The sequence below is a fragment of the Microtus oregoni genome, unplaced genomic scaffold (assembly GCF_018167655.1).
Source record: "Microtus oregoni isolate MIOR12 unplaced genomic scaffold, Mior012 000061F_ref0000440, whole genome shotgun sequence".
NCBI classification, from domain to species: Eukaryota; Metazoa; Chordata; class Mammalia; order Rodentia; family Cricetidae; genus Microtus; species Microtus oregoni.
In genome coordinates, this window is record NW_024543871.1 from 7,089,589 (window position 1) to 7,161,677 (window position 72,089).

Below are 72,089 nucleotides of genomic sequence, written 5' to 3' on the forward strand. Positions count from 1 at the left end.
AGAGAGCGCAAAATAAAGTACAGGTGCACCTATCTCTCATATACTGCCACAGAAAACAAAATTTTAGTCAATCCAGATGCACCTGTAGAGCCCTTTGTGTGAGACTTAATTACCATGTCTGTCACATGACTTAGTCAAGGTTTGAAGTAACTTTGCTAATTTTCCCCATGAAGTAACTTTGCTAGTTTTCCCTAGTAGCACCTTGCCACGTGTTAGAGTAGACAGCATCTTTTATGTCCTTTTCTACATCTTACCTTGCCCAACTAATAGTCTGGTAATCTAGTCATATTTGGACAAAAACATTTAAATAATAAACCTAATGCAATCCAAGGCTAAGAATTGGTCTCAGTATTATAGCCAATGATCCACCTTTGCCTGCCTGGTCTCTCTCCAATGCATAAAAATCATATCCAAACCTGGTATGGTAGCACATGCCTATAATCCTCTCACTCAGGAGGTGGAGGCAGAAGGAGCAGGGCTTTAAGGCCAGCCTCTGTTACATCAGCAAGTTCAAACTAGCCTGGGCTATGTGGACCCCTGGCTCAAAAAATAAAATATAACCGAATAAAATAAAATGTAAGCTCCCATGAATATTTCAGTGGCCACCAAACCATTCAGCGCTGTTTCTTTAACTGTGAAGTGTTTGTAGCTACCAGATTTAACACTACAGATTACTTTTAAGTCTCTGAATTGCTTTAGGATTTCAGCAAGGGCTCAAAAAACTGGCTCAACCTTGATGTGGTGCCAAATGCAATCACTTGAGGCTTCCAGCAAGTCTCAGCATTGTTGACCACCACCAGGGCCTTCTCAACAAGGTTACTCATGAACTATCTACATTTCTAGAGAAGGGCATCTTTCCTTCCTTGCTTGCTTCCTTCCTTCTGCCCTCCCTTCCTTTCTGTTTAGGCAGTATCTTACACTACTGCTCAGGTTGGCCTACAGCTTGCTATGTAGCCTATCTAGACTGTCGTAAAACTCCACAGAATCCTCCTGCCTCAGGCTCCCAAGTGCTGTAATTACAGAAGTGGGCCACTATACTCGGGTAATATTTCCCCTTAAAGCTTATTATTACTTAAGAAAAAATGGTTTCAGATTGGATTTTTCTTCAGTCTTTTGCACAATGATACCCAAGCGAAGAACAACCCAGGGTTTCCAATCTTACTAAATTTCTTCCTGGCAGTGGGAAAGCATTGAGCTGGTGGAATAAATAGCTCAAATCTCAGAAACCTATTAGACTGACACGCACTCCTGTATGCTCCACAGCCCTAATCATCAACTCATTTATATTCTCAAGGATTGAAAGAAGCACATTAAGGAAGGACATTCTTGCCCTGAACAAAACTGTTCCATTCCAATATCAAGAAAGATTGAAGACCCAAGAAATATCTTGGAAGCAGCTGCTTGATTTCCTGAAGCACGTTAATGATGCCCAGAATTTATCAAGGTCACGGTTCCACATCTCAGACTAGGAAATCAACTAAGCAGTGTGCATGGTTTCGAACATTGTTTCTGTCTTATATTAGGAATAACCAATTGTCATCAACAACATATAGCTCAACTCAAGTCAGGCTGAGAAAATAGCTAGTATGTTTATTAAAAGTGAGATAACAATCAACAAAAAACCTTCAGAAGTCTTTTTTTTAATTTTATAAACTTTATTATTAAAAACAGCTTACAAATAAATAAAAGTATCACTCACTAAAATTACCCAGACCCAAAGTCTACACAACTCAAGGAACGTCTATGTAGGCAGAATTGACATTCAGATCAGAAGCTGCAAAGCTTCCCGGAAGGCTTGCTAAGATCAGAAAAGTAGTACAATCTACCTTCAGTAAAGTCTAGCCTTAGCTCTTCCCAAAACACCCATGTGATGGCTCAGCTGCCATTCCTGCGAAGGCAAGATGCAGTGCAGGAGCAAAATGGCTAATAGATTTGAACAGCTGGAGAGGGAGGGAGAAGGAGAGAGAGAGAGAGAGAGAGAGAGAGAGAGAGAGAGATTGATGAGAGGGAGAGAAAAAAGCATGAACTTAAGGTATCAGGGGCCGAAGACACCACACAGCCCTTGCTGAAAGCTCAATTTCTTTCTTTCATATCAGAACACCAATGCAGAGACAGAAAACAGGACATTTTTCAACTAGATAAACCTTACTGGACAAAATAATGCTGAGCTAAATTCACTCTCAATGACCTTTGACAGTGATTGGAGGAATGCAAGAGAAAAATTACTCTATCAAATGACACCAGTTCCTCCCTTGGCTAGCATTAATCATGAGCTACTATCCATAAAGGATTTTTAGTTAACAGCAAAAGAAAGCAAAGCCACTTTCCCTTAGTGCCGTGCCAGACAGAGGTTTCAAGATTCATTTGCATGGACTACATGCTGAGTCAGGCCCCCTGAACTTGATTTTGATGTTGAAAGGATTGTAAAGAGTTGTCACGACAAATCAGAGGAGGGAGAGACTTTGAAATCGAGGCTGAAGCAAGATTGAAGGTGATTTGGTTCCCCTGACTCCCCCTTTTCATTAGTGACTATAAATTATTAGTCCCAGATACATAAACTCTCTTAGTGACCAGAGAAGACTTATTTCATCCTAGTCTCTGTGACTTTGATGGGTTCCAAAAAAAGATCTAGCTGAGGAGTCAGTGTTGAGGGGCTGATAAGGTGGCTCAGCAGGTAGAAGTACTTGCTGTCAAGCTGGGTGCCTTGAGTCTTATTCCCAGAGCTCACATGGTGGAAAGAAAGGAGCCACTCCTGAGCCTTGCCTTCTGACTGACACACAGCTGCCACGGTATGCATGCAAATATACAAACCCCACACAAAAATAGATAGGCAGACAGACAGACAGACAGAAGGAGTGCAAAAATATTTTCTAAAAAAGAGAAGAAAAGAAAAACAGTCAGTGTAGGCCTGGTAGAGATGGCACTCACTCATGATTCTGTGCTTTTCACATCATTCCAGGAGAAAGATTTGTCCATGAACTTGTGTAACCATATCTCACAGCCCTGGTATTCTCTAGGTCCGTGTAACACAGACTCACAGCCTCAGTAGTAGGAGGGTGGGCCTATCATGATCTGGCTTCAATTGCTGGCAGAGACCAATTCATGTTAAAAGAGTAAGGAGAAGCCAGACATGGTAGCTCATGCCTGGTGCTGATTAGTTCCTGTCAACTTGACACCAACTACAGTCACTAAAAAGAGGGAACTTCTGAGGAGTTGCCTGCATTAGATTGACCTGGAAGTATGTCTGTGTGACTTTTTCTTTTTAATTAATGATTGGCATGGAAGGACCTAGCTTCTGTGTTGTATAAGAAAGCAGGCTGAATGAGTCATGAAATCCAACTAGTAAGCAGTCTTATTCCATAATTTCTGGTTCAGTTCTTACCTCCAGCTTCTTCCCTATAGGTTCCATCCACTCTTGCCTTCCCTTGACGGTGGGCTGTAACCTGTTAGGTGAAAGAAGCTCTTTTATCCCCAAGTTGATCTGGGTAAGTGTTTTATCACAGCAACAGAAGCCAAACTCTGACACACATAGAGTCCCAAAGCTTGAACTCAAGAAAGATCAAGAATTCAAGGACAACCTCAGCTATATAGTGAATTGGAGGCCTCAAAACAAACAAATAAATAAAAAGAACCAAGGATATAGCCTAAAGAGTAGAGTACTTGCCTAGCCTTCACAAGGCTGTGGGTTCAACCTGCAGAACCACATAAAGCTGTGCAAAATGGCACCCACATATAACCCCAGAATTTTGGAAGTGGAGACAGGAAAACCAGATGCTCAATGTGATCCTTGACAATATAGCAAGTTCAAGGCCCACGTGTGGTACATGAGGCCATGTCTCAAAACAGGAAAGAAGAAAAGTAAAAAGTAAAGATTCCTGAACCAAGCCATAAAGGCAGCATCTAGAAGGAGTAAAAACTCATTGGGGATCCTGACCTCCAGACTTGCAAGGCAGTAAAGTTGTAATAAGATATGCATGAGGAAGTATGTCACTGTGGGGGCAGGCTTTGGGGTCTCTTTTGCTCAAGTTTCCCTGGGGGGCGGCTATCAGTTGACTTCCTGTTGCCTCTGAGTGAAGGTGTAGCACTCTGAGCTCCAGCACCACGTCGACATGCTCCCTGCCATGACGATAATAAACTGAACCTCCAAGTGAGCCACCCCAGTTAAATGTTTTCTTTATAAGAGTTTCTGTAGTCATGGTCTCTCTTCGCAGCAATGAAAACCCTAAGATAACAAGTGAAAGGAAAGCCCACGTTTTTCTAAAACTTTCCTTATTCGTCTACTGCCAATTCACTCGTCTCAGAGTTCCAGAGCTCCGTCTCTCCACACAGGGGACCACAGCTGACCTTGCTGCTGGTCACACTTGCTCTCAGGACCTGATTTCTGTGCCTTCCTGCTTTGCTCGTTTCTATTACTTTGCCCAGAGTGTGGCTATGATTACCATCCTTCATTTCCATAATGTATCCTGGAATAAGATAATAATAAAGAAAACAGTAAGTCAAAAGAGTAATCAGTGATGACAAAAGTGTACACTGAAGAAGGTAAAACATCTTGAAGATTCTCACACATGATTTATGGAAGGTCAACCCTGAGGAGAGTAATGTGTGTTCTTTGAGTGAGATAGAGTCTTTTCTCTGTGTCTAATATCCTCTGATGAGTGAGTACATACCGTGCTCATCTTTCTGGGTCTGGGTTACCTCATTCAGGACGGTTTTTTTCTAGTTCCATCCATTTGCCTGCAAATTCATGATGTCACTGATTTTACCACAGAGTAATACTCCATTGTGTAAATGTACCATCTTTTTCTTATCCATTCTTCAGTTGAGGGGCATCTAGGTTGTTTCCAGGTTCTGACTATTACAAATAATTCTGCTATGAACATAACTGAACAAATGTCCTTGTGGTATGAGTGTGCATCCTTTGGGTGTATGCCCAGGAGGGTCTTGAGGTAGCTTGTGAAACAACACTCTTAAGAGTAGGAGGAGTTTCAAAGCCGTCACCTTGACCCACTAAGTGTCTTTTATGGGGTTTATAGTGGGAATTGGATGGATAAGTAACTCTCTGTTTAGGATGAAGGAACATGCATGGAACATGTACATGTCTTACTGGCTTATCATGATGAGTCAGAAATGAATAACCTCAAAAAAACGAGTGGGACCTCAACCTCAACCTGACTCCACTGGAAAATACAAAGTACAAATTTCCCTAGAAACCAGACTTTCGTAGAAAGCAGAGGGCCACTGTTATCTGTTCTTCATTGGCCCCAGTCATTAGCAAATAGAGTAACATTAACTCATAGAAAAAAAAAGACTTTTGGTGAGAGCACCTTTCCAGAGATAGCTATGAGCTGGAAACAGACAATATTCGCGAAAACTGATGAGTACACAGACTTTTCAAGGGGCTCTGACTCCGCACCAATAATATCTCTTACTATGGCATATAATTGAGCTCAAAAGTGGTCCTTGAAGAAGTGCTATGAGCACTGCCAGAAAGAGACAACATCTTACTCCACTTCTCCTTCTTGCCCCATATACTAACAAAGATGTTTTTGAATCGCCTCTTTTTCCTGGGGTCAAAGAGCTCACAGACATTACTTCCTCCATTAAAAATCTCACCTTTGGCTAAACAGATGGTTTGGCAGTTAACAGCACATGCTCCTCTTGCAAAAGACCCAAGTTAGGTTCCCAATAGCCACATCTGGTGGCTCATAACCACTTGTAACACCAGTTTCATGGAATCCAATGCCCTCTCATAACTTGTGCAGGTACCTTCACACTTGTGCGTGTACCACACACCCTCTATACACACATGTGTGTATACATAATTCAAACATCAAAAAATAAATAAATGCATCTCCAAATCTGTGCTTTAGTGCCAAGATTTTCCAAGATGATTTAGAGTTCTCACTTTCCTATTACTCCAAGAAGCACATTGGAATACAACAACCCAAACATTGCTATGTTATTTCTAAGTCCGACTCACTTAAAAATGAATTATATGAATGGACAATGCCAAAGGCCCAATTCATATTGAACGAAGTTCATGGGCTAGGTTCGATCCAGGAAATGATTCTTCCTGAACACCTTCAGAGGTGACATAGCTCTATGAATACCTTGATTTGGGACTTTTATAAGTAGAAGAAATAAACTTCTGTTGTGTTAAAAGTAACATGGTTTGTGGAAATTTATTTTAGCCCCTGAAGACAATTAATGCATAGGTTTTCTTGTTTTATCTCCAGACACCGAATTTTCAAAGTCTTAGGAAATATTTATATGTATCTGAACACCCCTGAAAACATAATCAAGAAACTGACAACACTCATTGCCTTTCAGGAAGGGAACATGGTATATGCAGGATGAGGAACTTTTCCTCAAAAAAAAATTTTTTCAACCCTGTGATGTTATCTGCTTTAAAAATAAATGAAATACACATTTTGAAAGTCTTGCATTCAAAATCAACCTACCTAGCAACCTCTCTCTTCTTTCCACAGACTGCATTATTTCATTTGGTCTCATTATGATGAACTTGAAGCAGAGTACATTTGGAGAAAAGTTTATTCTGGCCTGTGGTTCTGATTGGAAAGTTAAGAAGCTACCGGCCATGACTTTCTTCTGAGAGAGTCTCAGAATGGCACAGAGCTTCATCTGGCAAAAGACGGGGAGCACAGTTGTGTCTTTCTGATGTCCTCTTCTTGCATTGAAGCCACCAAGATTCAATCGTAGTGTGTGGGGGTGGTAGGGGCTGAATTACAACTTTAACCCTAACTGCTTTCCAAAGGCCAGACACCATAGTCATTGTTTCTAACTTCTTACCACCTCACAAAGGGGGTGGCATTTCACCATATGACACCTTGAAGAGAGCTCTAAAGCATATCCAAACCATAGCAGTATATTCCATTTTGGTTTGGTTTCAAACAGGGTCTAAACCCTGTAGCTCATGCTGGTTTGGAAATTCACCATATATAACCTATGCTCGACAACTTACCAGTGGCTACACCACTAAAAAATTAAAAAAAATGCCTCCCCATCCCAGCTCCTCTAATTTCATCCCCATCACCATGAATGGTGGCATTTAGAAATAAAAGCCAACGCAGCCTTTTATTTTTATTTATTTATTTATTGACAGCATTTCTCTGTGTGCAGCCCTATCTATCCTAGAACTAGCTCTGTAGACCAGACTGGCTTCGAACTCACAGAACTCTGCCCGGATCTACCTCTCAATTGTTGGGACTAAAGATGTGTGCCACCACCACCCAGACCATTCCATTTTGGTAACAAGAAGTACAGTTCTAAGAAGCAGCTCCTTTTTTTTTTCACAGAGATCCCATGGTTCATCTAGCCATTTTGCTTTTTTTCCTCTAAAAACATGGGAAGACAACTGTCTAGTCTTATAAGAAAATATCTTTACTTGTCTTCTTTCAAGTTATTACTTGAGGATAAAAAGCTCATGAGGAAAAAAAAAGCATACTGAAAGCTGAGATAATGTTGCTACCCACAATGTCATTTAATTACTGACTTAATAAAAATCCATTGTCACATATCCACACCAAAAGATATATTTTATGGGTAGAGAATTTATAAGGATGATTTAAAAACAAACGAATCAAACAGTTTGAAGCTCAATCTAAAAAGAAATGCATTTGCTAGTTACATCTCCAGCAGTGTTAGACAAAATGGGCCAAAAGGTTTTTCAAAGTCAAAGCCTCCAGTGGAGGACATGATGCAACCTGCGTACATAAGTAAAACGCTCCATAAGGCAGCTGTATATACTATCAATAATCAATACATGTTTCATGGGTTAAATTAAATTAAAAGTATATAATATAGAGCTAGAAGTTACTGGAGCTATCAGGCAAGCTGTCCCTGTAAATCTCTGAAAATGGGAACCAAGCCAGGACTGGTGGCACATCCCTGTAACCTCAGCATTCAGAAGGTTCTGGCAAAAGAACCAAGAGTTCTAAGACAGCCTTTACTATTATTATGGAACACTGTCTTTGGGGCATGACATGACCATTAGCCATCTTAATCCATCCAGTGGTGATACAGCTGTTCAGGGATCGTCCACACTCTCATAAGTAACCTGGTGATGCGATGCGATGCTGTGCCCTACTTCGAGTTACTCCATATCCTGTGAAACAGTGGCTGTCTTAAGCTTCGCCTTACCCTGAGTGTCTTCACATTGCAAAGTCGCACTGGGCTCCTTCTAAATGCAAACATAGAGGCAGGATGGCTCGGTGAGGAAGGCGGTTACTGTGGTAACACGAGGACCTGAGTTTGGATTTCTAACATCCATGTAAAGGTTGGGTGTGGCAGTGTATATCTGAACCCCAGCCCAAAGAGTGTTAATAGAAACAGGAGGATCCTGGACACTTGCCAGCCAAACACTCTAGCTCAGAGGTTCTCCAGCCTGTGGTTCGTGACGCCTTTGGTGGTTGAATGACCCTTTCACAGTGCTTGAACATCAGATATGCTGCGTATCAGATATTTACAGTCTGATTCATAACTGTAGAAAAATTACAGTTATGAGGTAACAATTAAAAAAATTTTATGGTTGGAGATCCCCACAACGTAAGGAACTATAGTAAAGGATTGCAGCATAAGGGTGTTGAGAACCACTGAAACAGCAAGCTCCAGGTTCAATGAGAGACTCTAAAAACTGAGGGGGAGGGTGTTGATGGACCCAGTCTTGTGCAGGTTAACTATGGCTGCTTTGTACTCATTCATGTTTTCAACGACCATGTCATGTCCAGAAGGTAGCATGTCATAGCAATCCTCTTCCCCACCCTCCAGCCCTCACAGTCCTCCCATCCCCTCTTCTGCAATGTTTCTGAGGCCTTGAACTATGTGATACAGATGTCCTATTTAGGGCTGACCATTCAACAGTCACTTAGTCTCGGCACTTTGATCAGTTAGATGTCTGCACTAACTGTTGCAGAGTGCAAAAAGAAGCTTCTCAGATGAAAGCTGAAAGTAGCTTTAATCTATGGCTAGAAACGTAATTATTTAGAAGGCAGTTTGGTGGGCACAGCATGTCCACTTAGCAAAATAACAGTAAAAGCTTCCCCAGCGGGGCTTATGACCTCCCAAACCACAGGTTTGGAGCCAGGTTTATAGTACCAGGAACAAATTCCTTCTCTTTCAGGAGCTGAAGCCCCGAGACTGTTGCTGGGCTCCAGTGCAGAGGAAACAGGAGGTCTCCCTGTAACACATAGTGCTAGGGCTTGTCTCTTTCATAAGGGCCATAAACCATGCCTCCCCATTCTTCCATCCACAAGGTCGGGGCTCAGTTACGCCCTCATCACTCTGCTCCACTTCTCTAGTGCTAGGACGTGATTTCTTGACAGAGCTGCTTTCCTCAGCCCCACTATCTACCACTGCGTGCCTCAGGCCTGGCCAGCCTTTAGCCCTGCTTCCTCTAGGTGTAAGTTCCATGGCCCTTTAGCACAAACCAGCCTCAGGGGACCCAACCTTCTTCCTGCCTTCTGTTGCCTTGCTTCTGTCCTAAAAAGATATCAGAAGTCTCTTGAGCCATGCCACTTTTTGGCAGCCTTGGCTGTCAAGAGGGGACCCAAGACTATAAAAGATGAAATCCTGGTGCCCTTTATTCTCGAGTCTTTAGAATGGGTCCTCTGCTTTTTTACCCAGGAATCGCCCTCCCCCCCCCCTTCTATTACAAAACTCCAGCCTGGCCTCTGGCAAAACTATAGGCCTTCTTCAGGAGACATAGCTTAACAGCTCCCTCTTCCTTATAAGGTCACTGGGTCTCTTAGTCTTTGTCCCTGTTGTCCAGACGTTTTTTTAAGATACCATACTGGTGACAGGCCTCTGAGCAGAGAGAGGAACTGCATTGCTCTGTGGTGACTCTCTCTTGTCGCCAGAGGGTATCTATTAGCAGATGACTAGCAGAGGCCTAAGTCGCAAGGATCTCAGCATTCTCCCACACCAGGACTAGATCACCTAGGAAAAGGGACCCCAGATTTCAGCGAGAAATTCTCTAGGGTTAAAACTTATTGGTAATTGGACTACCAGATGATCTGGAGGAACACACAGGCAAATGGAGGAGGGGATCATGGATCTGGCGGGGGTGATCCAAGGAGACAGACCAAATAATGCCCTTAAGGAGGCCCAACCATGTACAAGAGGGGTATGCCCAACCATGTTCTAATGGAAGCCCGAGTAGAGAGATACACATCTATCAGGCAATGCCTACCCTGGTGATCCCTTCCCTGTCCTCCCACCCCACCCCCGTCCCATGCTCCCCCTTCCCACCCACCTGTCCACCCACTTTCAGATAGAAAATTAGGCCTCCATTTACCAAGACATCCCTTTGGGCATTTCTGAAGAACTGAGTTAAACTTGACCTAGACTTTCTCAAAATACTGGTGTGTTATTTTCTTCTGCAACACAGCCTGACCACAGTATAAGCTGAGAGAGAGAGAAACATGGCCACTAAGTGGCAGTTTAAACTCTAACACCATGGAACAGCAGGCGTTGTTTTGCAGGCAGGAGGGGAAGCGGAATAAGGTCCCACAGGTTCAAGCTTTTTATGCCTTGAGCAACCAATCTGTTCTGTCTCTCAGATACTAGATTGACCCCTTACTTATGATCAAAAGGGAGACCCCTATACCATCACCCTTACTCTCTGTGTGCCTGGGAAAAAAAGACCTAACCCACTGAGGAACCCTTGGAACCTTCTCAACCGTCATTTCCACCACCCTGCTCTCCCTCTCCGGGGGCTCCACAAAACTTCTGTCTCAATCCAAGGATATATCACCATCTCCTTAAAAGATCTAAAATACACAAAGCAGGACCCAAGCTGACTTCCAGACAACCCTAACAAGTACATAGAGGTCTTCCCCCATTTAACTCAGGACTTTGAGTTGATTTGGAAGAATACTACTATTATTGTAGGACAGATCCCAACCAGATCTGCAAGACAATGGATCTTGGAAGCTGCCCAAAGGTTTAGGGATAACTTACATACTTATTATGGACTCCAGTACCTGCCCAGATGGGGACACAGAAACTCTTTCCAAGGACCCTGATTAGGACTATAAACAGTAAAGAGACTTCAGAGAGCTTGTCTAGCAGAAAGACTAATAAACAGCCAGGCCAAGCCCCTTAGTTATAGTAAATTGTCTACCATAGATCATGGGACATAAAAGAATCTCACTGCTTTCCTGGGAAGGTTCAAATGGGGCTCATATAAGGCATATACCACTACGTCCTGAGAGTGTAGAAGAACAGACAATTCTTAAATATAAATTTTCATCCAGTCGGCTCTGGACATTCACCAAGAGCTTCAAAAGTCAGCCTTGGAACTGGAGGCTCCTCTTGATGACCACTCTGTTTATTCTAACTGGGATCATGAAGAGAAGGAAATAAAAGCCCAAAGTGAGAGTATGAGGAAAAAAAGACAAGCCTAACTCCTGGTCATCCTGCAGACAGGCAAGGTATCACCCACACCCCCCAGGCAGCTGCCACATACACCACAGGTCAGGCCATTAGAAACAACAATGCCCGAATATGGCCAAATGGTACATTGCCATTGGGGCTGTCCTGAGAAGTGAATGATGCCCAGGATGGACGTGATGGCTTTGTTCCTTGTGTCCATCCAATAAGGCCTATGGCCCCTGCTGGCACCAAGTACTCTCCTATTTCTATCAACAGGAAAGAGCCAAAGTTGACCATGAATGTTATAGGTAGGTCCATCATATTCTCAGATATGAGTGCCTCCTCCTCTGCTTTTACTTTCCTCCTAAAAAACTGACCAAAGCTTCTCATCAGGTAAGTGGAGCTGAAGGAAAGCCCCAGACCCAAAGCTTTATAGTCCCTAGCTTTTATCTCAGAGAAGCTTAGAGTTTTACTCTGCTTTGGTGATGTCACAATGTTGTCCCCACTCATTGGCTAGGGTATCCTAACAAAGTCAGGGGGAATCTGTTTTCACAGATGTTATAGAGGCATCTTTCATTTTTTCAGATTTTGGCTCACCTGCCATCTCCCCTTGTCTCCACAGTGGAGAAGAATTAATCGGAGGCAGATGCAGCTGTCTAGGACACAGGGGTCTCTGGTAGGGCAAAAACTGTGCCTTATTCTAATAAAAAAATCAGCTGAAGAACCCTTCCGTGTTTCCCCTCAAGAAATAGTGCCTTTTAAGTCAGAGACCATAGCTGGCATCCAACCCAAGCAGCCTCTTGCCAGTCAGCTTCTTCAACATGCACTTTTGGTACCCTGTACTTCTCATGCAGCTCCCTCATCTTAGCAAGAAAGAACACCGGTATTAATTGGTACAGGATCTCAAGATTGTCAGTGAGATGGTTATTCTCCTCTCGCTAGTGGTATCAACCCTTAATAGGAAACCATTGGCCTTCAATATTTATCACACCTGAAGGATGCCTTTTTCTGAATACCATTATGCCCAGATTCTTAATAAATATTTTCCTTGAGTCATTTTTTGCTGGAGAATACCAACATGTGACTTGGACTGTCCTGTTGCATAGGCCCCTACATAGCCTTCACCTGTTTGTACAGGCTTTCTCTCAAGATCTGAGGCACATGTCCTGACTGGATGAGACTTATTTTTTACGATATGTAGTTCACCTTCTGATTTATTCACCCTCATGAGATCTTGTCAAATGGCATGCAGGATCGCCGTCAGTTTCCTGGTTGATTGAGAGTGCTGAAGCTTGAGGAAAATGACCAATTACTGTCTCAAAAAGTAGCATACGTGGGTCTTGTCCTCACTCCAAGAAAACTAACAATATCCCCCCCATTTACATCCAGGCAATTCTCCAACTGTCATTCCCCAACTTAGGACCTTCCAAAACCTGCTTGACTACTGTCACTTGTGGAGCCTGGAATCCATAGAACTGACAAAGCCACTACTACAAGAAGAAGAAAAGGACTCTCTAATCTGAACCTCAGAACAAAGTTCTTCTTTCAACTAACTGAAAAATGACTTTTGCCTGGCCTGGCCCTTTTATGTCCCTGAATAAAGAGGAGTGGCCCTAAGTGTTCTCACTCAGAAAGTGGAGCCCACTTCATTGCCTGTAGGACACCTATCAAAGAAGACTCTGTGGCCATGGTTAGCAAGACTTTGTCTCAAGACTTTGGCAACAGCATCTCTCCTAGTAGAGGAAAGAATCCAAATCTCTTTGCGGGGAGTCCTCAACTATGAACACACACCATCATGTCTCTGGCCCATTAAAAGCTAAGGGAATAATCTGACTTGCTGAGGGCCACAATATAAAAGTAGAAAAGGCAAGATTAACAGTTCACAGATATAATGTCACCAGTCCATTCATTCAGCCTGTTTCTATTCCCAGAGGATATAGAGCCGCTTCTCTATGGTTGCCTGAGGTCTTCAGTATTGCCTACATCAACAGTCTGGACCTTACGGAAATACCTCTTCAAAGTATACTATGTCTGGCTTTATAGCCAGAAGCCATCTTCTTCAATATCGTGTCTACAGAGTTGGCTATGCAGTAGTCTCATTGGCTGAGGTCATTGAAGCCAAGTTTCTGCTGGGAAAACCTCTGCACAGCTGGCTCAATGGATTGATTGCTCTGACCAGGGCATTTTTTTTTCAGTAAAAACAAAAGAGTCGCTATTAAAACTGATTCTAAGTATGCCTTCCTGGTCTTCCATGCCCATGTTGCTATTTGGATGGAAAGGGGGCTACTAAGAACCCTGTAAACCCAGTTAAAAGAACCTCTGTAAAATCTGGGCCTCACAGGCACGGGACTTATTACCAATGTATAACTAAATTAATAAAGCAACAAACTGTCTTCTAAATAGCTATGCTTCTATATAGACAAAAGAAGCTCCTAGCCTTAATAAGACAAGCTTCTCATTAAACAAAACTTCATTGAATGTAGAGAGTCATGGAGTCTTAAGACCTAAAAAACATGTCATGATTGTAGATACAACCTTAAATCAGACATTTATACTGCTCTCTCCAAGGTCCAAAGAATATTGTATAGCAGAGTCCAGGAAGTAAGTAGGAGTGGAAAACCGAGCTGGGCAGTGATGGTGCATGCCTTTAATCCCAGCACTCGGGATTCAGAGGCAGGTGGATCTCTGTGAGTTCTACAAAGCTATTTCCAGGACCAAGGCTACACACGAAATTATGACTTGAAAAACCAAAAAAAAAATGGAAGCCAAAATGAGGGGCTGCCACATGCTATTCTGTAGGCTCCATATAACCATCACAATAACCGTTATTGTGGTCACCTACAGTGGGCCCATACATGACTAGTCCTATCCATCATCAGTCTTGAAAGGGAGAGGGGCTCATAGGGCCCTATTCTTTACCTCTGTATGACTATTGTCTCCTGACAGATGCTCGATGAAGGGGAGTCATTGTGTGCCCACTACTACCTCCACCAGTCTCAAACAGATACTTTCAAAGCCATGGTTTCATGAAGGTGATTCTGGTTATATTCAGTGGATCACAAAACAAAACAAATAATGAACATAAAAGAGATTTATGGAAAAAGAAGATGGACATTGGGTGGTAAAGAAGTCAGTATGTACTTTCTACTTGTGCAAAGAACAAATGTATTTAAGACAGATTTAATGGATAAGCTATTTTAAATGGGTCTCGATTGTGGAGATTCTCTGGACAGTAGCCATTCTTATCGAAGCACGCATTGCTGACACCACCGAAATGTGGACTTTGAAGAAATTCAAGGCAACCATTGGGCTGACAAACTACGAGAAACGCAGTAATGATCCCCAAGGACCCAGAAATGTCTCTTATCTATTCCAGTCCCACCTGGTGATACATGCCAGCTTATACTCCAGAAGAAGACTGGGCCACAGTAAAGGGATATGCCCATTCTCTGACAGGGTGGTACCAACAGTGTCAGATTCCCCCTCAGAACTCACAGTGGAAGATTCTTAAGGCAATCCGTGATGGCTGATATTTCATGAGGGAAAAACTGCCGTCTCTGAAAGGGGAAATGGTCACCGAAGAGTTTTTATAATGTTATCAATCAGGTCTTTGAGACCTTTGAAGTTTGTGCATAAAATAATCACAGCAATGGAGGTCACCTCTCCTGGTGTCCCTGCCAAGAGACATGGCCAACACCCAGGGGGAGACTGACAATTGGATTTTATCCAAATGTCAACTTGTCATGGATTTGAATCCTTGGTGATGATGATTGATTCCTTTACTGGCTAGATTGAGGACTTTCTCGCCGACAAGAGAGGCTTCTTCGGAAGTCATAAAGGGCATTTTTCAGGAAATTATACCTCATTTGGCCTGCTCCTACCCACTTCAGCTTGAGAATGGGCTTGCCTTTGTCTCTGAAGTCACACAAGATCTTTCTGACTTTGGGGTTATCTTCTCTTTACATTCTCTCTGGTGGCCTTGGTCTTCCAGTAAAGTAGGTCAGTGAATCCCCTAAATGCCAAATAAAAAAGAAATGTGAGTAGAAATCTTTCCACCCTGGAGAAAGGTGTTCCCCCGGTCTTACTCAGGACCCAGATTATACGTTAGCCCCTAGGAAGCCCTTTATGGGAAGCCACTTCTTAAAACTGAATTCATCACTAATGAGTAAGAACTGATCCTCATTCCATTTGTCAAAAGCTATAATAATTTCAAAAGAACTTACAATAATATGGGCCAAGGAGGGTATGTGCACAGTAACAAAACCTCATGACTTACTTCAACAACTCTAGTCAAGTAAAAATATCAACAAGATGTCATACTGTTAATATCAAACAGACATCATGGCTACACCACTGCAAACTCATCTCAACGCTATCTGGTCAAGTATCCCTACTTTCCTGTACTTCGCTTCTGCCTTTCCTGGGGTCTCTAATGGCCATCATTTTTTAATCACTTCTTAGTCCCTGTTTATTTAACCTAACTATTTGATTTTGTCTCATCTTGCCTCCAGAAGCTCCACCTTCAAATGGTGGCTTCAGCCAGATGTATGTCACTTCCACCATCGTGACTACTTTACAAAAAAGACACCTGGCATCCTAATATTATAACGACATCTTCTCTCAACAGAAAGGAGCCAAATGAGTCATACCTTTATTCACTTAAGGATTCAGGGGGCCAGATCCTAATGGGTGGGGATATTGGAAGTTGGTGCTAGGAAGAACTAACCAAGAAAACTCAACAAAAAAAGACATGAATAATAATGGTTGGTAGTGACCGACCCTAACTGAGCCAGCTCAGGACCCTTAAAACAGGACACAAAGAAAAATAGTTGGTGGTGATAAAATTTAGCTGGGGCAGTTAAAACTGGCTTAAGAAATTTCCCTTCCAGGAGAACATGTCTCCCTAATGACATTTTCAACTTTAGAAGTTCTTAAATCCAAATACACAATCTTGCATTTTATTCATTTATCTATAACAGACTGAATAATAAGTAAAATGGGCATCAAAAAAAATCATACTCCTTCCCTGGAAGTACCCACCCTGGGGGAGACACAGATTTATCAGGAAATTAGGGTTCTGTTTTTAAGTTCTCAATTTAGTTGATAGAGTAATTTTAAAATGAACTCAAAAGTGAGTTTGGGCATTTTTTTTAGAATTTGAGGGAACCGTTGCAACAGAACAGACAAAGTAAATCTTGACAGCTTCTGGAAAGAAGGAGAAGGAAAAAGGAAGACAGAAAGCCATGCCCTCGAGTTCATGCCTGCGAGGATGATCTTCAAGCAGCTGTAGAAAAGTTTGGGAGGGTCTTCAGAGATATGTTTGAAAATGTCCAAAGTGTCAAAGCATGCATGCTTAGGATTTGGGCTGGTATCTAAGGAAGAGCTGAGAAAGAAGAGGGGAAAGTTTTCTTCCTTGAAAACTCAGGAACCTGGACAGGCATAGTAGCAAAGACTGGCAAACAACTGCTTTAAAAGAGGGGTTTCTGGGTAAAGAGGATTGTAATAATAAGGGTGTGGCGGGGCTGTGTCCCCAGCACCCCGGCTGCCTGCTCGGCTAGCTTATGCCCCGAAATAATTACACGGACACTGTATTCTTTTAAACACTGCTTGGCCCATTCTCTTCTAGGCTAATTCTCACATATAAATTTAGCCCATCTCTAATCATCTGTGTATGGCACCCCAAGGTGCGCTTACCAGGAAGATTCTAGCCTATGTCCATCCTGGGTCGGAGCTTCATCCCAGGAGCGGGGCATGGCGTCTCTCTCTGAGGCGTCTGCTCCCGAGAGGAGAGCTGCCGAGTCTCTGACCTCACTTCCTCTTCCTCCCAGTGTTCTGTCCTGTTTTCTCCTCCCACCTATCCTCTAACCAATAAAATGGGCCAGGGCAGTGCCTTTATTAGCCAATGACCTTCCTCCATCAGAGGATAATTATTCGTCCCAACTCCTTAGCGTGCCTTCTAGTGAATCAGCTTCCCCAAGGTGTCGCGTCCCAGGTCCGTGATTGTTAGGACTAGTTGGAGTAATTTTAAAGGAGGAGATAACACTAAGCAATGTTCAGGGCAAATCAGAACGCCCTGTCCCTGCCCAGGGCTGGAATTAGGACTCAGAGTCTATTCTTTTGATCAGGTAGAAGTAGTTTTCTCATAATGGGCTCCAACAAAACCCTGATACTTACACCTTTTTACATTTTTTTTAAAATCTTAAGTGGGAGAAATTGTGATACTTTCCTTTCTACTGTTACCAAGGAAACAGAAGGAGGCATCCAAAGCTGATTATGAGGGAGGGGGTTCATCCTTATCGTCTCTAAGCCTACTAATGCCTGCCTAACTACCCAACAACAGGGGAAGAGATAGCAGAGAGAAAAGAAATAAAAGCCTCCATAACTGCCCAGATTTGCGCCAATGCTCTTTTTCTAAAAAGTATATTCTTGCTTTCTTGTTTGCTCTATTTAAGCTGGCTGTTTGCTCTATTATTGTGGTCTATATGAATTCCTCTCTTTTGGGAGTTCAAGAACCAGAACTGTTGCTGCCTTCAAGAGAGAGGAAACTGGAGACTTCCCCATAGCATAGCCAAACCCCCATCTGAAGAATAGACATTTGTTCATGTTACCCCAGGAAAATGCACATACTTTTTCTTTGGGAACCTTTTTCTGTTCAGATGACTGACAGGCCTATTTGGATTAATTCTTAAGGGATAGGACAGTAATATGACATGTTCTTTACCAGAAAGCCTCCTGGGCTGGATAGTTATTCTATAACCTTCTAGAGAGCTCAGAAAGTCATGTATCCACCCAGGACCAGAGATGAAGCTCAGATCCCGTTATTTTTTATCAAAACTTATGAAACAAAACAGATTAAAAAGAAAACTGAATAACTGGGCATGGTGCCTCCCACCTTTAATCTAAACCCTGGGAAGATAGAGGCAGACAGATCTCTTAAATGCCAGGCCAACTGGCCTAGATAGCAAGTTCCAGGCCAATCAGGGAAACACAGTAAGACCTTGTCTCAAGAAAAAAAGGTAGTGTCAGTCATATGAGATCTGGCAAGAACTGGACCTGGAGAGATGGCTCAGAAGTTAAGAGCCTATACTGCTCTTTGCAGAGGAACTGAGGTCAGCTCTCAGCATTCACATAAGACGGATCCCAATTGCCTGTTAGTTGAGTTCCAGGACATCTGACACCCTTAGCCTCCTCAAGCACCTGAGCTTAAGTGTACACACGCGCGCGCACACTCACACACACACTTGAAATTTAAAATAATTAAAATTTAAATTAAAAAAGAAAAAGAAACCTACGGCCCATAAGTGGGTAAAGGCTTTTTCCACTAAGCCTCACAAGCTGACTTCAATCCCCAGAATCCACATGATAGAAGAAGTGAACAGACTACCATCAATTGTTCTTTGACCTCCACATGAGCGCCAAGGCACATACACGTACACACATGCACACGACCCCACAGCAATAACAACACAAAGATTATTCTCAGCACAACTACACAGGACCACACCATAGCTTGCTCCCAAACCCTTTTGGAATGCACACGGACTTCAAGACTGGAGGGCACACCTCTGGTACTCTGCTCTAGTGTATACCTTCCTGAGTTCTAGAAGGATCCCACTCTCATGAGAACTACAGGTAAAGTAGGCCCCTCATGCTCCAACATATAATGCCCTGTGTCAAAACCCACTAAGCACAGATCCCAAGTAAAACAAACAACAGAAAAATCCAAACAAACAGAGAGGCTGTACTTCAAAGTCCAGTTAGACACAACTGGACACCACACAACAGACGCATACCCTAGCACACACTGCTGAAAGAAGGCTCTGACTGGAGCTGTTCATATTAAGAAATCAAATCAGCCTCAGAAAGACAAGCATTCCATGCTTTTTGTCATTTGTAGGGCCTAGTTGTCAAAAGACACATAAAATCTTATGTGAACTGATGACACGAACGTAGATGGTGAACTGTGTAGTGGGGCAAAACATAAACAAAGCCAATGGGAGGGGGAAGGGGAGAGAAAGAAGAGGACCAGGGGGTACTGGGGGAAAAATATACCCGAGGTATGTTACTTGCATATATACTTGCATAAAAACGGCATCAAATAACCCAGTATAATCAATTAATAATCACAAGTCAATCGAGAAGGCTGTTCCCAAAGAAGCCCCCCACAGAAAACTACAGCTATCTGTCCAAACAGATGTAACAGAAATCTCACCATAGACACGCCAGAAATATGGACCACTCATACTTCAAAAGGATGAGGTTAAAAATAGTGGAAGCCTTCAAAAAGGATCTAAGTAAACAGCAGAGTGGATTAGAGAAGAAATTAATCCAAGATCTCAAGAGCTGTGTGGAGATCGCAATGCTGAAGAGGACTAAACAAATTTTGGAAATGAAAGGCTGCCTAAATGAAAGCCTCAAATGAAAGATTCTCTAAGAGATTAGCTGAAACAAAGGAATAATAGGAAGGCTTAAAGTCAAGGTTTCTCAAGAAGGATATGGCTGGCTGCTTTGAAGGGCTCTGCAGGTAACGCATAATACTAGCTTTATACCTTGTTAACAGGGGTCTATATTCCTTTATTAGAAATTTAAGCCAACCCCCATGAGTGTAATCCCAACTCTTGAGAAGCTGAGGTGAGAGGATCGGAAGTTCAAGGACAGCTATGACCCCATATCAAAACAAAATATAATAAAATAAAACCTGACCAAAAAATAATTGGAACTCTACCAATCTGTCTTGGACTATGCGCTCCTGGAAAAGGCATAAGGTAGGGCTAACAATCCTTCCTTCTAACTGTCAAGATGCTCAGGAACTGAGTGCGAGGGCTTTGTCCAGATACTGAATAGCTCTCGTCAGCCCTACTCACTAGTACAGGTTAGCATGCCTATGAGAGCATGTTTGTGTGTGTGTGCCTGTGTGCACGCATGTGTGTGTGCATGCATATGTGTATGTGCGTGCGTGTGTGTGTGTGTGTGTGTGTGTGTGTGTATAACAAGATGGGGAGCAGGAGTCCAGCCTATTGGCACAACACAGGTTCCTCTCTGATTCTGAGGAACCGGACAAGCGGAAAAGATTAAAAACAAAGGAGCCAAACAAGCTTAGAGAGGAGGCTGAGCCTGATAGTGCAGGCTTACAACCTCAGCTAATCAGAAGGCCAAGATAGTAGGACTGCATAGCCAATGACAGCCTGGACAGATTGCCCAGACCTTGCTTCAAACTGGAAAAGAGAAACAAAACGGACAGAGATGTTGCTGCCCGGTAGAGCCCTTACCCTGGATGTGGGAGGCCTCTGAACTGAATCACCAGCACTGTCCCAGATAGGACAAAACAAGAAAAGATTAAAGTGTTTCTTCTCTCTAGCAGATATGAGAGACAAACTCTGGGGTTGGAGAAGGCAGGCCTGCACTCAGGAAGAGGAGCGTGAGGAAAGAATGAGTAGTGAGAAAGGGATTCCTCACTAGGAGAAGTGCCCCCGGAACAAAACTTCCAAATCAATGCTAACAGACTGGAAGTCCAACAGGACAGAGATGAGGGCATTTGAGCAGAGATGAGAAGAATACAGGCAGCAGGCAGAGTAGCCTTTATTTTCCAGAAATCCCAACACTGGGACTCTCGCTCATGAAGAATTTAAGCTACAATATTTGGGTTTTCCCACCTGTTTTAACTGTGATTACCCACAATCCTATCTGTCTTTATGAGAGCAGCATCTCAGCCTCGAGTACTCAGCAAAGTTGTCATATCTCCGGGGACAAGTTCTGTGACATACCTGGTGGGTTGGGGGTCATTTTGTTTTCCTTTGTTTTGCTTTGCTTTGTTTGAGACAGGGTTTCTCTATGGATTCCTGGCTGGCCTGGAGCTCTCTACTATGTAGACCAGCCTGGCCTAGAACTTTCAGAGGTCAGCCCGCCTCTGCCTCCCAGGGATTAAAGACCTGAGCCCCCCCCCCCCACTCACCTTTTTTTTTTAAAAAAAATGAATTTGGAAATATGTAAAGGGTTGGAAAATTTATTTGTGGATTAGGGCTTGAAATTTAAGTTTCACACACACCAGGGAATCACAGCACGTGTATGGCCATGTTGGGCATTTTACATGGATATTGGGGATTTAAACTCAGGTCTTTACGGTTGCACAGCAAATGGCCTTACACACTAAGGGGTACCATTTTGATAGCCTTTTAGGAGAAATCTTTCTTTGAGGATTTGGTTTGGTTTGGTTTGGGGGTTTTGTTTGTTGTTTTGGTTTTGGTTTGCTTTCATGTTTTTTTTAGCTTGTTGTTGGTTGTCAGAACCAATGAATAATCTCAGTGTCCCACAAAGGAACATATGAAGAAAGTGAAAATAGCTTGGCAAGGCAATTTCTTTTTGTAAAAAGGTTTGGCTAGAACTCAAGCCCAGACAGCAGGCACATTTGGACAAGATGGCTTCTGTCTTTCATCCCTGATGTGGGTGGTGACGGCATCCCATGCTAGTGCTGGGAACTCAGCTTCACGATCTGACATGGTTACCTAATTGACACAGGGAGAAGAGGAAGGTTCAGAAAATAAGAGCCCTGCCAGTCCTACTAGTTTTCGCAGAAAAAGAAATGTTTCTGCCAGTTTAGAGACAGAGTCTGGGGTAGCTCAGGCTCATCTCCTACTAGCCATGTAGCTAAGGATGACCCTGAACTCTTGATCTTCCTGCCTCTGTCTCCTAGGTGCTGGTTTCATAGGCAAGTGCCAACTTGACTGACAGGAAAAGCCTTTCTCATGATCTCAACGTCTCTTCTGGATTTTTCTTTCAATCTAGCTTATGGCAAAACCACTGAATACTGATATTAAGTAGTAAATTCTGTGAGATGTTTTCTCTAGTGTGCCTTGCTGCTTCCGGGCTAGTGTGCGCCTTGCAACCAGCCTACAGTTGATTCACTCCGACCCCAAAGTTTGAGAAATAGATACAAGGGAGAAAAAGACACAAATGAAACACCAGTGCTGAAATACAAGAGCAAATCAATTGTTTTACATTGTTAAGGTGTCAACATGAATAGGAGGGCCATTTATATAAAAAAATGATGCTGATCTTGGCATGGTGGTGCAGACCTGTAATCCCAGCCTTTGGGGGGTGGAGGCAGAAGCCTCGAGAAATCAAGGTCATCCATGGCTGTACAGTGAGTTAGCAGTCAACCTGAGACCTTGCCTCAGAACAAATAAGCAAGTAAATAAGCAGCCAGACAAGCTGATAATCCAGAGAGTTAAGTATGTTACCATACTTTATAGAGAAACACAACTGAAAGCTGCAGTAGTGTGGAGAGGACGGTACTGTCTGGAGTGAATCACTGGTGCGCACATCACCAGACCTACAGGACCAGAAGAGGCCATGGCAGATCACAGAAGTCGGAGGGAACTCCCACAAAAGACTTACTTTCCTCCTCTTCCCCGGACACACGCCAGAACCCTAGGGAAAGTGGCTGAGAAGCCGATATCTCCCCTTCTCCTCTCCCTCACAGAGTTCCAGGGGCACCCGCTACAGCTAGCGGGATCTGACAAAGTCCCCTCTCAACTCACAGAAGCTGTGCTAGCAGTTCACTGTATAAATCTGTGCTGCTCTCAGCCTTAACCAGAGAAGCATCTTTTAGGAATTGCCAGCAGTTAATTCAGAGACTCAAGGGGGTCAAAGTGCTGAGGTTAAGTGACCATTGAATGCTCAATGATAAATAGGATGTCTATAGCTTTCACCAAAGCTCAGTGAACAGGGTGGGAAAGAGGGGGTAAAGGAATGTTTAAGAGCTAGAGGATAGGGAAAGTGTCACATGACCATTGCACTCCTGAACCCACCATAGCTCCACAAGACCTGCAGAAGATTAAGCCAGTCAACATTCTAGTATACAGTGGGGGGGGGGCTGGGGGGGGGGGCTGGGGCGGGGCTAGGACCCGCCATAGCTGAGGAGCTATTGGATGTTGATAGCTGCTAGGAAAAGAAGGGTTTTGTTTTGTTTTGTTTTTTGTTTTATTGAAAATTTCCACCTCCTCCCCTCCTCCCACTTCCCTCCCCTCCCCCACTCCCCCTCCCCGTCCTCCCTCTCCAGTCCAAGTTCAGTCAGTGTTCCCTACCCTATGGGAAGTCCAAGGTCCTCCCTGCTCCCCCCAGGTCCAGAAAGGTGAGCATCCAAACAGACTAGGCTCCCGCAAAGCCCATCCATGCAGTAGAATCAAAACCCAGCGCCATTGTCCTTGGCTTCTCGGTCAGCCTCCACCGTCAGCCACATTCAGAGAGTCCGGTTTGATCCCATGCTCCATCAGTTCTGTCGAGCTGGCCTTGGTAATCTCCCATTAGATCAGTCCCGCCATCTCAGTGGGTGGACACACCCCTCGCGGTCCTGACTTCCTTGCTCGTGTTCTCCCTCCTAAAAGAAGGGTTTTTTTAAGAGGGTATGACCACTGGTAGGTTGCCCATGCGCCAATAGAAGGTCCCACAGCCGTGTGAATATGGACAGCACTCGTTGGTCTTGGTGAGTCATAAATAGAAAAGAAGAGGACATGAAGTAAGTGGGAAGGGGTGTGTTGGGTGGGTGTCCAGGAGGAGTCAGAGAGCAGAGTGGGAGAAGTATGTGATCAAACTTGTATAAATACATGAAATTGGCAATGAGTAAACAAAAATATTATTTTAAAGTATGAGATACTGAATAGATAGCAAAGATTCTACACATAGTCACCAAGAGACAAAAATGAGGGTTTCATTCACCAAATATTCATTAATTCCTAAGTAAATGGCAAACGTCATTTTCAAGAGCACAGTGGTTGAAGTTTAAATGGCCTGACTCCCTGTTTTAGTTACAAAAGACTTTTAAAATTCCAATTTAAATGCCCTCAAACTGTAAAAGAAAAAAAAAACACAGCTACGTGGTTTGCATCATTATTTTATCAGGCAAAAGTTGATTTTGTAGAAATGTGCTGGCTTTCTTGTTTCTTCTTAGCTGTCCATGGTGTTAGCAACCTCTGCAAGCCTTGGTGATGATCTCAAGTCTGACCTTTCATTGTAGGGAAATACCAAGTCAAATCCCAACCTTACATCTTTACACGTAGAATAAGCTGCGGTTCCTCTGACGTCTGGGTTTCAGCACTACAGGCCCAATTCTGGCTTGTGGCGTCTGCTGTTCTTACTTCTTTCATGGAATGGGGTTCCCTATGGCATGTTCTTTCCCCAACTTCACCTTTTTAAACTGACCAGAGGAAATGACCACTTCGTCTTCACCTACCAAATTTCAGCCACTGGCGTCTCCTTTCAAAATATGATGTACCGTTCTTCTGTATAGGCATGGGTGAAAAATTAATGTTCTCCCCTTCCAGGAGAAAAGAAACCGCACCTAGTTGTATTCCTCACTGTGCCGTCAGTGTCAAGCCAGTGTCTGCATAGTGACCAATCAATAAACATCCGCTGGATGGGTGGCTGGATGAGTGAGTGGATGGATAGACAGACTTAGCTTCTAAGCCTCCACATTTATCTAATTAGCTGTGCAGCTATCAGTTTTCTGAGACTCAGTTCTTTAAACTGTGAAATGAAATGTTGGCCTGGTTGATATCTGAGATCCTTTCTGAATTTAAAGTAAACAATTCATACAGTGTTAGTGGCAAGTGAACTTTTTAGATTAAAAATTGCGTGTGTGGATGTTCTGCCTACATATGTGTCTGTGCACCATGTGTGCCTGATGTAGGTGGAGGCCAGAAGGCATCAGATTCCCTGGAGCTGGAGTTACAAATGGTTATGAGCTGCCATGTGGGTGCTGGAAGTTGAACCCAGATCCTCTGGAGTAGCAGCAAGGGCTCTTAACCATTGTGCTGTCTCTCCAGACCTTTACATTATTTGTGTATTGGGATGTGTACTGTGTGGGGTGTGTGTGTGTATTGTGTAGACCAGTGGACCATGTGGGTTCTCAGGCTCAACAGGTACCTGTCACTGAACCATCTCGCCAGCTCTGAAAGTGAATTTCTTTAACTGAAAATGCTGTGCCTATAAACTTGAAAAGACAACCCTTTTGAAATGTCATCTTTAATCAGGTTCTGACTGTATGGTCTTGTGCAAACTGGAGTCACTGGGATGCCACAAGCGTCTGGAGTTTCCAAGTAGCCAACATGAGTTAGAAAAACTACATGCTGATAGTCTGAGAATATATTAAACTAAATAACACATGAGCACCCGGGGGCAGAGACAGGTGAATCTCTGTGAGTTCGAGACCAGCCTGGTCTACAGAGCAAGTTCCAGGACAGCCAGGGCAGTTACACAGAGAAACCCTGTTGCGAACCCTCCCCCCACAAAAAAAAATGAAAAAAAAGGAAAAAAGAAGCAATAACATTGTGTTCTTCATCTCCATACATACCTCCATCGAAATTTTCAAAGTATATGCTTAATTAGATTGAATGCAATACTAAAAATAAAATTATATCATTGGGTGATATCTAATACAGAACATTATTATGATATCAAAACTCTTTATTCTGAATTTACAAAATGGCCTTGTTTGAGCTGGGGAGATGACTCAGGGGATGATGTGCTTGCCACGCAGCATGAGGGCCTGAATTTGGATAGCTAATACCCACATACAAGCCAGGCATGGCCATGCCCACCTGTAACCTTGCTGAAATGGTAAAGTCTAGGTTGAGTCAGAGACCCTGTCTCAAAAAGCATTGTGGAGAGCACTAAAGGAAAACACCCAACACTGACCTCTGACCTACTAGAGCGCACATGCACATTTTCCAGAGTTATACTCCCTTCATTACCTGACAGTGTCAACTCTGGCTATATATCAGAATCATCTGGAGAGTTAGATGTGTATGTATGTGTGTATAACACACACACACACACACACACACACTCCAATTCATTAAAATTCAGCTAAATCTTACACTTACTTTTATTCAGAGTACATCCAATTCATAGCCAAGGTTTGCCTATTCGTGCATTTATAAAACGAAAACAGAATTCGTCTTCTCACTCCACATGCTTACGAGACCCAAGATTCAAATTCCCTACCTGTCCTCCCATCCAACATCTGGATCTGAACTAGATCCATAAATAAGAAACGAGAATTTTCATCAGGCAGCTGTGCAATCTGTTCAGCATAGTCTGGGAATGCTTGATGGCATCACAAATCTCTACGTAAATTAACTGATGTGAAGACAGCTGAACTATTATAAAAGACTTGATTATATTCCCTATCCCTTTAAGATGGATACTTTCTAATGAAGTAAATCAGCCAAAGTGCGGACCTTAAAAGCACAGTATGAAACTGTCCTTGTAAAAAGAGACTACTCTGCTGTGGAGACTAGATACGGTTTATTCCTTACAGGTCCCCTTCCAATGCCTGGGGCAGGACTAAGCTAACTAGTCCCTCATAACCATTTCTATTTCTCTTTGGCTCTCAAAAAGCTTGAGCTTCCCAGTCTCCCACTTGGCAGATTCCTGGCCAGTGGAATGTATAGCCCGAAACAGTGCTCTCTAAGTGGGGCCTGATCCACAAAAGCAAACAAACAACAAAAACTCCCTTGTAGCCCCGCACCAAGGGGACACACCTAGTCCCCGCACTTAAGGAAGTGGAGGCCAGTGGCTAAGAAGTTCAAGGCCAACCTCAACTACCAACGAGCTGGGCCTGCAGGAGACTCTGTCTCAGAAAGCAGCAAACCTCCTGTGTAAAACCCTTGCCCCTCTTTGCTCTCACATGCTGAAGATGGCAACGCTCAGCCTGCCTCACTTCCTCAACACTGTGCAGAGCAAAGCCCTTCTTCATTCCCTTCAGGTTGCTCATACGGTAAACCATATCATGGCCTAGTCAAAGAGGGACAACATTATCTCATGCCTCCGTCTTCGTAGCTCAGGCTTTGGAACAAAACACATTCCCAAATGTCCTCAGTAAAATTTGGAGTTGGTAACAATGTATTCTACTTCTTTTCTTTTCTCATTAGATAGGGCCTCAAAGCTCCCTAAGTAGCCAAGAATGACCTTGACCTTCTGGTCCTCCTGACTCCCCTTCCTGAGTGCTGGAATGACAGACTATTACCACCTTCGCAGTGATAGTTGACCAGGGCTTTCCATATGCTCAAGCACTCTACCAACTGAGGTATTCAACATAGGTGGTAGTTTTTCTTCTCCATTTTTCTTCATTTTATTTTCTTATTTAGTTTTTGTTTGGTTAGTTGCTTTGGTTTGCTTTGGAGACAGGATATCACTCTATAGCCTCTGCTGGCCTGGAGCTCACTGGGTAGATCAGGTTGGCCTCAAACTCCTGGAGATCCACCTGCCTCGGCCTTCCTAGTACTGAGATTAAAGGCGTGAGCCACCACACCCAGATCATTTTCTTTCATTTGAAAGAGAGGTGAGAGATGGAGAGGTGGCACCCTGACTTTGCATTATATTTCACCCAACAGTCATTAATCCTTGTATATTTGAATGCACAAATGAGACCAGCAGCAAGAATGCGGAAAACGCTTAAGGGCAGCAGGCTGTTCATTTGCAAGTGATTTTAGTAACAGACCCTGCCCACTTCAAAGGGGTGTGTCGGCCCAATTCCTCACAAAAGCAGATGCCAAGATGGAGTAAGACAGGCAAGGATTTGCCTGAGAGACAGGCCTGGGAGATGAAGTGGAGAGCAAGCCAGAAAGGCTAGACAGTTACCAGATCAAAATACAAACCCAAGCCTGGAAGAAGACAGGAAGGAGAAACTTGGGTGCTATTGTCCGAAGCTGCCATGGGCTCTAAGGAAGGTTTGGCAAGGCATGCTTTCTTGTCACCACCATTCTGCCATTAGTTGGGTTCTGGGGTTGGCTAATAAAGCCTCAGCTCAGATGTGGAGATGGTTTCGGGGCCCAATGGCTGAAGCCCGCAGTTTCCCTCCCCGCAGGTCTTCAAGGCTCATGTTTCTAAGCGCTGCTAAGGTTATCCGTCTTACTTATATTTCATGTTGTCCTGACAAACGTCAGCACTGGACGTGGTGAGATGCACATCTGTAACCCCAGCACTGGAGAGGCAGGGACAGGAGGATTGCCATGAGTATAAGGCCATCTGGGCTACAGAGGGAAACCCATTATCAATACACATACACAGATAATGATGATGATAATAACAATAATAATAATAAATAGACCTTAACATTTCGGAAATATAGGGCCAGAACAAACCCAGCCCAGTGATAGTTTTTTAATTAACATTTGGAGGTGTCAGGGATTGAACCCATGGCCTTGTTCAGTGTTCCCAATTAAACAGGGATTCCTTGCTGGAGGTAGTGGGTGGTAGTGCATGCCTTTAATTTCAGCACCTGAGAGGCAGAGGCAAGTGGATCTCTGTGAGTTCAAGACTAGCCTGGTCTACTGTGTGAGTTCCAAGACAGGCAGGGCTACACAGAGAAACCTTGTCTTGAAAAAAACAAAAGAAAACAAAAATAGAGACTCCTTAACTACTTAGGACTTGTATTTAGCTACTGTTCTACAGACTGGAGATTTTTTAATGGTTTAACCAAGAAGTTTGTTTCTCTTTACTGTAAGTGTGCAAGTAAACAAAATGGTGGGATGGTCCACAGGGTCCTCCTGGGTCAAGGTACTTCCTGTCTTTATATCCCTCTATTCTTAGAATATAACTACCATGTTCAAGGTCATATTATTTTCCAAAATGGTTGTTGGAGGTCCTTCGTCCAGGAAGAAAGACAAGGAGTGGTGTTAAAATAACTTTGGAGGCCCCTTAGGGGAAAACTGTCATCTCCTAACCAAAACAATGAATCTGCCTGTAGCTGGAGACTCCTGTTATCGTTCCCTCCCTCAAGAGTTAATCCAGTTGGACAGGTCAAGAACCAGGCTATGGGACCACCCCTCTGGAAGGCAGGCTCACCTTAAGTCATGCTAAAGAGATAGGTGGACTAACTATCCCTTTAATGAAAGTTTGCCTTCCCAGAATTCCAGTTCTCTGGCGCGGTCCTTAAAAGCCTACGGAGCCAGGCGATGGTGGCGCACGCCTTTAATCCCAGCACTCGGGAGGCAGAGGTAGGCGGATCTCTGTGAGTTCGAGACCAGCCTGGTCTATAGAGCTAGTTCCAGGACAGGCTCCAAAGCCACAGAGAAACCCTATCTCGAAAAACCAAAAAAAAAAAAAAGCCTACGGCTCGAGCCCACCTTTCTGAGTCCTGCCTGAGAAAGGCGGAACATTCTTCTCTTTCCTTTGGATGCTCGCCAGCTTTTTCTCCCTCTGTACAGGTTCCCTCCCCACCCTGTGAATGGCTGCCACCGTGTGGCTGACCTCCATTACCATCTTAGTTTGGACAGCATTGCTGCTTTCCCCTATTCTTCTCCAGCCTCCTCCTCCTCCTCTTCCTCGTGGCAATTGCCAAAATTCCTAGTTTCCATTCGAGTCTGTTCTTAAATTCTTCTTAGTAAGACTTAAGAACCCCAAGGGGAACCCACACACACACCTCTGCACTATCAGTACAACACACAAAAGATGTTTGCTAACTCTGCGAACCTTTGGGGGAACAGAGCTATCCCTGTAAAGTTGCAGCCTTTTTCAGCATCCAGTTCCTTTGGTGACTCCTTGCTCTATGGAAAGCTGTGAAATGCATTCATTTAGCTGTGCCTGAAAACTACCTCGACTGCTTGCAGAGAAAGGGAGAATAAATTCGAGGACTGCGTTCTTTGTCACAGGCATTTCTTGAGCTCATATTTGAAAAGGTTTTAATTAAAAGAGACTGATGAGGTTTACTTCCTGTGCTACCAAACGAATGAATATTTATGAGAACCATTGATCCAATTCAGTGGCCATCCATAAATTTGCAAATATTGTCTATTGGTTGCCTTGTGTGTCTGCCTCTTTATTTTTTACTTCCCTTTCTGGGCAAGAGTAAATTTTGCTATCTCCTCAGCCCACAAGTTTTCTTCTCTGAGAACTGCTCTCCCAACTGTTAGTCCTCAACAGTAATAGTTAAAACCACCTAAGGCATCCCTTGACCTTCAACTATTGGGTGGCAGAAGGGAAATAAGGCAATCAGAGCAAATCCTTTTCTTCTAAGACTCTCCAGCTGAGCTGAATGTAACAATACATACCTATACTATCAGAGAGGCTGTTGCAGGATGGTTGCCAAGAGTTTGGGGCCAACCTTAGCTACAGTGTGAGACCCCCATGTCAACCTGTACTACTCTCAAAAAAGAGGAGGATGAAGAGGATTTGGAGTTAGTGCCAAACCCAGTCTCTATTGCTCATTTAACCAGACATTTTTTTTTTCTGTAGTTATGTGGATCACTGCTCTCCGTGGCTATTTTCCCAAATGTAATATTCAGATCAGTGAACTAGAAAGACCATAACGAGCTGCTGTGGCTACTGGAAAGTGCCTTCCAGTGTACTTTGATGGCTATAACCTAAGTGATACGATTCCAAGCCTGTAACTTTGCAATCCTGTCCGTATGTGGCATACTGGAGTCAACATGGAATTTGCTAAGTTGATGTGTGGGTACCCCAGACCCCAGAGCAGCGAGTACATTTATGAGGGGGCATGGTACTTCCTGATGACAGAGCTACCCTACTTTTGTTTGTTGACACGGGTACTACACGTTAAAGGTGATGCTTAGAGTTGGGGGTAAAATCCGTTTGGATTATTAGACTGATTTTGAACAATTAGGCTCAACTGGTCGTCTTCGTGCACTGGTCCGGAAACTGCATGGATGAATAAGTCATGGATTCTGCCCAGGAAGTTGAATGATTTGTGGCTCTCGGACTCTAGTGTTCTATATGCATGACAAGCCCTATCTAGCAAGAAAGAGTTAAGACTTCTCGGTTGAAAGAAGATTCAGTAGTCTAGAGGCAGAGCAGGGGCAGCAGGGGCGGGGAGCCATTGATTTCTTCCAAGACAGAAACACATTCAAAGGGATTTTATCCCCTCCCGTATCTGGCTTTACCTATTCCCCTGTGTTTGTCTGCACTCGGTGTTTAAAGATAGCTCTAACAAGGAGGGGAGAGAGAAAACAAGTAATATAACTACTTTTAGGTAGTTTTCAAATCAAACGCTCAGAATTATGTCAGGTTATGAAAAGCTATAAAAATTTTAGTGCAGGTACAAGAAAGAGCAATAGTTTTTCCAAGCCTTTTCCTTTCGCTCTGGTATACCCTCCTATTAAAATAAAAACAAACAAAAATAAAGAAAAGCATTGAAGCCTCTGCTTTCTGGAACTTTCTATCAGCAGGAGGTAAGAAATCATGCAAATTGCTGAAAACAAATGGTAATGGGCAGTCATTTCTTTTATAATGGACCATTAGATTATTGTATTTGCATGTATCATTAAAATTTATTGCAAATTCTCTAATGGAATGACAATTCTGGAGATATAGCCTGCCTGATACAATTAGAATGTAGGCTTGTAGGAAAAGTTGCTGTAGATTCCCCTTGGGCAGGGAAATGTGTATCCTTTGCTATGAAACTATCAGTGAGAATAAAGAATCGATTGTGAATGCTTTTGTCCAATTTAACATTCTCCTCTCATGGAAATCGTAAGACGATTTTCACATTAGCCAGTGATTTGAAGCCTAGCATCTTTTGAAGTGAATCTCTTTGTTTAATACAAAACATGAAGTAATCAAGATCAGATACGTGAATTTTTTTTATTCTTTGATGGAAAAGGCAAATAATCCTAGGGGTGATTATCAATGAATTCTCAATACCAGTTGGTAAAGGTTGTGTGTGTGTGTGTGTGTGTGTGTGTGTGTGTGTGTGTTTACAGCTTTCGGGAATTGGTTCCTTCCTTCTACCATACAGATCCTGAGAATTGAACTCAAGCCACCAGACTTAGCCACAAATGCCTTTACCCTATGAGCCATCACACCAGCCCAGGAATTGTAGGTGCGCTCACTTGAGAGTAGTGTGTCTTCGCAGCGGAGGAGAATCAGAACTGGGCATAAGGAATAAGTTTGCTAGTGGGACTGAACCGGCTCTCTCTCTCTCTTTCATCTCTGTGTGTCTGTCTTGTCTCTTTCCTCACCTCTCTGTCTCCTTCCTGTCTCTTTGTTTGTCTCTCCCTTTCCGACTTCTCTCTCTCCCTCCTCCACCTCTCCCTCCTCCACCCCCCCTCACCAGTATCTCACTATATAGATCAGGCTAGCCTTGAATTTGCAATGATCCTTTTGCCTCTCTCTCCCAGTGCTGGGATTACAGGTTATGGGTTCCACATGTCACCGAGCCTGAGAAAAAAACTCCCTTTCTCATCAGTGCTTTGAATTATTGGTTCATCGCTCCCTATTTCCAATGAATTCTTAGACCATGAATATTGTTCCCTTCTATTCTTGAAAATAAGATAAATTTCTCTCCACTCCTTGCATTGTTATCACTTGATCCAGGGAAATTATGAAACTACATGAAAGTCAATTTCATTGTCATTCTGCATCAAGAATAATCAGGAAATACCTCCCAAAGCCTGTAATTTTATACTAATTTTTAAGTGAGCCTAAGAATATTGAAGACTTTATTTTACATTGCTATATTAGCTCCGCACATTAAGTATTATGCATATATTGTATAAAAGGCAAGAATAATAAACAGGAAAAAGAAAGCTGGATAAAAAAACAGTGCCTTTAACACGTATTTTAACTAGATGAATAATTCAAATCTGTCTCCTGGCACCAGAAATATATTCCAGAATATTTTTCAGAGATGCATCTTGGTTTATTTGATATTTCATGACACAATAAGTCTTAGAAATATTCAAATGGTTCATTAAAAGTGAAGGATGAGTAGCTTGGGGGATGCCAGAACCCCAGAAGAAAGACGTGACTTAAGAACATGTGCCGTTTCCCCCACAAAGTCAGATGTAAATATTTTTAAAGTTATATTTGAAATGCCTGTGGTGTACTATATAACAAATGAGGAAATGAAGTGTGAAATTAAGGGAGTTGCTGAGTGATCAACCAGTTTAAGTGTGTCAAATGGAATCTCCACCAAACTGATAATATAGCATTAATTACTCTGAAGAAAGCTATCCTGGAATTCATACACTTTTCAAACAATGCTGAAACATGCAAAGCTGTGTGGATCAACATTTTCTGCAGATGTTTGCCCAAATATCAGATCCAAGCAAATGAAAGAATAGGACCGTAGGCAGTGGAGGGCCTGCTTTCTGGTGCTTTTCAAACCGCCCATTTGGAAGATTCGATTTTAGTTAACAATGCAGGTCATCCTCAGCTGTTATTATCTTTATTATCATCAATTTTCAGCCATTATCCAAAGGGAGTGATTGATTCCCTCTTCTGAAGTGTATATGGATGAATTTGAATGGGAAAGATGTCTAGGCTGACTCGTGAAAAGAGGGTAATAAATGGGAGCTATGTTTTACTGTGAAAACGTGTGCATTAGCAGCAAGAACCATGTTTGTTAAGTCGCAGACACAGACAAACAATGAGTAAGATTCAAGAATAATTGTAAAGTATCCATGGCGACAATAAATGTCTTGTCAACACACATCGTTCTATTTATACCTTGGGAAGTAAGTCATCAGGTTTCTATAAATAGAGTAGAAATTCATTCATTTCCACCATAATCTTGTAAATCTCCAATTTTCACCACAATAAAGGGACTGGACTCGGTGTCAGAATATATAGAATGGGCCTTGTGTCTGGAGAAAGTGTCAACATGGTTAAAAAAGAAAGATAAAGGAGGGTGGTAATAATGGAGCTCCATAAAATCTCCAGCTGGTGATTTCGTGGGGAAGAGGGACCCCAAAAAGCTGAACAACAATATGCCACTTCTAGGACATCCACTGAATTTTAGATACAAAACAAAACGAAAATTTTGGTTGAATATATTTGGGGAGTGTTTTCTGTTTGTTTGTATGTTTGTTTGTTTGTTTGTTTGTTTAGAAAATTCAAACAGAATGAGTTACTAAACCACACAGGTGGGTCAGGCCTATAATCTCAGCAATTAGGGAGGCCAAGGCAGGCCAATCTCAAGTTTAGAGACTGCCTGGGCAACTTACTGAAACCTTGTCTCAAAATCTAAAAAAAAAAAAATTTCTAGCTGGAAAGTGATGTCACATGTTTTTAGTCCCAGCACCCAGGAGGCAGAGCTGTGAGTTTGACACCGTTCCATGATAGCCAGGACTACACGGAGAAACCTTTTCTTCCAAAACAAAAATAATTCAGAGTGGGCAAGAAAAAAGTGCATTCAATGTACCAAATTCCCGACATGCTCAGGGAATCAGAGGCATCAAGTACTTGTGAAGCCTGGATGGTAGAACCCTGAGGAATGGCCATAGAGGAGAGCAGGAATGCTCTGCTACAGATGAGGGGTTCATTGGTTACCATACTCCCAGAAGTGCTATTCCCCAGCCCCTTCTCCCTCCTGGCTCTCAAACATCTGGCAGCTATGCATTGACTTTGAGTGCAAGAAAATGACCTCTGACAGAAGCCTATGAGCTCTAACATGTGGAGGTTGGCAGTGAAAGATCCAGGCCCTATATGAAGTAACTTACCCTGAGGCCCTTCCCTTGACAATTTCACATAGATTTCACTAAATAAAGTTTTATTGAGAGCTGGATGGTGATGGTGCATGCCTTTAATCCCAGCACTCCAGGAGGCAGAGGCAGGCAAATCTCTGTGAGTTCGAGGCCAGCCTGGTCTACAAGAGCTAGTTCCAGAACTGTCTCTAAAGCTACAGAGAAACCCTGTCTCAAAAAAACAAAAACAAACAAACAAACAAAGCTTTATTGAAATTCTGTTCATAAATTTATTTAAAGGGCCCAGGAATATTTCAAACTATATCACTTAATTTTCAAATTAAACCCATCAGAATTCTATAGTTATCTCCAATTAACATTAACAAAATGAGACAAAAATGTAGAAAGGGAAACTATCTGTGAAGGGGAAGGGGACAGACAAGAGTTGGAGGGGACAAGATAGAACAATGGGAGGTAAATATGAACAAAATGCATTATGTACATGGATGAAATTATGAAAATGAATAAGGATTGCTATATCCTCTCTCCCTGCCCCAATTCTTCTGTGAACAAACTCCTGACTTTTCAGCATCCTAGGGACTTGAGCACATGGAACCAAATAAAAAGTCTTAGTTTATTTGGCAAATAGTAGAGGCTGAAATGGAAAAGGAGATTTAAGTTGGGGTGATAACAGCCAAGCTCTCTCTATGATCAGGAAATACACAAAGAAACTGTCTAGATCCCTTCAGGGGAGGTAATGGCTCCTATTGGATATCTAACAATCTCTCACCTCTTGACCTCCAGATGTAATGGAAGTAATAGCTCTACTGGTCTATTCTTGGGTACTACAGTCTCTTGTTCAGTTTCCTATAATTTCCTCCCCATCTGCAAACACTTATTGTTTTAAAAAAAACATTCTCATGAAATTACCAATTTTCACCATGCCATCCACTTCCTCCCAGAACTCTAGCCACATCTGATTCTCCACTGGCTAGAAAGTAGATGATAATGTTCAGTCACTTTTCCTTGCTGTGACAAGATACATGAGAAGACCCCTTGATGAAGGAGGGAAGGGTTTGTTTGGCTCCTGGTTTCAGAGGGTTCAGGGCTTGGGGTGACACAGAAAGGCCTGACAGAGAAGATGGAGTAGAAACGGAAGTGGAACAGAGCTGCTTCAAGGTGGCCAGTAAGTAGAGAACACAGCGGGGGCTCAAGGATAAGACACACCATTCAGAGCAGGGGCTCTCCCTAACTATCTGACTGGCTATTGGGAATCTATTCCTCATACTGGGTTGCCTTGCCCAGTCTTAATACAAGGGGAGGCGCTTAGTCCTACTGCAACATGATATGCTATGCTTTGTTGATACCCGTGGATGCCCTGCCCCTTTCTGAACAGAAACAGAGGAGGATTGGATTGGGGGTTGAAAGGGAGGTAGGGAGAGAGAATGGGAGAAGAAGGAGGGAAAATGGCAGTAGGAATGTAAAATAAGTGAATAAATTTAATTAATTAAAAAAGATATACCCTTCAAAATCATATGCCTGTTCTCCAAAACCATAACCCAGGTTCTCCAAAACCCCCACCCCAACAGTACATCTAGCTATTAAATTATCAAGGGATTAATCCCCCAGTGACCTACTTCTTCCAATTTGGCTCCACCCCTCAATAGTCTGTTCATCTTTGCTGGCAAAGTTACAGTCCTCATGATCTAATCACCTCCAACAACACCCCTAGCTGACCACTAAGTCTTTATGAGAAACACCGCATACAAACCATAACAAGCATCTTCTTCACTAATAACACATACACGCAAACCTCTAGAATCATGTTGTTTTGAGATGCTCCTCGGGTTAAGATAATTATATAAAAATTGAGGGGAAAAAAGAAAGAAATGAATCACTGGGCGATTTCACAAGCCTGAGTCAACTGCTAATAATATTTTGGTTTGAAAGCCTACAACTGAGTAAGAATTTGCCACTTCCAAAAAACAGATATCGTTTAGGAAATGATTAGTATGTGTAGATAGTGGAGGCAGTGTAGGAGAAGTGTGGGGCATAAGGATGCTTGGCGCTTCTAGCATCCTCCCACGTGCTCAGGAATGCAGCTCCCCAAAGTCCTGCCCTTCACTCAGCTGTGGTTTGAGTCTACCATCTATCTCCACCTTCAAGCAACCATTCTGAGTATTCCTTTCCACCACACACGCTGCTATGTGGGAAAGAAAATCTGCAAACAGTTTTCTTCACCATGGCAATGCTTTTAAGGATGTTTCAGTGCTCTGTTGCTCTTTCACCAATGTATTTCTCAGCCACTGATACACTGGGCAAATGCCTGCCCCTCCGTTCACTCTGGTACCAAAGCAAGCATGGTAACAGGAGATCACTTCAATGTAGCGGTGGTGAAAGCCAAACAGAAAGAAGAATGCTCAGTCTTCCAGTCCTCCTATAGAGGTGCCGGCTGGCCTTGTTTCACAATCACCTCCACAGATGTTTCTCCGTGAAATGTTCAAAAAGGCATTCGTTTTTATCCATCGCGGGTATGAGGGGAGATTTTTTTTTTAAAGTGTTTACAATGAGTACGTCCTCTTGAATGAGCGGAATGGTCCGTAGCTTAATGAACCTCGTGGCTAGACTGCACCTACTCCCTGGGAGTGGGGCGGGTGACGGGAACTTGTTCAGTCTAGGGCTCTCCCACTGGTTAACAGTACAGGTTGTTGCTAAAAGCACAGGAGCAATGGTGACATCTTGTGTTGGGTTAAAAAGTGACAGGATCTTGATTCCTCATGGGTCTCCTGGGAGCACCTCGGGTGAGCTTGGGCTACAACCCATCTGTCTCTTATCTGCTCCTTTTAGCTGTTGATCAGATAAAGAAAACAAAGTTTTTTTTTCAGATGCAGAGAAGAAGACCTGCAGGAATGATGGGAAACTCCATGTGGCATCTGACTGGTCTCAGTGCCACCTCAATGACTAGACACGTAGGAGTCCCATTCTAATTCAAAAACTCGGCCTTTGCATCATGCTGAAATACCATTAGCTCTGGACCCAACTACAGTCAAGCCAACACAACCAGAGGTAGCTGCAGAGCCATGAAAAAGGATGGTTCTGTTCTACTGCATTGGCAACTTTCCCCGTCTCATTTCTTTGCCAGCCTTTTAGACATTGCATGCATGACATGGCTGGACCCTTGGGAAGCCAGCAAGTCATGAATAATGGGGTGATGGGAGTCAGCTGCAAAGCCAAATCTCTTGTTTCTTGTGCTCTCCATCAAAGTGGTTCTTCTTAGCACTGGTCACATAGAATCATCTGAGGATCTTACAAAGGCATCAATACTATATCTGGACCAAATGCAAACCAGTAAAATTGCAATTTACAGGGGCAGAGACAGAAAGCCTTTTGAAATCCCTATCTAACTGCCTACTTCCTTCCTTCCTTCCTTCCTCCCTCCCTCCCTCCCTCCCTTCCTTCCTTTTTCCTTCCTTCCACCCTCCCTCCTTTCCTGCCTCCCTCTCTTTCTCTCTGTTTTTTGAGACAGTCTTACTTTGTAGTTCCGCTGGAATCCAGTATGTAGTCCAGGTTGGCATCTAAGCCATGGTGATCCTCTTTGTCTCAACCCCCAAGTGTTGAGATGGCAATCCAAAGCCAATACATCTAGCTGATCCTGGGTTTTGCTTTCTCGCCCTGGGAACACAGCCACTGTGCTGTGATGAAGCACTTGGCACATGAAATGGCCATGACTCTACCCTATCTGATGTCCCAATTAACAGTCAGTATCAAACACCAAAGTAATGAATGAGTGAGCCTTTGATAATTCAGATCTACAATCATCGAGTCACCCCAGCTAATGCCACAGTAGATCAAAGGCAATGCATCTCCACTATTTTTCCTGTGTTAAGGTACTGAAGGGGGCCTTCACGGCACTGGACAGTTGGAACAATTTCATCCCTGGTTTTAGATGAGGAAATGGAGACAGCGAGAACAGACGTTAAGCCATCTAAGGTAGGCAGACAGTAAGAGGCAGAAAGCAGACTAGCCTAGGCTGCATCACTAGAATGCAGCTCCTGCTCAGCCAGCAACTGAAAGCAATGGTCTATAAAACAAAAGTGCTGTAGAACTCTGAAAATGACGTGATTCCTGTGCCTTCAAACTCAGAGCATCCCAAGAGCAAGAAGGGGAGAAGGGTCTGTTCTTTCCACCACTCTGGGTTTGTTTGTTTGTTTCTTCATTTGTTTGCTTGTTTGCTTTTGTATTTTGGAAAAGGGTCTTCCTGTGTATTCCTGGCTATCCTAGATCTTAGTGTATACAGGAGGCTGGCCTTGAACTCGCAGAGATTTGCCTGCCTTGCCTCTGAATGCTGGGATTAAAGTCATGTGCCACCACTCTTTACATAAACTGAGGAAAAGCCTGGAGAAATATCTGCACATATTTTAGTGTCCATATAATTAAGGTAATACTTGCTAGAGTCTGTTTAATTTTGTACTTAATTCCTCTGGCAACGATTGTCTATTTTACCAGTAGTCTTTGAAAGAATTGATTTGAAAGACTCATTTATAAATGAAAGTACTGCATCGGGGCCCGTGAGATCGCTCAATCAGTCCAAGTCAGGAGAGAACCAATTCCTGAAAGTTGCCCTCTGACCTCCACGTACACATTGTAGCATGTATACACACACACACACACACTGAACATAATTTTAAAGATCAAGAAGTACTGCATTCTACATTGCTTTTAAATGATCTCTTTTGAGGTTATGTTGTGTTGTGTACCTTTGTGTTTAATAATTATATACCTTTAGAATTATTAAAGCACAGTTACTGAAACAGAAGCATCTTTTTCTCTCCAATGTCTAGCTTCTGCAGTCCAATCACATACTTAACGTTTGTGTGTGACAGGCATCTCAGCATCTTAAACCCTCTTCCCTAAAACATTTCCTCTACCAACAGCATTTCCCATCTCGGGGAATAGCAATAATTGCCTTCCAGTTACTGAGGCAAAGCAACTTGAGACTTTCTCAAGTCCACCCTACTCATGAAAAGACTTTGAGAACTTAATGTTGAAAATTTCCACTCTTACTTAGTACTTCGCCGGTATTGCCATGATCCAAGCACCTAGGCCCTTGTTTTGAAAACTGTAATAGCGCCTCTCTCTTGGATGTCTCCTTGCCTGAAGTTATCCCTGCCCCATACTGTCTAGTAGCCAGGATGGAGCTTTCTGTAGCCAGGATCTTGTCATGTTCTCAGCTCAAAATTCTCCAATAAATCTCCTTTTTCTTCACATACTCAGTGTCCCTTATCCCATCCCACACTTTCATGTTTCCATGGCCAGTAACACTTTTTTAAAAAAGGAAGTTGTATAAACATTTAATTTATTGATCTTTTGGGGAAATTTGACACACCATCACTGTATGCCAATGGAGCCATTAATCTTGTAGCTTGGGTGACATTAGCTGCTTTGTTTTTATGGTGCTGCTAAGGAATCAGCTTTCTGCAGAGGCCGAAGAAGATGGCCTTGGAAGAAATGGGCAAGTTCCTTCAAGATATTTCCAAACGTTCTGTTCACTCTGCCGTCTTTTTCATCATTTACAAAGTTTATCTTCATAAGATTGCTGCTAACAGGTTTGAGTTTGGATTTTTTTTTTGCCTTGAAGCCTTTTTGGCTGGCTATATGAAATACATTCCTGGACTTGTGCCCTCTTAATTTATTCTAAGTCATTGTCTTTGGTATCCTATGTGGCTACTCAAGCTCTAGGTGGGGCAATCTGAGGGTATAGGCAGTGTCACTTTTTAACATGTCATATGGTTTATATTTCATATTTCTACATCTTTAATTTGTTATATTCTTGACTAGAAGCTCCATGAGGGCACTTTCTTCCCTCGTGTACCCCAAGACCCTGTGTTATTTGTTTCATAACCGGCAAACAAATGAAAGAAAGGAAAAGTACTCTGTATCTTAAAAGCTCTGTAACCTATATGTAGGCTAGGATGGTTAATGCTCACTGTCAACCTCACAGAATCTACCTGGAATAAGGCCCTCTAGGGCCTTTATTATGTTAATTGAGGCGGTAAGACACACCGACTGTAGGTGGCACTGTTCCCTAGGCAGGGGATCCTGAACTGCACCAGAGTAGAAAAAGGAACTTGAAAACCAGCAAGTATATGTGCCTTCATTTGCTCTCTCCTGAATGAGGATGTAATAGGATCAGCTTCTTTAACTTCCTACTGCCTTGACTTCCCCCCCATGGTACCTTGAACTACAAGCTACAAATAAACCCTTCCTCCCTTAAATTTTCAGGGGAAAATTCTATTAGAGCAACAGCAAAGAAATAAGGCAGATAACACAACCCTATTCACCGCCCCCCACCCCACCCTCATGTCTACTGTGTCCCCTACCTCTGCATATAAGCATAGCTTCTGTCCAGATGTTGTCAGTCTCCTTAGTTCTGATGTGGATTCCTGCAAGTTGTCAACAGCCAAGTTTCAAATTCAAATAATTCTCAGTGAAAATGTTTGTGCTGTCCGATTCTCTTTCTCAAGTCCTTCCCTTGAGCCTCTAGATCAGTGGTTCTCAACTGCGACCCTTTAGTACAGTTCTTCATGTTATGCTGAACCCAACCATAAATTATTTCATTGCTACTTCATAACTGTAATTTTGCTACTGGTATGGATCATAATGTAAATATCTGATATACAAGATATCTGATATGTAACCCTGCAAAGGGGTGTGACCCACAGATTGAGAACCACTGCTCTAGATTGAGAGGCAAGCCATAGGAATGGCTAGATTCACATAATTTATGAGCTCATTAAGTATTACAACATTACTGCCAGAAATTGTCCAACACCTCACTTTTCACACTGGAGAGATCATATAGACTGATCCATTAAACTGAAGCAGACATGAATGACACTGTAGACGAACTGGACCCAACAGACTTGCACAGAAATTACTATCTAACAAGAGTAGAACAGAAATTCTCCTCAACTTATATTGGGGGTTACATCCTGATGTCCTCATCATAACCTGCAAATGTCACACAAGTAAACAATGCACTCAACACACCTAACTTACCGAATATCTACTTTAGCCTAGCTTGCCTTAAGTGTAATCAGACCACATTAGTCTACCATTGAGCAAATTCATCTAACTTCAAACCTGTTTTATAATAAAAGATTGACCGTTTCTTGTAACTTGCTGAATATTATACCAAGTAAAACATAATAATTATAGCCAGGCAGTGGTGGTGCATGCCTTTAATCCCAGCACTCGGGAGGCAGAGGCAGGAGGATCTCTGTGAGTTTGAGGCCAGCCTGGTCTACAAGAGCAAGTTCCAGGACAAGCTCCAAAAAATCTACAGAGAAACCCTGTCTCAAAAAAACCCAAACTAATAATAATAATAACAATAATAAAATGATTCATCTAACTTTATGCATAAGTATATGTGTGTGGTATACATGCATGCTTGGGAACACACATGGAGGGTACATGTGCACAGGCATGCAATGCATATGGAATCCCAAGGCTGATATCAGGTGTCTTCCCCAATCAGTATCTACCTTATATATTGAGAGTTTTATATAGTGAGGGTCTCCCACTGAACCTCAGACTTGTCATTTAGGCTAGTCTGGCTAGCCAGCTTGATTTCCTAGCTTCACTTCCCACAGAATGGGATTACAGGAAGACCACGCCCTCATGGCTTTAACGTGAGTTCTAGGGATCTGAACTCCAGACCTCACATCTGCAAAGCGTGGTAGTTTGAATAGGTATGGCCCCACAGACTCATGTGTTTGAATGCTTGGCCCATAAGGAGTGGCAACATTAGGAGGTGTGGCCTTGTTGGAGTAGGTGTGTCACTGTGGAGGAGGGCTTTGAGGTCTCATATGCTCAAGCTAGGCCTCATGTTCTAGTCTCCTTCTGCTGCCTGCACATCAAGACGTAGACCTCTCAGCTCCTTCTCCAGCATATGTCTGCCTGCATAACAGCCATGTTTCCTACCATGACAATAATAGACTAAACCCCTGAAACTGTAAGCCAGCCCCACTTAAATCAGTTAAATGTTTTCCTTTATAAGAGTTGTCGTGCTCATGGTGTCTCTTCACAGCAATAGAAACCCTAACTAAAACACATGGTGTGGTGGTTTGTATGAGAATGGCCCCCATAGGCTCATATATTTGATACTTTATTCCCAGTTGGTATAACTGTTTGCTAAGGATTATGAGAGGAGGCCTTGGAAGAGATATGTCACTGGGGCCAGGCTTTGAGGTTTCAAATGACTCATGTCATTCCCAGCGTTCTTCCTCCCTCTGTCTTAGGGTTGTGGATCAACATGTGAGCTCTTAGCTGTTCCTTTATTCTGTCATCATGGACTCTAATTCTCTAAAACCATAAACCAAATTAAATGCTCTCTTTTATAAGTTTCCTCGGCCATGGTGTTTTATCTCAGCGGTAGAAAACTACCAAAGATACATGGCAAGTGTTTGATCAGCTGATCCATCCTATCCAGACTACTTTGTCAAAATTTTAAAGTTAAAAAGTTCAAAACGGAACCATCACAAGTCAGGGACATCTACAGACATTTTTCTTAAGTGCACATGGAAAATTCACTGCAGTAGATGATAGAATAGGCCTTGTGGTGGTTTGGATGAGAATGAACCTCACAGACTCAGATGTTTGAATATTTAGTACTCAGCTGATGGCACTGTTTGGGTAGGTTTAGGATGTGTGACCTAGCTGGAAGAAATATATCACTAGTGGTGGTTGAGGTTTACAAAAACCTCATGATTTTCCCAATTCTCTCTCTCTCTCTCTCTCTCTCTCTCTCTCTCTCCATATATATAATTTTGCTTGTGATTCAAAATATGAGCCCTGCTATCTGCCAACATGCCTTCACTTCTCCATCTATCTTTAACTCTCTGCTCTGACACTATCAATCCAAAAAACCCTCTCTCCTATAAATTGCCTTATTCATAATATTTTGATATTTTATTCCAGTAATGGGAAAGTAATTAATACAGGCCCCACAAAACAAGTTTCAACAGATCTAAGAAGGTAGAACTCATACGGCATTTTCAGCTACAATGCCATAAAACCAGAAACCAATAACTAGAGGAGATTCTAACAAAAAGTGGAAATGAAACAATGTATTCCTGAACAACCAACTCATCAAAGCAGAAACCAAAAGGGAAATCAAGAGATATCTTGACATAAGCAAAAATGCAAACACACCAAATCCTGTGGGATGCAGAAAAGGCAGTTATAAGTTTATAACAATAAAAAAAGAAAGCTCTCCCATAACCTAACTGTGCACCCAAAAGAACCTGGGAAAAAAACTAAGTGCAAATTAAGGAGAAGGAAGAAAATAAGATCTACCATGGAAGGAAAAAAATGGAGCAGAGACCACCCCCAAAAATAGAAAAGATTAATAAAATGAAGAGGGGGGTTGAGAAGATAATATCGAATTGGCAAAGCTGCAAATAAAAAAAAGAAGAAAAGTCTTGGGAAATAAAATTGCAAATGAAAGAGAAGACAGAACACCTGACCACAGAAATATCAAGGCTTATGAGACTACTATGAACAATCATAAACTAACCAACTCACTAAGTTAGAAGAAACGGATAAATTCCTAGAGGTGTATAATCTACCAAAGCTGAACCAGAAGGACAAAAAGAATCTTAATGAATAAAATATAAGTAAGGAATTTGAATTAGTGAACATAAGCTTACCCCCAAAAGGAAGGCTCATGTCAGGCATGGTGAGGCATGCCTATAATCTCAGCACTTAAAAGGTAGAAGTAGGAAGTTCAAGAGTTCAGGGTCCTCCCTTGGCTACATAGAGTTTAAGAATATCCTGAAATACATGAGATCCTGCCCCCCCCCAAAAAAGGGCAAAAAAAAAGACGAGGGAAGAGAGGACAGAAAGAATGTAAGAGCCAGGGGAGGGAGATGGAGCGATGTGGAACACTTTTCCTGATGTGATTCGCCCATTGCTCTCTTGAACTGTCAGCCGCTGGTAATGGGGGCTGTCTGAGAAGCCAATGATAATGGCACTGGGATTTGTCTCTATGGCATGTACTGGCTTTTTGGAATCCTAGTCTGTTTGGATGCATACCTTCCTGGGCCTGGATGGAGGGGGAAGGGCCTTGGACTTCCCACAGGGCAGGGCACCCTGCCCTCTCTTAGGACTGGAAGGGGGAGGGGAAGAGGGAGAGGAAGGGAAATGGGAGAAGGGGAAGAGGTGGAAATTTTGAATGGTATTATTTATAAAGCAAAACATAAAAAAATAACCTGCTCAAAACCGGCGTGAGATCCTTTCACAGAGCAGGAAAGAGCCCATGAGGCTTTGTCCCTCCCTAAGAACTTATAGGTAGTTAACAGTTACAAGAAGGGGAGGCACCTGAGACCAACCCTTCTCTGAGCATCTATAAGCAGTTAATGGTGGCTATGGAAGGGAGGGATGTTTTCTTGGGTGATATAGCCATTAGTAAGGTGCTCATACTCTTGTAAACAATTTCCCACCGATACTCATGCAAGCAACCCTAATTCAACTCATTAGATCACACACACACACAAAAAAAAAACAGGAAAGTAGAGGGAAGACTGATTAGGAAGAGGAGGCGAATCAGTGGAAGGGAGAAGGAAAAACAGTGTAATGGGGGTAAATATATGTTGAAAATATATGTGTGTATGTAAATGTTATAATGAAACTCATTATCATATATAATTAATATATATATATGTTAATAAAATTGTCTTTAAATGCAAAATGAAAATATGACTATCATATGACTCAGCAATCCTACTTCTGTGTATTTTCCCAAAGGAATGGTGAACAAGATCTTGGGATAAACGCACATAATGAGTTCCTTGCTACATTATTCTTGCTAAACAAAACATGGAGTCACCTAAGTGTCTATCCATAGTTAAATAAAGAAAATGAGGTGTATGGGAGCTGCAAAAGATGGCTTAGTGGTTAAGAACTCCTACTGCTCTTCCAGGGGATCTATGTTTGGTTCTCAGTACCCCTGCCAGGTGGCTCACAACCACCTATAACTCAACCTCCAAGGGATCTGACGCCCTCTTCTGGACTTCACAGACACTTGCACCCATGTGAATATACCCACATAGAGACACACACAAGCACATATAATTTTAAAATAATAAAAGTAGGGATTCAAAAGAGAACATGGAAGTATATACATATGATAGAATTATCACAACCTTTATATAAAAAGGGAAACCCTGCCATTTTCAGCAATATAGATAAACATGACTATCGCACTTATATACAGAATCTAAAAATGCTCAAACTCACAGAAACAGAGAGTACAAGTGCAGTTACCAGAATATGGGAAGACGTTAGTCAAAAGGTGCAAAAATCCCAGGAATGTCAGAAGCTTCAATTTTAGAATTGTAATGTATAGTATGGTAAGAACAGGTGACAGCCCTATACTGCATCCTTGGCATTTGCTAAATATGCAGATCTCAGTGCTCTCATTACAAAAATAAAGAACTATGTGAGGATTTAGATATGTTAATGACCTTGATCAGGGTGATTATTTAAGTTATGCGCATAACAAGATATCAAGTTGTAAATCTTATAGATGTACAATTACAAATCAAGCCAGGAATGGTGACACACACCTGTAATCTCAGTACTCAGGGAACTGAAGCAGGAATATGGTAAATTAAAGTCCAACCTGGGTTACACAGTAAGTTCTAGGCCAGCCCGGACTATTAGAGTGAGACACTGTCTCAAAATAATACTATTAATATTAATGTGATAATAATTTTTCAAAATAATGTGGGATTATGCATGTAACTCAATGGTATATGCTTAGCATGCATGAGGCCCTGGGTTCAAGTCTTAGCATTAGCACCACCATAATAATAATAAAGATAAACAGTGACATAGCCAGTGACTTATGCCTGTAATCCCAGTATTTAGGAGGTGAATGTAGGAGGTGTATCATGAGTTCAAAGTCAAGGCTACATAGTGAGTTATACATTTATGACAAGTATGAGCTCCAGGAGCGCACACCATGTGTCAAAATAATAATAACAGACAGATACATTTAAAAAATAAATGCTATGCAGGGGTAAATATAAACACCCAAGAAATGTCAAGTCTCTGTCACTCAAGATTCGGAAAACAAAATCACAACTGAGGAGATGGCATTTGCTGTACAAGCCTGAGAACCAAAATTAGAATCCCTAGAACCCATACAAGGCCAGGTACAACAACACAAATCTGTAATCTCAGGACTCCTACAAAGAGATGGTCAGTAAAGACAGGATAATCTCTGGAAGCCTGCAGACCAGCTAACCCAGCAGAAGCCTAGTGGGAAGAAAAAAAAAACCAAGATGGAAGGCAAGGACCAACATCCAAGGCTGCACAAATTTGCGCAAACGTACACATGCGTGGACCCACACATGGGAACACAAGACAATAAAAGCAATTTAATATTAACAATCAGAAAAGATGAAAAAGCTGGATCTGACTTACCCATTCACTCACCAACTATTTCTTGAGTAGCTAGGGGCAGACACTGTGCTAGGAGCTGTAAGTAGAGTAAAAAATGATCTCCACCCCAATATTTGGGTTTAGAGACTTTATTTAGGGCTGAAGATGTAACAGTGACTAGAGCTTTAGCACATGCAAGACCCCGGGCTTCATCCCCAAGTAGCCAAAACGAACAAAAACAAAGCTTTCTGTAACGGTCCTAGCATGAATTTACATCAATTAGCTTATGCTTTTCTACAGAAGAATCCAGCATGCTGGCCTCGATTATTAGACACTATGAGTAGGTCTGTCTCTTTGCCAGGCAAATAGAAAGCACAAAAGAATGTTTTTAGAATCCCAGCATGAAAAGGCTCTTAATGCAAAAAAATAAGTTTGTGGGAAAAAAATCTGACCTCCTAAGAAAAGCCAATACATTTCAATACTGTTAAGTCAATGGAGGAGTTTGGTATTTCCTGTTTGGCCAGAAGCACACACAAAGATGTCAGAAATCACACACACACACACACACACACACACACACACACACACACACACCAAATTGGCCCGTGTCTGCTCCATCTGAACTGATCTTATGATGGGATCTTGAATTAGGAGAATCAAGCTGGGAGCTCTCTGTTTATTATTTTATAAGGTTACAACTGAGCCTTTCTTGTATCTCCCTTGCTGTACTACACCACATTGTGAGGGAGACTCTGTTCTGTCCATTTTGCAGATAAAGAAACAGAGATCAGGGGAATCAAGTGAATTTCACATGCCTACCTCTACTACAAGTGCTGGTACTAGCATTTAAAACCCTGAACCACCTGCTTCAGAGGGAGAGAGTTGCTGTTTCTTGGTTAGCAAGGATTTCCTATATATTTCTGGCAGAGAAGTGTTAGCTATTTCATCCCACTGATAGGCTATTGTGTTCCAAGCCTGTGAATTGGGCTTCAAATGGCCTGTACAGTTCCCATCAATAAGGTACTGAATCCCAGAAGTAAAAAGTACCTATTCATAAAATATTGGATCTTTCTGAAAAATAAAAGTGAAAAAAAAAACAACCAAAAGCCAAGTTCCCTGGATGTATGTTATTATCACTATAACTCACTGTCTCCTGGATCCAAAGCATTGTAAGAAGCTGGAGAGATGGCTCAGCAGTTATGAGAACTTGTTTCTCCAGAAGACCTGGGTTTGATTCCCAGCATCCACATGGTAGCTCACAACAGTCCTAACTCGAGTTCTGACAGATCTGATGCCCTCTTCTGACCTTCATGGGAACCAGGTACTCATGCGTGCAAAGTCATATACATGCAGGCAAAACACACCATATATAAAAAAATAGAATAATAATTGTCAAAGTTTAAACAAAGTTTTGTGAGATCAAAATCTACATTCGGAGAGGTGGGGTAGTTGGTAGAGTGCTTTCCTAGAATGCAAGAAGCCCTGGGTTTGATCCCTAACTCATGTGTGCCTTTAATTCTGGTACTCCAGAGGGGGGATCAAGAGGATCGGGAGTTTGAGGTCATCTTTGGCTACATGGCAAGATTCAGATAAACCTGGTGCTATGGGATAATGCTTTTGTACACTATAAAGATTTGTCACTCATGTTGGTTTAATGAAAAAAATAATTGACCAGTAAAAAGTATAGGCAGAGCACCCGGACTAAGAGAATTCTGGGAAGAGGAAAAGCAAGACTGAGTCACCAGCCAGACACAAAGGAAGCAAGATGAGAATGCCTCACTGATAAAAAGTACCAAGTCACATGGCTAAACATAGACAAGAATTATGGGTTAATTTACATTGTTAGAGCTAGATAATGATAAGCCTGAGCTAAGAGGCCAAACAATTTATAATTAATATAAGCCTCTCTGTGCTTCTTTGGGACTGAACAACTGTGGAACCAGGTGGGACAGAAGCTTTGTGCTACAGCCTTGGACATAAGACAATATGTAACAAAATGAAATAAATAAATAACCTTCTCTCTAAGTCTAATATCAGAGTGGAAGCTGTTCTTTGTTCAGGAAAGGAGAATCAAGAGGGTTTGAAATTTTTACTGGTGTGTGGAGGATTTCGAGTGTGCGTGCATGCGTGCGTGTGTGCGTGCACATGCACTTAGAATTAAACTTAGGGCCCTAAACATGCTAGTTGTATATTTGAGCTACATTCCCAGCCCTGGAATTATTGACGAGAATAGAAATAGCATCAGTGACAGTGGAATCGAGTATGAGCAAATCACATTTTTTATTGCATCCAAGTTTCTTGAGGTGATAAATGGGAAATGAGGAAACAGATAAAGCTCAAAGGAGCTCTAGACAAATTAATCTAGTGTATATGACAATTTGACAGAGGAATACTAAAAATGCTCATAGTTTTCATCTATGTTCATAAGACTATGGTGCAAACACCCAGGAGCAATAAATATTCAAAATATTTATAGACAGGACTATGGACAAAAGAATTGTGTATCTTCTCCAAATACAATGCATTAGTCAAAGGGGATGGACTTCAGCTACTGCTATAGTTTGCATCTGCAAATCCTCCAAAGACCCACGTGACAATGAAGCCTTTGGGAAATATGAGCGAGTGAGATGCTTTTAGTTCATTGGAGATGTGACCTTGTAGAAAATAGTAGGAACCAAGCCCTTTCCGCATTTTTTTTTTGCTTGCTTCCAGTCAATAAAAGTGAGCAGTTTCGCTTGGCTCCCCATTCCCACCAGGTTATGTTCTCATAAGGCCAACTGATTATGAACCGAGCACCCTCAAACTGTGACCCAAAATAAACTGTTTCACTTAATAAGTTGATTCTCTTGGGGTTTTGTTATAGTAACAGAAAGTTGACTAACCCAACTACTACCAATATAGATAATGAGTTCCAGACCAACTAGAATTACATATGGAGACCACATCTAAAAAACACAAGCAACATGAATGATTCAATAAATGTTAGAAGCTTGAATGAAAAGATATTACATATTATGCCATGTTTTATAAAGTTCAAAACAAAACTAAAATGGTTTAGGAATCTATGTGCTAAAGGTATTTTGTTTTAAAGAACGGTAATGTAAAATTGAAAATACTCAATATTTTGGTGAGAAAGGAAGAAATTATGAAGGAGAGCCAGACTTCATATGTTTATGTTTTAGTATTCTTCACAGCCTACATATTGATTATATGTTGTATTTATTACTTTATATAAAAATATCATCTGGTAAAACTTTCGGAGAAAAATATATTTTCTTCCATCCTATTGTAGGGCAAATTCTCAAAAGATCCTAAGAATGCGTAGGGGTTGTGGCTCAATAGTCAAGCACTTGCTCAACATGCATAAGGTCCTAGAGTCAATCTATAGCCATTGAAAGAAAATTCTTAAAAATGATATGGATTTTTTTCACAATAAATTAAATATTTACAAGAAGTCATATATCTCAGTGGTTGAGAATTGTTACTGCTCTAACAGAAAACCTGAGTTAGGTTTCCAGCATCCATATGGTGGCTCACAAAAACCTATAACTCCAACATCTGACTCCTACTGACCTCTGAGGACTTGGGCATGCAAGCTACACATACATACACTCAGGCACACACATACACACATAAAATTAGAAAAATATTTAGAGGAAAATATTTGAGATGCTCTGAACATAGTGATGCATGTTTGTTAGTTCAGCATTTGGAAGGGGAAGACAGGAGGATCAGGAGTTCAAAGCCAGCCTTGGCTACAGCAGGAGTTTGAGAAAAGACTGAGCTACAAGAAACCATTTCAAACACACACACACACACACACACACACACACACACACACACACAGAGGGAGAGAGAGAGAGAGAGAGAGAGAGAGACAGAGACAGAGACAGAGACAGAGACAGAGAGACAGAGAGAGGAATTGAGAAGCCAGACATGTAGGTAAAGTCTAAATTTGGTGCATTGAACCAATACGGCATTTCTGCAGCTAACCTTTAAAGCAGCCCTCTGCGCTGACACAGCAGCTTCTGACAGTCCCAAATCACCCTCCCAATTCTAATCTGGGCATGTTAGCTAGCCGGCTCCCTTCCACCAGATAAGACCATTTGACAGTTCGAGTGATCATTTCGAGAATTTATCTTTTGATTCGCCAGAACAAATCTTCAATCTGGAACATGGGCCAGGTATTTTCAGAGGCCGGGAAAATAACAGCATCATCCACAGCTGGCACCGTTCTTGATGTCCTTGATGTTCCAAGGTAAGAGTTCATAAAATAATGGGGAAGTATTAGCAAAGCCTTGGGGGAATATGAATTTATGATGGAGAGTTTTCCTGAGAGCAATTCCCCACATGGTTATGATCCATTTTCCAGGAACATTGGGACCATCTGATGTTGTTTGACTTGCTTTTCCATCCTTCTTGTCCATATGTTAGCCTCAGGGTCAGTGAAAGTGAAAGGAGAAAGAGACCAAGGAGGAGAAGGAAATGAAGACAGGGTTGGGGTGTGGAAAGAGGGAGGTGACAAGAAGAAGGAGGAGGGCAATAGGGAGAGGGAAGGGGGAGGCTAGTGGAGACAAGGCGTGGGAATGGGAAGGTGGGACCATAAGTCACATAGACTGATCACATTTCTGTAGCTTATCTCACTACAATGCCATTCTTATTAGGAAGGTCAAGAAGTTTGGACCAACCAAAGAGAGAAGTTCTAGAGAGCTAGGATGCAACTCAGTGGTAGAGTGCTCACCAAAGCCAGGCATGGGATGAGACCCAGGCCTGAATCTCTAACAGCAAATGAGAGGGGAAAGAGGAGAGGGAGAGAGAGAGAGAGACTGACTTTAGAATCAGCTTTAAAGTCACACCGTCAATATTTGATTATCTTAGTTAGGGTTTCCAGTGCTGTGATTAAACACCATGACCAATAGCAAATTGGAGAGGAAAGGATTTATTTGGTTTATAGGTTATAGTCCATCACTGAGGCATGTCTGAGCAGAAAGTCAAGACAGAAACCTGGAGGCAACATGATATAGGAACCATAGGAAATGCTGCTTACTAACTTAAACTTGTAGCTTGTTCAGTCTGTTTTTTATACAACCCACAACTGCCTGCCCAGGGATGGCACCACCCACAGTGGGCTGGGCCATTCTACTTTTTTAATCGTTAATTAAGAAAATGCTCTACAGACTTGCCTACAGGCCAATCATAGTTTTTCTCAATTGTGGTCCCCTCTTCTCAAATGACTCTAGCTTGTGTTGAGTTGATTGGGGTGGGGGGAACACAATGACCAAATTGAACTACAGCTCTTTCTTACTGTGAAGCAAAGGTGCTTCTAGCACCCACCTGGGGAGAGCTGAATTTCCAGAATATAAGACAAAATATTATGGACTAGGGACCTGTGGCACAGAGATGAGAAGGGATCCCAAGAACTTGAACCGCCAAAACGCTCATCTTGGAAGAACGACCATTTCAATTAATTTTCTCACAATTCTACCGAGTAGGAAGTGGCCAAAAGCAATGGGACAGGTGGTTCTGAGCTACTGAGGACAGTCAGCTAAACAGAATCAGGAGGAACTTTTGAAGAAAGGGACTGGCTGCCCTGAAAACATGAGAGGAAAGGAAGGTAAAACAGGACAGGCTCCAAAACCTCAGAGAAACCCTGTCTCGAAAAACCACAAAAAAAAAAAAAGAAGAAGAAGAAGAAGAAAACAGAGTTTGGGCACTGGAGAGATGGCTCAACACTTAAGAACATTGGATGCTCTTTCAAAGGACTCCAGTTTGACTTCCAGCACCTCCATGGAAGCTCGCTACTATCTGTAACTCCAGTTTCAGGGGATCTGATGCCCGCTTCTGGCCTCCACAGACACCAGACATTCAGACAAAACATCTGTACACATAAAAATGTTAAACTAGACAACAAAGAGGACCCTAAGAGAGACATACATGAATCTACATGGGAAGGAGAAAAAGACATGTTCTCCTGAGTAAATTGGAAGTGTGCGGGTCACGAGAGAGGATAGAAGGGGAGAGGGAAGCAGGGAGGGGAGCAGAGAAAAATGTATAGCGCAGTAAAAACAATAAAAGAAGTTTAAAATTAAACAAAATCAATTTCAAAAGAAGAAAGCACAGTTCTACTGATTCTGCAGTAGCTGTACAGTAACAGAAAAGCTGGGATCAGCAGACTCTAATATAGGGCTCTAAAAACACACTCCTAATTATCTAATGAGAATATTACAAGGTCCTTTTAAAACCGCGAGATCGGATCTCACACTATGGCTCAGGCTGGCCTCAGACTCACGGCAATCTTCCTGTGTCTGTTTCCTGAGTGCTGGAATTAGAGGCATCCGCTGCCACGCCTAATGCCTAATGCAGTTTAAAACTAAAGTAGAAGAGACCTGTGGTCTCAGCACTGGGGAGGCCTTAGTTCAAGGCCAGTGTGAGCTACATAGTGGGTACTAGGCCTGCCAATACCACATAATAACATCTGGTCAAAGAAAAAAAATAGAGGAAAGATTCAAGATTTTTTTTTTCTGTGAGCTAGTATTGAAAGATTAAAAAATGAGTACAGATGTAGAGAAAAAAACCACACCTACATTTGAGTATGCCTTATTGTTTCCCTAAGCATCTCTAACAACTTCTGTGGTTAAGATCTATGCTTAAAATGTCGTGTGTGTGTGCGTGTGCGCGTGTGTGAGCGTGTGCGTGCAAGTGGTGTGTGTGTGTGCGTGTGTGTGTGCGTGAGTGTGTGTGCGTGTGTGTGAGTGCGTGTGTGTGCATGTGTGCATGCGTGTGTGTGCGTGCACATGTGCGTGTGTGTGCGTGCATGCGTGTGTGTGCGTGTGCGAGTGTGTGCGTGTGTGTGTCGTGTATGTGTGCGTGCGTGAGTGTGCGTGCGTGCGTGCATGCGTGCGTGTGTGTGTGTGTGTGTGTTTACGAGGCAGGGTTTCTCTGTAGTTTTGGAGCCTGTCCTGGAACTAGCTCTGTAGACCAGGCTGGGCTCGAACTCACAGAGATCCTCCCACCTCTGCCTCCTGGATGCTAGGATTAAAGGTGTGTGCCACCCCTGCCCAGCTTAAAATGTCTTTTAATAAATCTCCAAATCCCACCCTCAAAAATGAATGATTAGAAATGGCCAGATGACCTGTCCCTGACTCCTTGTGACTCCATAGAGGGTGTCACTTAAAAACAAAGTAAGGGTAGCCCATCCATGGTAGAAAGGCTATGGAAGAGCACAAATCCTCTCTCATCTCTTTTTTCCTCTGCTCTGATCAGAATGTCCCCTTAAGGCCCTGTCTGAAGCTGCTCCTCAGTCACCGGTGTCTAGGCCTTGAGGTGAAGGAGAAATGGGAACTCTCTTGGCCTTTCAATACCCATCCCAGGTTCTCACTGCGGGTGAGCAGTCCCAGGGAGGCAGAAGAGGAAAGGCCTGGCAGAATGATTCATCACCTGGAGGCCTGCCAGGAAACATATGGAACACTCCCAGAGGTGAATGAGAAAGCTTCCGAAAGAACTCTCTGTAAGGCCAAGGGAAGCTATCCTGAGGAGGGAGCTGTGGGAGAGGGTACCCAGAGGTACCACGGCTTCCTGTGTGCCCTGGTACCACGCCATTAATTTAGAAATAAAAGTGACAACTATTTTTTCTTTTCTTTTCTTTTCTTTCTTTCTTTCTTTCTTTCTTTCTTTCTTTCTTTCTTTCTTACTTTTTTGAGACAGGGTCTCACTATGGAGACCAGACTGGCCTCAAGCTCACAGAGATCTGCCTCCCTCTCTACCTCCCAAATTCTGGGATGTAAAGGCATTGGTTACACCTTCCATGCCAGCCTGTGATACTTAATCTTGATTGTCAACTGGGCAGGATCTACAGTCACGGAGGGGCTTCCCCTCTGCAGGTGTCCGTGAAGAAGTTCCTACATGGGGTTAGCAGAGCTGAGAAGACCTACTCTAAATGTGAGTGGCAACGTTCTGTGGGCTACAGTCCCAAACTGAACAAAGAAAAAGAAACAGGGGCTGAGCAGCAGAATTCATCCCCCTTAGTGACTGGTTGGATGCAATGTGACCAGCTGTTTCATGCTCCTGCTGCGACATCTCCCCCGCCATGACGGACTGTACCCTCATACTTCCTTAAGTTGCGTTTGCAAGTGTTCTGTCACAGCAACCAGGAAAGCTGTACAACAGCCCCACAAGGAGGCAAGGCAGGCAGCATAATCTATTATCTGCCATCCTCTACTGGGCCTTCGCAGTGTCCTGTGGGAGCTGTCCATTGCCAGAGAGCAAATAAGCCCAAAGATCCGGTTCATGAAGCAAGGCAGATAGGAATGGAAACTGGTGGACTCGGGGCACGAGGGGTGGGAGGGCAGACGGAAAGTAGTCGGCATAATCATTGGGAAATTATGTAAGTAAGAACCTAGCGATGAGGATATTCATCACAGCATTGTTTGTAAAGGCAAATATATGGAAATTACCTAAATGTTAGATGGGGGAAAAAAATCTGTGATCCTCACAGGAGGTCAGGAGCTGCCTTGCCTGTTTTTACATATAAACTCCAGCAATTGGAACAATGCCTTCCACAGAAGTTACTCATCAAACATTAAAAATGCAGGTGGGGGAATGCTTCCTGACACAGAAAAATACTCATGATTCAGTTTCTGAAATAGAAAGAAAAGGTCACAAAATTATGTGATAATGATCCCATTTTCCTTCTGAGCGTGTTCCGTGCACAAATACCGGATAATGGTTTAGGAAAGCGTACGTGGAGACACAATGACGGCTCATGTTCTGCAGGAACGAGGAAGGCTATTTTGTTTTGCTTGGGGTTGGCGTGTGCATTTGCTTTGTTTTGGGGTTTGTATGTGTGTGTGCGTATGTACGATTTGGTTTCTGACTCTTCTGTGCTATACAGGGATTGCTTTTGTATTAAAAATGCATCTTTTTTTCCTCTTTTATTCATAAAATGGTGTTTGTTTTCCTTTCCATTTCCTGTGTCACCTCTGGCTCCATAACCTTGAGAGTGGCAGCAGATGGTGTGGCAGGCATGTAGATGGAGGGAGGGGAGGGAATCCCACCATATGGAAATCCTGTCTCACGGCTTTCGCATCTTGCTGAGTGCCCAGGACTGAAATACCAAAGAATGGCGGAGGCCTAGGAAAACCTGCTGTTCCCAAGGCTGCAATCCTAGGAAGCTTCAAATGAGATTACACACTCTAAAAGGATGTTAAGTGAGTTTTTATTTACTCTTTGATGTTTTGACAATTCTATATATGCTTATAATGAATTTGGATCATTGTCTATCACTCCCTTATTCCCCTGACTCCGACTGAACTTCTTATTTTTCCTAACAAATCCTTCTCCTCCTATCTTGCTTGTTGTTTTGTTTTGGTTTGGTTTTGTGACCCACTGAGTTTAATTAAGGTTGCTTTCATGGGCATGGATCGGGGGTTATTTACTGGAGCATGGGCAAGTTACCAGTGGCTACACCACTGGAGAAGATGATTCCCCTCCCTCAATGGCCATTAACTGTCAATAGCTCCTCAGGGACACTTGAAAATATTTTTAGGCTGTATAGTAAGCAAGATAAATAGGCAGGGAAGAACATCGCTGCCGAGGAAGATGTCTCATTACCAAGTAGCGGAAAGAAGAGCCCTTTAGTTCCTGTGCTACTTTCATCTTCGTCATCATTAAAATAATACTTTCGCTGGACAGTGGTGGCACACGCCTTTAATCCCAGCACTCAGGAGGCAGAGGCAGGCAGATCTCTGTGATTTTGAGGCCAGCCTGGTCTGCAAGAGCTAGGTCCAGGACAGACTCCAAAGCTACAGCCAAACCATGTCTCAAAAAAAAAAACAAATAAATAATGCTTTCTTTTTTTTTCCTTCTCAATCACCACCACCATAATCCTCATCCCCATCATCATCAGCAACATCAGCAGTACCAGTGTAACATCTTCCAAAAAGTACCACCATTATCCCTAGGCTCTGTTCCCAGCAGTAATGTTCCTAAGAACAGTAAATATGCCACCTGGGTGTATATGCTGGAACACCATGCGCATGGCCCTTTGTAGCTCAGTAAATTCGAACTGAGCAAAGTGAGAGGAAGGCATTCTTATCAAATGAGGGGATGGTGTGATGTTTGAAGGCTAACTTACTAGATGAAAAGTTTATGGAACATCTTTAAAGAAAGGGTAGGCACTTCTGAATAATGTACCACCCAATATGCTTATACATATTTATTTTTAAATTTTGCACATTCTATCATTATAGCACAAGGGTATATGTGTGCTAATGTACACAAAAGTCAAAAAGGTTTCTCTGTATATTCTGCATAGGAAAGTAAGCACTGTCCTGAATGAAAGTATCCGAATCAGTAGTCTTAGAAACAGATGTAGAAAAGGAGCTAGAAGCAACTATAGAAGACGAACTATAGGTGAAGGTCAAGCCTTGGGTTTAGCTCCCTAACTGAGCACAGGTCAAGGAATTTAAGAGGCAGGTCCACTATTGTCATACCAGCATACCACCAACAGGTGACCTCAAGCTCTAGTCATTTAACATGAATGGACAGAGCAATACGCAGCATTTAAAGAAAAGCTAACCTTGACAATTACTCAAACGCACCAGATGGTGCCCTGTTCTCGCTACTACTGCTGTTTAGCATTGCTGTATTAAATTACTGTATTTTCTTTCTAGGGAATTCTTGGAACAAAATAAGGTTTCAGAGGGCAGAAGCGGTATGTGCCTGTTCCCATCACATTTGGAAATTGCCTTAGTACCAAGGCTGGCAGAAATTCTCTCAATTACCCTGGAGAGTCTGCTTCTCATCCCTTAGGAGACCTGTAGCTTACTCTGGGCTGCTGGTGATTAACCACAAAAGGGGCGGGGCGGGGGGGAGGCATCCTTTTTGACTCCCAGTCTAATTTCCTTTCGCAACTCATTTACATGGATGTCATCACTTTCAATCAAATTACAAATTTTAGATAGAAATTGTTATCACCAACCAATGTTACCTCTCCATACCATGCCTCCCAGTGGATATGACCGGGACAACCAGAGTGTATTTGAAGAGTTGTGACAGCTTTCTGGAAAGTGGTCTGATGATGTTGGAACTCCTAAAACAATACCCAGAGGGTGGCACTTTAGTACGGTGATGGTACTTCACATTGAAAGAGCTTGAGAGGGCGTAGACATAGAGGTAGGCTTTCTCGTTAGTTCCCCTAATTGCCTAATGGTCAGAGCTTCCAGATGATATTTAATGATTTAGAATCCATTCTCCTAATACTTGATCAACAAGAAGAAAATGATGAATGTGGCAGAAAGGAAAAGTAGAGTTGACACCAAACCCATAGCCCAGAGAGATTTTTGTCCCCGATCACTGTCCATTCCTGGGGGCCCCTTATCACACTCAAAAGTCATTTATTTAATCCAGGGTAATTGAGAGAATTTCTGCCAGCCTTGGTATTAAGGCAATTTCCAAATGTGATGGGAACAGGCGCATACCGCTTCTGCCCTCTGAAACCTTATTTTGTTCCAAGAATTCCCTAGAAAGAAAATACAGTAATTTAATACAGCAATGCTAAACGTAAATTGCATAGACTCCCTACCACTTTTTCTCACCTAAGAAGTGACCGTAAGCAGGTTATAGCTACTTTACTGAAGTGTTCCCACGTGCATAACCAATTTGTACGGCCTTTCCCCTGTTAAACAATTGTCTTTTCATTTCCATAGACTTAATCTTCTTATTCTGAAGATTAATTTTAATCTTCTGAAGAAGATGGAAAGTTTCCCTCAATCCCTACAACAAAGTCACGAATGAAAACTTTGGAGTCATACAATTTTAGGATGGCCTCCTCCATCTGGCGTTGAGCAATCCATGCAAAGTCTCCATTATGAAAAGCAGTTAGTGGAATGCCATAGTAGGAGCTTCTTAAATTGCAAGCCTGCACCAGAGCTGGAGTTGCGTAACAGAATGGAAGGGGGTCAATTTTTGAGAATAAAAGGTTTCTGAATTCACAGAGACTGACGGAAACTCATTTCAAATCAGACACATCGTGAATCCAGCGTGGTTCTGGCAGCACTCACCCATGCTGCCTCGCACAGCTTCACTGCAGCCTTGGTTCTGAACAGACACAGAAACATATGAACATATCGTACTGCGCATACTGTCACACCGTGAGACACCAAGGATGCTTCCTGAAACATTCTGACTCAGATTTGAGGCTCAGTATGTCATGAATTTCAGAGTTTTCAGTCCACACACAACATTTTCTGCCCTCATAGAAACATAATGGTTTAATTACAGAAAACAAAGACTGAACATTTTCCTACTATCATTCCTTAGCTTGTAAGTATCCAATTAGCATAACTATAGGATTGTGTTAGCATGATTTTAAAAATTGCTCTTTGAGTTGCTGACTTGAGTTTCATTAAATAAAAATAATCTTAAGAATTTTGTTTTGGGATTAGAATAAAATTTCCAACAATTCTGAAATGGCCCTAAGTAGACCTCAGTCACATATAACTTGATGTTTATGTTATAACATAAATGTAACTATATATTTATGTGAGGCAGCACTCTCAGCAGTGATTATTATGAAAGCAAAATATCCCTGGTCTAGAATCCCAGCCTATAAGCAGGAAGCAAGGGTACTTAGAGGGAATGGATGGGATCGGTGGTGTGAATCTGGAGTCCCTACCAGAAGATGGAGGGGGTTGGAGGAAGAGCAGAAAGGTGGGTTTGTGCCATGCAGTCCTCAGGCAGGCCACAGAGATGAGTGGAGTGCCCTCTGTGTGTGTCTAGGTGTCCTACCTGGAGAGCTGGTCCTCAGGTTCCACACATGCCCGGGAAGAGTTGACTTGACAGTGAGTTCTGTCCAGCATCACATCCTTGTAGAGGCTCCTCTAAGCATTATCAGGGTATTGCTTCTCCTCCTAGGTGAAGTCCGCAGACAAATCCCCAGACTCCACAAATGTGCTCTTTGAGCTCTGTAGAGGGCTGACTAATCACAGCATGGTCCTTGGTGGTCACCTTCCTGTGGACTCCAAACTAGGATCCTACTAGATACACATAGTATTGAACCAACTCCTAATGACTGATACTCATGGATTAACACATCTCTCAATTGTCAGCAGAGAAGTTTCTTTTGCGACAGATTGTGGTTAACACAACTAGCTAAAGCTGCAGCGCTGAGCCCTAAGTGGAAATTCCCTATCACACCCTCTTTTCCCAAGGCTCAGCAATCATGTCTGAAGAGAGGGCAGAGAATTGTAAGAGCCAGAGGCAGTGAATGACTACGGAGACACAGTGTCTTCCGGGCATAGCAGGGCATGTGTGAGTTCACAGCAGTTGTGACAGCATGCACAAGACCTGAGGAAGCTAAAGCCAGATAATGTCCCAGCATGGGGAAGGGAGGTGGGCACGAAGTCTCCCACCTCTAGCTGAGTATCTATTGACAATGACAGCTACTGAGAGAGGGAGTCAACTTTCTTTAAGGCTGTGGGCCCTGGAAGGGGAGAGAGAAAGAAAGCCCACATATCCAAAAATAATATGGACAGCACAAATTGGACTTGACATGTGTTTTTAAATTATTGTTTCACTTTTATTAATTAAAGTTTTCATTTATTTTACATTCTGACTACAGATCTCCCTCCCCCATGCTCCCAGCCCCTCCCCCACCATACCTCTGCCCATCCCCAGTTCTCCTCCATTTCTGTTCAGAAAGGGACAGGCCTTACATGGGTATCAACAAAGCATGACATATCAAGTTGAGGTAGGACTAAGCTCCTCCCCTTGTATTGAGACTGGGCAAGGCAACCCAGCATTAGGAACAGGTTCTCAAAAGCCAGCCAAAGCATTAGGGACAAGCCCCACTCCCACTACCAGGAGTCCCACAAGTAGACCAAGCCACACAACCACACAGCTGTGGTGGTTTGAAAGAAAATGGCCCCCAAAGGGAGTGGCACTCTTAGGAGATGTGGCCTTATTGGAGGAAGTGTGTCATTGTGGGGGCAGGCTTTAAGGTCTTCTTTGTTCAACCTTCCCTCAACATGACTGGCAGTTGACTTCCTGTTGCCTCTGAGTCAAAATATATCACTGTCAGCTCCAGCACCACATCTGCCTGCTCCCCGCCATGATGATAATGGACTGAACCTCTGAAATTGTAAGCTGGCCCCAATTAAATGTTTTCTTTTACAGGAGTTGCTGTGGACGTGGTGTGTCTTCACAGCAATAGAAACCCTAAGACAACAACCATCTGTAACTCCAGTTCCAAGCATTTCAATACCCTTTTCTGGCCTCTGCGGGCACTATATGCACATGGTATACATACATAGATGAGGTAAGACACTCACACATATGATAAAAATTAATAAGACTTTTTATAAAACTATGGATTTTCAGGCTTTTCCCCTGAAGACTAGGATGCCATAAACCCATGGATAGTCTATGTTTCTGAGGAATTTGGTTTGTTAGACAGAGTCTCATGTAGCCCAAAATGGTTTCAAAGTCATTACCCTCCTGCCTCTGTTTCCCAAGTGCTAGGATTGCTGGTGTGTGCCACCATGTCCAGATAGAATCTGTATCTGTAAGGACATCCTCTCCCTCCCTTAGGAACCTTTCTGCCAATAGTTCTTTGCTTACCATTATTGTGACCATTGCTATAGATAGTTTTTTTTTTTTTAGTTTCTGTACAACTCTCCCTCTCATACAGCTCCCTGACCCCAGGATACCTTGGTTATAGATTCTACTCATTTCCTTCCACCCAAGGGGCTGCGATTTCTATTCCCCTTGGCCCTCCCATGCTCACTTACCAGCCTGCCTGCTCTCTGCCATCTGTCCAGTTTCAAAGGCCCAGGTGGAGGGAGTCGCATCACTTTCACTGGAGATTGACTTGTGGAGTTACCTATATGTGCCACCCTGGGCTATTCTCTAAGACATGATAGAAACTAGTGAAAGGCAGCCTACATAACCACAGGCCTAGTCAGGTAGGGGATGTGTGGAGAAGAGAAAACTCAATGAGTACCAGCACCTTCTCTGTTATTGGAGGTGGTGTTAAAATGCATATTCTGTGCTCAGATCTAAATAAGACATCTGTAACCCTCATTCCGCAGGCTCAGGGACTATCTCAGAAGAGGGTATGGGAAAGAACTGAAGAGCCAGAAAAAGTGGTAGCACATTGTGGAATGCTGTCTTCTGGGCCTGACATGGCCATTGTATTCGTTAATTCTTAATAGTTGTGACCACCTGGACAAGACCTGCACTGAGAGGGCACCGTGACCCTGGCTCAATTTCAACACTTCAGGGCCCGTCTACAATTGATAGACACGGGCTCATTACTGTTTTCACCTCAAAAGTAAATGAGGGTTAAATTTCTTATCTCTTTTCCTGTCTAGAAACCACCTGGGGCTGGCTGCACCCTGTGATTCTAGCTACCCCAACAGCTACCAAAGGGCCTGAAAGCAGATCCTCACTTGAGGAGGATCCCAAAGGATAGATGCTCTAGTGACCCCATTAAGAGAGTCTAGCAGACCTTGATTTTGTCATTTTAAAAATCTCCCGTGTTCTGGCTTCTCCTGCTTCCCTGCCTAGGAGCTGCAATACTAATAATACATGCCTTTCCTTCTCACACCTCTCCCCGGGCACCAGACAAGGACTTCCTTCCCTCCCTACACCTGGCAATTACACAAATGAAACCACTGATGCACTTAGGGGGTCTTTTAGATAGGCTCACTAAAGGGTTACCCCAAATGCTACACCTAATACCTTCATTTACCTCAAAGAAGCCAAATCAATCACCCCAATTCCCTAAAGGCATCCTCTTTAGAGGGGGAATGATAAGAACAGGAGGTGGAAACCGGACAGTCAGCTCTTGGCAGGAAGCCCAAAGCAGCAGTTCTAGAAATATCCTTGGTTCTCTGGCCAGGAATGCCAGAATGAAGCCCCGGTTTCCCATCTCCTCCTCAGTAAGCACCCTGCCTAGAGGCTCTACGTGTGGGTGGATGTGTGTGGGGGACTAGACCTCCGGTGCAGACATTGATCCCGTCTGATGGGCAGCTTCGGAACAGCATCACCAGATTTTCATGGAGAGGTATACCAATTTCAGTCCATCTCCTAAATGATTTTAGGGTTATCCCTTTGGGAGAAAGATATTGTCTCCTCCAGTAAGCATTAATCTAGTCGAGCAGATCCATGACAGGAGCACAGGCATCCTACCAGAGTTTATATCACAGGAAATATCTCCTCCTTAGCCCCTGGAAAGCATTAACTTATGCCTGTAGATCTTAGACAGCTTGTGAGGGACCACCCCTCCAGAAGGCAGGACCACCCCTAGGACTTTAGGCTCACCTTAAACAATGCTAAAGAGATAGGTGAAGCATGAGATGAGATGGTATTGCATTTTCCTTCCCAGAATCCCTGTCCCAGCACAATCTCCTATGAATCTCCATGAAATTCTTCTGGGTCAGCCCACCCTCTGAGTCCTGACTCAGAAAGATACAACTCTTCGTTTTTTGTGTTTTTCTTGTTGCGTGTTTGCTTATTGGATAATATCCAAAGGCTAAGTATGTCTTTCTTTTACTTTGGGCTCCCTCATTCTTTCCCTAACTCCCTGTCCTCACCTTGTGATGGCTTTCTCCCTTTCTCTTCTCTATTCTCCTCATTCCAGGAGCTTATGGGAATTACAACTTGCCTGCCCTGGGATATTTTTCTTTTAATTGTCCTTCAGCTTCAAAACTATATTTTAAACAAAGAGATTGAGCTCATTGGCAGTCACAAAAAGAGGAGGGGCTCAGGAGGCCCCGCCCTTTCTAAGAATTTGGAGGCAGTTAACAGTTGCTGGGGGGGGGGGCATCACAAAGCCCCACCTCTGTTTAAGGATCCACAGTGGTTGCCAGGGGTTGCAGGGGAGACTTCTTTTCACTGGTCTAACCACTGGTAAGATACCCATGCTCCTATAAACTCACTGTATCACCCAAACAAAAAGATGAGGGGCTGGGGAAAGACCTTAGTAAAATGCTGCCAAACATGAGGTTTTGAATTCTGGTCCCCAGCAGCCATGTGACAAAGCTAGGCAGGATCCTATATATCTATATGCCTAGTGTAGTTGGGGCAGAGTCAGGCAGATCCCTGAAGCTCCTGGCAAGCTCCTGGCAAGCGAGTGCTGGGTTTAGTTAGAGATGCTGTCCCAAAGGCAAGGAAGAAATTGATCAAAAGAGGCGCTTGATTTGATATCTGCCTTTCATATGCACTTTCATTCAAGATTTTATTTTAAATAAAGAGATAAAAATATTAGAGAGACCAACTGGAAAAAGGAAGAATATCAGTGGGGGGGGGACAAAAAGGGGAAATAGGGGATAAATATGACCAACTATATCATATATGCATATGAAAATGTCATAATGAAGCATATTATTATGTAAAATTGATACAAACTAGGAAAGAAAAGTTTAAACAGCAGATGTTAACCCCTTCCTTTTCAGTTTTGAGTTTATGGTGGCTTTTTTGTTTTGTTTTCACTTTTGGAAATGGGATCTTTTTATAGACCAGGGTGCCTTTGAGCTCACTATATAGCCCAGGCTAGCCTCCAAGTCACAATTTTCCTACTTCTTCATGAATGCTAAGACATATGCTAGCAGGGTGTGTGTGCATGCGTGTGTGTTGCTAGAGAGTAAATCCATTGTATTGTATCTTGTCTTGTAAGCAAGCACTCAACCACTGAGAAGCACACCAACCCAGATTCTACTGCTTTATACAGTCAGTCTTCCATACCCATGGCTTCTGCATCTGTGAATCCAACCAACTGAAGATAAGAACTCTTGGAGGGGGGAAACTGCATCTGCCCGGAACATATTTGTAGGCTCTTCCCCCCTTGTCTTTGCTTCTTAATCAATACAATAGAACAGCTACATGCTTAGTGCTTACACTGTATCAGGTAATACAGAGCAACCAGAGACGACATAAATGCCGAGAGAGGCCATTCATAGGTTCTGTGCCGGCAGTATGTCATTTTACAGAAAGGGACTGTCTGTGAATTTGACTATCCAAGAATTTTGGTAGGTTTCCCTAGAACCTATTTCCCATGTAGACCAAGGTATGATCGATCATATAGTGCTGGGAGGAGTTGGAGAAAGAGAAAGTACATTTCTCATTTGTGTGTATGCATCTGTACTCACACACAGGCACTTATGTGTGCATGTGGGTACATACACAGACATGCACAAATGCAAGTGCCCGTGGAGGCCAGGGACACTGGGTCCCTCTGGAAATGGAATTTCAGGCAGTTGTGAGCCACCCGATGTGGGTGCCGGGAATCAAACTCCAACCCTCTGGAAGATTAGCAGCTGATCTTAACCACTGCGTTCTCTTTTGAAAGTGCCTTTTGAATAGCCTCGGGGTAATGGGGGTCTCGTGGTCTGAGGCCACTGATAATGTTAAGGCTTGTGCATGGTGAAGTGAGAGATCAGAAACTTGCCAATATAGAGTCCAAAGTGGTTGTGAGTCCGGAGAGCATCCTACTCTACTGAAGCACCCAGAAGTAAGCCTGTTCTTAGTGCGTGAGCACCACCCTTAAACACCGAATCTTTAGCTTTCAAAATGCCAAAATCGTCGTTTCTCATAAGGCAAGACACAGAGGACAAAGAGCTTCAAAGCTTTCTTTAGGTTTTGTTTTGTTGAGACAGGGTTTCTTGGTGTAGCTCTGGCTGTCCTGGAACTCACTATGTAGACCACATTGGTCTCAAAGTCACAGAAATTCACTTGCCTCTACCTCCCAAGTGCTGGGCTAAAAAGTATGTGCCACCCGTAGCTGGCTATTTAAGCTGGCTTCTGTTTCTCAGTCTGGCCTTAAACCTCGGTATGTAGCCAAGGATGATATTGAGCTTCTAATTTCCCTGTCTCCAGCCCTCCCTGCCACGCACACAGTACGGGGATTACGGGAGCACACACCACCACACCTGGCACTGTAAATTATGCCTCCGAGCCAGAGAGATGGCTCAGCTGTTAACGGCTAGGCTCCCAACCAAAATTATACTTTGATGCCCATAAAAGGTAAGCAAAGGTAGATGTGTTTGCCTTACACATGGTCGACCATGCAAAAATCATCAAGATAATGGTTGATAATGCGGTGTCCCTGGAAACACGTGATTTCCATTAGTCCGTACAGCACGGTTAGCTCCCCCCAGTTTAAAAGGTTTTGAAAACATTCAACTGGCTGCTGCTGCTAATGTTCTGTCAGAAGTTAAAGCACACTGTGAATCGGTGAAAAATGAACGGAAGAGCTAGGGACAAAGGAGCAGTCGTGGGCTTCTGAAATTCAGGCAGTAACCTATTCATAAGCCACTGGTCTCACAAAGCCACCGGCTAGTCAAAGGCTTTTGACAGTGCTAATTCCTCAGCCGTGATTTTCCTTCGCAAGGTGTGTGTGAGCTGGAAGCTTCTAGGGATGCTGCTATTATATATCACAAATATATTACCTCATTTTTCAGCTCTATCCATCACCTTAGAAAGCCAGTTTGGTTACTGCACAGATCCAAAGCTGCTGGCCAGAGCAGCTGGAATCTTCTGGAACACAGCACAGTGTTTACCTTTGTATTTTGACTTTTCTCCCCGCTTTGGTTTGGTGCTACAGTCTTCGTATGCACGTCATTTAAAACTGCCACCTCTCTTGAGAGAAGCCTAGTTATATGTCTGGGCTTGAATCCACATTGCTCCCCTGCTCAGAAAACTTTCCCTCTCTCCCTAGAAACCTGGTTTTTAGCCTCCAGCTATTAAGCTACCAGGCTGGGAAACAGCATCAAGCAATGTCAGCCAGAAATTTTAACTGTGTCTGCAGTTTGGCCTATGCCTCTGGGAAGATAATATTATACTCAACTACAAGGCCACTCTCCTTTGTACACTCTAACTCATTAGATTTTAACCTTCTGCGACTTTTTGAACTGCAGAGGATGAAGAAAGAGTGACCTGTTAGTCTGTCCTAGGCAGCACCCCGCTTGGATGGCTTATCGCCTGTGTTAAATGCATCGCTCAGATTTTTTTCTTTCTTGCCTTAACTTTCTTTGTCTGTCTGTTTCTTTTTTTGGTTGATTTGGTTGGGATAGAGGCACGTCTTGTATGTCCCAGGCTGGCCTTGAACTTCCTCCATAGTCCAAGGGTAACCTAGAACTGATTCCCCCAGCCTCTTCTTCCTGGGTGCTGGGATTGTGATGCTATGACATCATTTTCAGTTTACAAAGCTCTGGATATTAAGCCCAGGCCTTCGCGCATGCTAGGCAAGCACTCTATCAACTGAGCCACCTCCCCATTCATCAGGCCTTACTTTTTGATTGACCTATAGATAACGAATGCAAAAGAAACAGCACAAATTGTACATGAGCTGCTGAAGCAATCCTTCCAAATTGACCCCATTCATTGAATTGACAGCGAACAGGAACTGGAGCATGACAGCATCCTAAAAAGCCCTTTTCTGCCTCCCTTTAGTCCCTGCCTCCCTGGAACAGAGAAATGACTATCCTGCCTTTTAACATTCCATCGTTCGTATTTTTAAACTTGTAAATTCAAAAGCTGACATTTTTTTTTTTGAGGCATAAGATTAACAGATAATTATGGCGCTGGCTCTTTGAAAGTGGAGGGGTTTTTGTCATGGTAATTTGGGGGCTCTAAAATTGAAGTGTCTTTGTTAGACCAGTCTGATAGTCGCTGTGGGGGGAACTGGGCCCCCTCTCCCTTATCCCTGTGCTCAAGTCCCAGATTCTCAGTGTGGATTTAGAGTTAGAACCTTAATGATATAAGGAAGCTACCAGTCATAAGTGAAGGGCCCTAATCAGAGAAGATTGTGACCATGAAAGAAGAGAGGACATGGTGGCACAAATAGTCTTTAATCCCAGCGCTTGGAAGGCAGAGACAGGGGGAGTTCAAGGTCTACAGGGTGAGTGATACACAGAGAAACCCTGTCTGGAAAACCAAACGAACTAACAAACAAAAAACATGTCTCCGGGACAGTGATAGCACATGGTTCTCCTTCCTCCTCAGGGATCATTGGCCTCTGGTCCTCAAGCGGGGAGGGAACAGAGGCAAGTGAGCAGGATTGGAAGGCTTGTGGGTGGATGGAGACAGCTCTTCAGAGAGACACTTTAAGTGATGCAACTCCCTTTATTCCTGAAAGAGAGGGGGATATAAAGCCTGGGGACAGTGGCTGGGTCATCGCCTATTTTGCATTAAAGAGCACACGACTATCATAAAGCTCCTAGTACAAGTCATAGTTACCATATGGGCAGCAATGGGGGCAGGGCGGGGACTGTAGCAGGGAACTATGCCAAGGGATACTATACTAGAGATAAAGCAGGCATCCAAGCTTCAGGACAGCTTTCAGATAAGATCTTTTCTAAATAAGGACAGGTAGAGAGCAAGAGTACCCACCCCCATGTTGCTGAGCTTGGGGAGAGCTGCTAGGCCATGATAGACTGAAACCTCTGACCAGCTAGGCCTCCCAACAGTGGCCCACACCTTTAATCCCAGCACTTAGGAAGCAGAGACAGATCTCTGAGTCTGAGGCCAGCCTGGTCTGCAGAGCAAGTTTCAGGACAGCCAGGGCTACACAGAGAAACCTGTCTCGAAATCAAGGTGGAGGCAGGGGACAGCCCTCATCACAGATCAAATTTGCAGATGCCTGGGCCTTGGAACTGTGAGAGAGGATTTCTGATGTTTAAGCCACTCAGTCTAGTGTGGACTGCAACATTGATTTTTTTTTTCATTTTTTGAGACAGGGTTTCTCTGTGTAGCTCTGGCTGTCCTGGAACCCACTCTGTAGACTAGGCTGGCCTCAAACTCAGAGATCTGCCTATCTCTGTCTCCTGAGTCCTGGGATTAAAGGTGTGTACCACCACCACCTGGATGTTACATTGATTTTCTTTAAAAAAAAAAATGTAATTTTACCTTTTTTTTTTCTTGTAGCACTAGAGATAAGCTTAGGGCCTACCACATACTAGGCAACCGTTCTAGTACTGGGCTATGTAACAGCTCATATTCTATTTGTGTTATATTTCCTCCTAACATTATTAATAATTCCTATTAATAATTATATATCTCTAAATATAGACTTTATGACTGGTACAAAATAAAACACAAATACAAAGTTTTGCCAGCAACCTATGTCCTCCGTGTATTGAGTATGTGAGAATTGAGCTCAATGAATCTACCGACAACCTCAGTGTTATTCAATCCAGGCTTTAAGCTATAAAGGTGCAATACAGGAGAGGCAAGAAGGGCACACTGCATATTTTTATTCACCTAATGACATGTGCATGGTTTCTTATTCATTTTTATACTCACTCACCTGGTCCTCGGTGTACTCCATGTGCCAGAAATGGAGAAGAACCAGGAATACTAACCCTATTCCCAACCACCTCAGCTCAAGCAAGAACTTCATTTTCTGATTCTGGGGATGACTCCCGGGGCCTTGTGCCCGCTGAGCAAGGATTCCACCACAGACGTATAGCATACCATCAGCCACAAGTGGGAACGGTGGAGTGAATTTTGCTCCTGAAGACAACTCTCTACAATTTAAAATAATAAATTGAGATTTTTTTCTTTTTCAGCATTTAGTTGGCAAACAAAATCTATTTCATCCTGTCCAATAAGAAAATCAGTTTTACTAGAGCTGGGAAGGTCGCCCATTTGGTAGAGTGCTCGCCTAGCATGCAAGAAGCCTGGGTCTTGATCTCCAGCACCACATACACTGGGTGGGGGTGGGGAGGGGGAGGTGCCCACCTGCAGGCTCAAGACTTTTGAGGGTCAGAGGCAGGAAGATTAGAAGTTGAAGTTCATCTTCTCCTACAAGTGGATTCGCTTGGGTTATACAAGACCCTATCTCAAAAAAGAAATGAAAAGCAGTGTCATTCGAGAAGCATTAAGAGACCTGGGCGGTTTAAAAATAATGAACTGGAACAGTGGTGCATGCCTGAGAGTCCAGCACTTGGGAAAGAGAAGCAGGAGGATCAGAAATTCAAGGCTAGGCTTGACTACTACTTGGTGAGTTTGGGGCCAGCCCGAGCTACAGGAAACCCTGTCTCGAAACAAATAAATGTTGAGGTACAAAGACCAGACGCCAAGATCTGTCTCTTTCCCAGAATTCACAGTTTACACCGAAAGTTTCAATTATCCCACATCAATGGCAGGTATAAAGGCCATCTCTTTAACGTAGGTTCGGGTGCTTTGACGCTGACGCCACGCAATCCAACCCTGCCCTTGCCGGGGCCTCTGAAATCGGCACGGTAGCTGTAGGGCTTCGCGGTAAAAGTAGGTATCCAACACATGTTGTTGATTAAAGAGGAGACTGGAGGATGCAGCAGTGAGAGCGGTGGCAAGAGGTGGCTCTCTTTAATTAACACTCTGTTGGGAAGGCTCCCAGGCTCCCACCGGGATCATCCATGCAACCCAAAGGGAGCCCAGCAATTCTATTTGCAAGCCAGTGTGATGAGAAGTGTTTCCACTGAGTCATATCTTTCAAAAGCCATCATTTCCCCCTCCTGTAAACAAATGCCAATTAATGTGTAGGCTGTGACTTTCTTAGAGCCAAATGAAAAGAGCTCAGCGCCTGGGTGGTATTGCAATTGGCTACGTGTGCTTTGAATTGACAGACCCGGTGCCTGTTTGTCGCTCGTGTCAGGCAAAGGGGCAGGAAATAATTAGAAAGTATACTAATGGGGGAAGAAGATATCTGTGATACCCAAGGCTTGCTCAGAAGCTGCAGACATGCTGTTTGCTCTACCGCATCCAAATACCCGACAAATGATGTCTCCAACCTCAACTGTTTAGACTGGAAATTGGCCAAAAAGGCAGCTGACACTAGCTTCAAAAGTCACTTTCTCAGCCAGCTCTGACTCAAAAAGAAACCTTTTTTATGAACACATTTCTTCATCTCAAGCAGATTCTTATTCCATTTCGGCTGCACATAGAAAGGAAAGCAGCAGCTCCTGGCGTGACCATTTGCTAGAAATTTAATGTCAGATAAATAGATGTGCTCAACTAAAAATATTAGTAGGTTATTGACTGCAAAGTTCAAATCACTTCAGTATCTGTTGTCTTTAGCCGTTTTTAACAAACGAGTGTTTTTTTTTCTCTAAGTATATGACACCAAAATATATAGTGTATTCATTTGGAAGGAGAGTGAACAAAAGCGGTTCGCATTTTTCTCCTGTCCCCTGTGTATCTCTAGGGGCTCTTGACATAACAATAAATAACAGACACTGCTCGCTGTTTACCTCGGGAGCCTACAATAAATCAGCATACAAATGTTAAAAGCACCGATCCCTATTACTGGCTGATCCTCTTGCAGTTAAAGGCTGGGGAGCACTTCCTGTACCTGGGGACCCCAGTTCTATATGGCCAACTTCCAGGAAAGTATGGAAATAGACTGAAGGGGGAAAGAGCTGGTACAACAAGACCCCATTTCCTGATTTTCTCTGGCTGCTCAGTGGAAGTCTTATCCCAGGACCAAAATGTTGTGTGATATCTTGATTTCAGTCAGAAGGTGAAGCTAGCCACTAGCTGACCAAAATTAACCACAGTGGTCTTGGATTGAGGATGGATAAGAGACAGGAAGTAGTTAAGTTGGGGCTGAGAGAGGATCTCAAGCCTTCTGGGTTGAGGAACGAGAGAAAGAGGAGGTGACTGGTGGCTTCTCCGATCATTCAGGTTCTTACCCCAATATCTGATTCCTGATGTTTTTTTATTAATGAATACTTAGGTAAATGCTTCACCAAAGCCACAGTAACTCTTGAGACTTACAAAGGCTCTGTGATTCAGAGACTAGGTGAGATTTGAAAGCTTGGTCATAGGAAAACGGTAAGATTCAACCAGCTC

At 43.0% G+C, this 72,089-nt stretch overlaps 1 pseudogene; it reads right to left on the reverse strand.

The window, feature by feature from the left end:
* Window positions 1-4,269: 4,269 nt before the first annotated feature.
* Window positions 4,270-40,514, reverse strand: LOC121439441 (annotated as a pseudogene).
* Window positions 40,515-72,089: the final 31,575 nt, after the last annotated feature.